General features: G+C 42.3%; 2 protein-coding genes across 4 annotated transcripts in view; both read right to left on the reverse strand.

Annotated features, from left to right (window-relative positions):
• Positions 1-16784: 16784 nt before the first annotated feature.
• Positions 16785-34892, reverse strand: LOC147633044 (putative adenylate kinase 6, chloroplastic). Its single transcript, XM_086806041.1, has 4 exons — positions 34540-34892; positions 34310-34450; positions 17753-18025; positions 16785-17423 (listed from the first exon to the last, which is right to left on the reverse strand). Exons 1-4 carry the CDS (start codon positions 34879-34881, stop codon positions 17277-17279), a joined length of 903 nt encoding a protein of 300 aa, XP_086662167.1. The 5' UTR covers positions 34882-34892; the 3' UTR covers positions 16785-17276.
• Positions 34893-67255: 32363 nt separating this feature from the next.
• The window catches only part of LOC147633045 (pentatricopeptide repeat-containing protein At2g39620-like), a 5707-nt gene continuing 873 nt past the window's right edge, over positions 67256-72089 (reverse strand). The window contains exons 1-2 of one of the 3 annotated variants that reach the window (XM_086806044.1): positions 71285-71420; positions 67256-71148 (exon numbers count right to left, since the gene is read on the reverse strand). In XM_086806044.1, the coding sequence (XP_086662170.1) occupies positions 67868-71074 (3207 nt within the window). In that variant the 5' untranslated portion in view covers positions 71075-71148; positions 71285-71420 and the 3' untranslated portion in view covers positions 67256-67867. Of the gene's footprint in view, positions 71492-72089 lie in introns of those variants that run through there. The other 2 variants (XM_086806042.1, XM_086806043.1) reach the window with 2 other exon arrangements.

Raw genomic sequence — 72089 nt, forward strand, 5'->3', positions numbered from 1 at the left:
TTCCCTTCAATCAAACCCTTCATTACAATAAGTTCTATAACCAAAAACCAGTAACCGTGACTATCCTCTGAAGATAAGATTGTATCTGCAGTCATGGGTACTCATTCCTCAATTGACATTGAGAGTATCCTAGTAGAATGCTGGGTTGTCTTCTCTGGAGTATCGTCCAATAAGTCTTCCTCCCGTAATCTGAACCTGGAGGCTCAGTGGTCATATTTGCAACTATGCACTGCTTCTTCAATGGACAATCATGCCTTTGATGCTTGCCCACCATCATACAAGCGTAGCGTAAGCCTTCACTTTTTGCTTTCTCAAACTGTTCTAGAGTGAGAAGATCTACGGCGGTCATTCTTCATTTGACACCTTGGTCTTAACTCCTGCAATAGTTTTTGTAGAGGAATGAAATAGATGTCTTTCCCTTTTGCCCACTAGTGTACCTTGAAGCTTCATAAGTAGGTCGCATAAAATGAGACTTGAAAACTTGACCCACTGCCTGATTTTGACCCTTCATAAAATAAAGCCATTTCGATAGCTTTGGATAAAGTTTGACACTTCTCATGGAGCACCAATGGTTGAAGTTTATCATTTAAACCCAAGGCAAATTTATGAACCTATAAGATATCTGGTAAAACTTATAGAATTTTCATAAGCACCTCTCGATACTTGTCAACATACTCCTGAACTGTAAGATTCATTTGAGAGATAAAAAACCAAGTATCAAGGGCTCTATTCAGCCCATCTGGTGGCACAATAAACATATCCTTAAATTGCTCCCAAGTATTCAGGATTGTCTTATCCCTTTGAATTTTCATCCACCAACGATGAGCCACATCCTATAAATTATATGCATCATGCTAGATTTTAATGTTCTCATCTGTGATATCACATAAAGTAAAGCATTGTTCCCACTTAAAAAGACATTGATCTATTGCGTCAGCTACTGCTGTGACAAGGTAAAGTGCCATTGTACTTTAGTGGTTTCAAATCCTTTAGTGCAAGTTTTGGTTTAACTCCCTTTTTTGGTGCTCTCACGACTACCCAAGTGATGGGTATTCGATGCTGGCTGAGGTATTGCAAGTATTAGCATAGTGCAAATATCATTCATAAATGAATTCATTTTCTCCTGCAAATCATGCATTTTTTTGGCGAAGAGAGACAAACTCTAGTGATTGTGGGGCAAAGTGATCGAATTCCATTTTTAACCAATAATATAGAAGATGTACCAAACGACGAAAAATAAAAAGGGAAGGGATAAATAATCCCCATGGTCATAAGGATGTCAAAGCTGATGTGGTATGAAGCTGTGTAGAGCTATAGCTTTGTGGAATAGCAGACTTGTAGAAAATAATGCAGGTCGGCACATATGTACAAGTGCTACATGTAATGGACCACCAGAAGGAGAGATTTTACCGCAGATGCACCACGCATGCACTTCCTCTTAGAACCCAACCTTAGGCTTTTTTTTTTTTTATAAGCTTTAGGTCAAAAAGTGGCGTATTTTTTCTCTGTTGAGAGTCGATGGCGACGATGGCATGACTACGTAGCAGAGTCCAGAGAGAGACACTCGGCTGGTTGTGCCAGAGAGCACCACACTTGGTGCTTGTGGCTTCGCCACCGCTCTCAGGTGATAACCGACAGAGATGATGTGATGGAATGAAAAACGTGTGCAAAAACGACAAGCGTTGATGGAAACGGCAATGGCAAACTAGCCGACAACAATGAACCGTCTACAGCGATGAATTGTTGATCTCCGCGCCCATACAAGGTTAAATGTGCAGCATGCCTTCCCCCAAAACCCTAAGCTCTAATACCAAATGTCAAGCCTCTATTCAAGGAGATTTGGCTCTCTAAATATAGCCTCATTAAAAAGACGTGAGAGAGAAGAAGAAGAGCTCTAAAATACCTAAAATAAACCTAGCTTGGCATACCATGTTTAACCACCCAACCATTATATATCCCAGTGACCCTCGGTGTCCCCATACCGGCCACACACCATACTCATGCGCCCCCTATGGTACCCCCATGCTACACATAATTGGGTCTACAACTTCCACCCCAGTAGTGATGTGCAATTATATGAGACCACTGGTTTTCCTACGCAACGCCCGTGTGTCCCATGCATTACTAGCATGTGAATTTTGCATATCGGTGTGTACGCAACGCCTGCATGTCCCATGCATTACTAGCATATAAATCCCACATATCAGTGTGTACGCATCCCCCGTGCTGCCACATGTAAGGGTCATAACAAATTGCTACATCATTGAGACCATGGCCATACATAATGTAAAATGTTCTTAGGATTAATCCAAGGATCTCCTAATGTACGAAAGGTGTGAACAAGTCTAGCTTCCCATTGACTGAATTAGGTCTCATGTGAATCCATGGCCTCATTGTAGCAAAACCAATGAAGATCCATCTCCATGGGGAGAAGATACTTCTTAGGCTTTGTATATGGTTTTCTCCTTCTTGGCCAGGGGACTTTAGGTAATGCAAAAGTTAATGCTCATTGGGATGAATCACTAGCTACTCTTGGTTTGAAGTCAATGTTTTCTTCCAAAAGTGATACTGCACTAAGCATGAAAAAAGAGGTTATTTTCGTCCCATCATCGAGTCTGGCTCATTCTATGCTTTTATAGGGAAGAGTTTCCATGGTTCCAAGACAGAGTCATCAACCTCTAGAAGAAGAGACTCGTAGTTCTCATCTTCACTATCCAACAACTTATTGTAACATTAACCAAAGTGGTTGAGATAGTTGTGTCAGACTCATTGGGGAGCATGTCTTGACCCATGGGGACGAGTCTACACTGTCTTCACGTTTATTTTCAAGGATTGGTTACCGTTGCTTATGTAAATTTGTTTGGTTTCCCAATCATGAACCAACCTTGCTTCTCTCATGTAAGGCCTTCCAAGGATCCTCATGTACACAATCCTCCTCTAGAAATCCATAATCACAAATGTGTAGTGGAAACTTAGTCCAAAGGTTTTGATCTTTAGATCTTTTAGGATGCCTAAGGATTTGGTTGTGTTGCCATTGGTAAGCTTGACCATAAGGCTTGTTCCTATGCGAGTGGTGGGCTTCCCCAAGCCTCCAAGAAATTCGTTTTTGGTGATTATGCTATCATCAAGCTAAGGGGCAAGCATTGGAAGAATGTAACTTCATGCTTAAATCTTGCCAAAATTTATGTCTATGATGGGAGTGGTGGCTTGCTTCAAATGGTGATGTGAAGTATGTGACCTTGAAATACATAGTCTTTGATTCGCTAGCGCAAGGTGGCATACACAATACTACATGCCACACTCTCTAAAATCCCAAGACTTTATTAGAGCAACTCGTTGCCCACTATGCTTGCCTATGAACACTTTTGTTGGAAGAACTCATTTTCCATCATGGTTACCTACAAACACTTTTATCAGATCAAGGATCAAGCTTTAAATCTCAAGTTTTCCATGTCATCTCTAAATGTAGAGATTCCTCGAACCTTCACATCACCTAATCATTCATGGAATCTCTGTAAAGGTCAGACTCTAAGCAAATTGTGTGTTGGCAAGTTAAAGCTAGTGGTGGCAAAGCTTTAGGTATCCACTTGAAGGTAGGTTGCAACCTTTTTTGTAGTGGTGGGTCCCTTGTCGTCGAGGTAGACATGGAATCAAGGATTGCACATGAAGCAGGTGGATGTTGATGTGGAGGATGAAGTATCACAATGTGTCAAGGTTGAGTCTTCTTCCTTGTGGCCTTTAAAGGTTTTCAGCATTGAAACACTCTTTGTGGCCCAGTCAATACTGCATTGAGCCACTATCATCCATGCTCATCTAAGAATAACATGCTCCTCTAATGTTCCTACTATATGCATGATCAAGAGGCTACCAACCAAGTGCCCATTATTGCCATAGATGACAGTTTTAAGTAATCCAAGAACTTTGGTATTCTTGGTACCTATGCCATCTACTCTCATGTTAGACATTTCAAGTTTTAAGTAATCCAAGAACTTTGGTATTCTCGGTACCTATGCCATCTATTCTCATGTTAGACATTTCAAGTTGAGGTTTACCCAATTGATTCTATGTAGCAAAAGAGAGTAAATTATGACTAACCCCTGTGTCAAGCATGACGTTGTAGAAAACTTTACCATAGGGGCTAGGCAACTCAATGGGTTTACCAAATTGATTCCATGTAGCAAAAGAGAGTAAATTATAACTAACCGTGTCAAGCATGGCATTGTAGAAAACTTTACCATAGGGGCTAGGCAGCTCAATGGGTGTCCTAAGAGAGGTGGAATGTACTCTTCCTTATCATCATCTGCAATTTCTCAAATATACACTTTTGGAACATGTCCGAGGTTCGCTTCTCTCGTGACATTGTCGATGTTTGGTCTGACTTGCTTATGTCTCCTCTTGGACTTGGATTTTCTTTAATGCAGTGCGTTCCTTGGCGGCTTGTTTTTCATGGGAAGCATGTAAGGTTTCTTCAGTGAGAGGGGCCATACAATTTCCTAAATTTACTACCATTAAGGAAACCCATAGTTTCAACTCCATCAAGGGTCTTGACACGTATAGTACCTTGTGGCGTAACTTCACAAACCCTAAATGGCCCTTTCCTAATATATTTGAGCTTTTTCTTCTCACTATGAACCCCATACATAAGTACAAGATCTCCTACCTTGATCTCCTTTCCTTGAGATTTTTATCAAATAGCTTCTTTCTACAGTCCTTCTTTGTCAGCATGTTTTGCACTACTGCAAGTTGTCTTTCCTTCTTGAGTTGTTCTAAAATAAAGAAACGGACAGTCAATTCATTACCGTCAAGCTTTTCAGTTACTACCCTTAAGCTTAGAATCATGAACTCCCAAGGCATGACTGCCTCAAGTCCATACATCATCCTAAAGAGTGTGCAACCAATCGCAACTTTATATGATGTGTGATAGGCTCATAAAGCTTCTATGGGCTTAGACTCCCAGTCAATGCATCGAGCCTCAATAGTCGTACCTTTTTTTTGCTCTTCGCTTGACCATTTACATGTGGATAATATGGCGTTAACTTGCGGTGTGCTATCATGAATATGCTACAAAGATGTTTGATAACATCATTGATGAAATGTTTACCTTGATCACTCAGTAGCTCAAATGGACATCCAAAGCAGGTAATGATGTTCTCATAGAGAAGTTTAGCAGTCACCCATGGCAACAATGACGAAGCTCTTGCTTTAACTCATTTTCTTTTTGTGAAGCTCTTGCTTTAACCCATTTGGTTATAGCAACAATGACGAAGCTCTTGCTTTAACCCATTTTCTTTTTGTGAAGCTCTTGCTTTAACCCATTTGGTTATAGCAACAATGACGAAGCGTGCTTGTGTCACGTGTAGTACGGCTAATAGGGCCAATGAAATCTAAGCCCCATTTTTCAAAAGGCTAGTCGACTATGACAGGATGGAGTGGCATCATGTCCTTCTGTGGCTTGGCACAACATTAGAACTCATCACAACATTTTACAAATAGTGTGAAATCCTTAAAAAGTGTTGGCCACCAATACCACGAGTGGAGTGTTTTCCTGCCTGTGATTTCTGTCGCAAAATGTCCACCTGCTACCCCCTGGTGTGCTTGTTCCATGATCATGAGATATTCGTCCTCCCATGGGCAACATCTAAGAATGTCATCCTTAACTCTTCTATAAAGAGTTCCGACAATAAGTTAGTAAGGCTCACTCTCTTTTAGTAACTTTCTTGCTAGATATTTCCTCTTTCCTTCGAAATACCATTAGCTACAAAGTTAATGATTTTCTCGCTCCACTCTGGAATAGCCTCTACCTTGAATAGTGTAGCATCCAGTAACTCATCGACTTCGATTGGTGCTTCACCATTAGTAGGTATGTAGGATAGATGATATGCCATGACATGTTTCTTGCCAGGTCTCACAACTACTGTAAAATCAAACTCAAGAAGAATTAACAGCCACCTTGTGATCCTTCCTGTGGAGCATGGTTTGTTCACTGGATATAACAAGGCTTGATAATCGATATAGAAAACAAGTTGGTTAGCAAAAGGTAATGCCAAAATTTCTTTACAGCATAAATCATTACTAACACTTCATGCTCAGTGGGGTGATGTAATATATTTTAGCCTCATCCAGTTTGCCGACTTTCAAAACTAATGGGATAGTCCAATTTATGTTCTCATGGCTATGCTAGGACATATCCAATTGCAAAATTGGAGGGATCAATGTGCACATGGAAGATTACATCTGAGTTAGGTGCTCTCACAAGATTGAAGTATTTGCCAAGGGCTTGCTTCAACGCATCATAAGCTTGTTGACACTCCTAATTATTCCATACAAATACAATCAATAGCTTATCTAAGAAAGGACGAGCTATTTCTACATAAAAAGGAATAAACCAACGGTAGTAGCCGACATGACCCATGAATGTCTGGACTCCCTTGTAGTTTGATAGTGTGGGAGTAATTCTAGGATGACCTTGATTTTTCCCTCATCAATGCAAATTCCATTTTTGGACACTATATGCCCAAGAATAACTCCATGCTTCACCCAAAATTGGCATTTATAAGGGTTTATGAATATGTGATAAAATTGACACCTTTCAAACACCCTTTTTAGGAATGCTAGGTGCTCTTTCCAAAACTGAATGCACAAATCATCCAAGAAAGCTTCAATAAACTTTCTTAAGAAGTCCTTAAAATCAATATTCATAAGTCTTTGGAATGTCCCTAGTACATTGGTGTTAGACCGAATAGCATAACTCTGTAAAGCATACACACCATGCTCAATGAGACAAAAGCCGTTTTGGCTTGGTCCTCAAGTGCAACTGAAATTTGATTGTAGCCTGAGTATCCATCCAAAAAGCTATAAGCCTCCTTTCCCGCAACTCGTTCAAGCACATGAACGTCTACAACACCAATGTATTGTAGCCATTCGGCTATGGTCGTTCTTTCTTGCAACCTCCTGTGCGTGTTTATCTTATAAGATTTCATTTGTTTTGTTTCTTCAATGATCTCTTGCTTTGGTGAGAAGCTTCTTCATCTGATTCTATTTCTATTTTACCTGCTGGTAGCCCAACATTAAGTTCCTCATTAAGAGTAGGTTTCATTGAAACATTAAGTTCCTCATTAAGAGTAGGTTTCATTGCAACATTAAGTTCCCATTAAGAATAGGTTTCATTGCAACATTAAGTTCCCCATTAAGATAAGGTTTCATTGCAGCAAAGAGTTTAGGGTCTCCACATAGATGTGCAGTGATTGTGGTCTCAGTTTTTGAAGCTATGAATTCCATCAACTTAGGAATGTTCAATGGAGTACCCGCCGTCACCTCTCTACCATATGAGGGTGCTGGTGAGATTGGAATTTCCACCTCTTGAATGGGTTTAGGGTTCTCATACTCAAACACTCTCCTAAAGCGTTTAGAATCCATGCTTGGGACATGTGAGTTCTCACTGACCTCAAGGATGACACTAGGTATATCTAATAGTTTATGGGGTAGGGCAGGCTTTAGGTTGTTTTTTGGATGAATAGTGTCAAAGGTGTTTACTTGTTTTGGTCTTGGTTCTAACTCCTCCTAAGTATGTGTGACCATATCCCTGAACTCATGAAGTTGTTCCAATTGTCTTACAGGGTCAGGGTATGAACCAAGTTTCTCTTTATTTGGATTCTTGAGGGCCTACATCCTTTCCTTTTTTATCTTCTTGGTTTTTGTTTGAGTTCTCTAGTTTTCCCAAAACTAGCCTGTGTGTCCATTGAATCAGAATCCTCATCAATATCATTCATGTAGACTAGTTTGTCAGAGGTGTTCCCAGGTTCACCCGTTCCATTTTCTCAAATTTTTTTCCCTTTTATGAATTTTTTTCTTCTATGGCCCCTCTTCTTTTTGGATCCTACCGACTACTGAAGTGGCTTGGTTTTCTATTTTCTTTTTCATAATAGGTGTGTTTTGAGCCATGAGTCTCGTTATTTCTCAAAATTAATCTCTGAGTTTGACTACCCAATCCAATCATGTTGAGAGGTGTCATGATAGGACCATTCTATTGATTTGCAACTGCCACTTTCATTGGGAAATCTTTGATCCAATGATCTATGCCACAATGATTTATAGGTTTCAAGTGGCATGCTAGAAGATCCATCTTGGGTGATTGGTTGGTTTATAATGGGACACTCAGAGACTTGGTGTGGTCCCTCACAAAATGATAACATTAAAGAGGCATTCTCTTGACAATAGAGTTATTGATGTCTCGACCTCTTCCTACCGCGGCGGCTAGCTGGTATACTGGTTTGACTCCGCCTCTTGCATCGACTACATAGGAGTCCAGATAAAGCTCTCTGGAGCCCTCAGCAACATGTGATGTACTGTCCAACTCAACCTCATATTTTGGAAACTCAAAATATTCCTTGAAACCTATTTGGTTCAATGGTGTGATCCTCAAAGGTGGAGGTTGAGGTCCCAAAACTGGTGGAGGTAACTACACATTTTGTGCATTATAAATCCACTTTGCAATAGGTTGTTATACCGTTTACTCAACATCAGGTTGAGGTGTTGCAATAGGCATTATGGCTTGTGGTTATGGTGGGCTTGGTAAAGCCAACCTGCTGAGGCCTGGAAGTATTAGCAAGGGTTTGTAAATGCGTGTGGCACTGTGAACCCTCATGACCATATCCCATTATAGCATGCCCATTGGATTGGACACTGTCGAATACCCTTGTCGGCAAATTGAACACCATTGAAGCTCTCTCCTTGGATACATCTGTATGTTTTCTTGAGCTTTATTGGCCTTCATTCCCTCTCGGAGTGCTTTCATGAAATCTCTGAAATTCATCTCCACTCTAAATTGATACCTTTTGGCAATGTGTTTAATTGTAGAAGTGCTAAGTCCCATAATTTCAGAAGTAACAGATTTAGAATTTGATGCTTTGGCTCCCTTGACCATTAGATTATCTTCTACTTGGATGGCATTTGTTGTGACTTCATCCAATGTAGTGATCCCTCTAATGACTAAGCCGCTATAGATCGCTTCATGTTTAAGCCCATGTAGTGATCCCTCTAATGACTAAGTTGCTATAGATCACTTCATGTTTAAGACAATGGATGAATCTATCAAGTAGTTGATTATTCGAATAGCATTCATGTTGAAGGCAATGAGAGTACAAACGCTTGAGCTGGCTAATGAAATCTTGAACCGACGACTCTTCTTCTCTCTTGGCTTTGTGTACCTGTGAAGCTGCACCCCATAAGACTTCTTCATGCACAAATTGCTTCAAGAACAATCTCCTAAGAGCGGTGAAGTTCAAGTGTTCCTTGACCTTGAGAGTCCTATACCAATCCTCAATCTTACCATCTAATGTTACTAAAGACATTGGTCTTGGAAACCTCTTTTTTTTCTCCTAGAGCCTCCACTTGATCAAATACCTCCAAATATCTCCTAGGATCACCATCTCCAATGAATTTATGAGCTAGCTTGGCTATCTGAGCAGCTATGTCAACCGCCATCTCTCACAACAAGCGCTATGCTCTCTACTACCGCTCTTCTCATGGCCTGTGCAAAAGAAACCGAGTCTATGTGCAGAGCTAAGAGCGGTGAAGTTCAAGTGTTCCTCGACATTGAGAGTCCTATACCAATCCTCAATCTTACCATCTAATGTTACTAAAGGCATTGGTCTTGGAAACCTCATTTTTTTCTCCTAGCGCCTCCACTTGATCAAATACCTCCAAATATCTCCTAGGATCACCATCTCCAATGAATTTATGAGCTAGCTTGGCTATCTGAGCAGCTATGTCGACCGCCATCTCTCACAACAGGCGCTATGCTCTCTACTACCGCTCTTCTCATGGCCTGTGCAAAAGAATCCGGGTCTATGTGCAGAGCTAGTGTGCTGGCATTACAGGAGCAATGATAGAAGCAGGTGCAAGTGCAACACGCGGCACTACATGAGGATGCATTGGTCCAAATCTAGGTGGGGGTGGATGTGCAACATACGGGATGTGTCCTAATGGCGCCCTAAAAGGTTCTTTAGTCACATGGGCATTAAGTGCAGTCGGTCTCGCAGCATTTTCCTTAGCAGTGGTACCACTTCTGGAGGCTCCTTGTGCCACAAGGCATAGGCTACACTCACAATGTCATGGAAACTTCGCTCCTCCACCGTTGAGAGCACACATAAGCTCTCAACTATTATATTATAGCTAGCTCACATAAACAGGGTCATGGTGTGTCAATCACCTAAGATTGCTCGCATTCGAGATTCTCACAGAAAGCTCAGTCGTGAAGAGCACTCAAGAGCTCGATCCATCGTCCTCACCTCCACACGCTCCTCGTACCTCGATCCTCTCACTCACTCACACAATAGTATGCAGGCACACAAGAGCTCAAGCACAAAAGGCAAGGATGCAAGCGAGTAGAGAAGAGCACACTAGATAATGCATAAGAGAATGAGTGGTGAGAGTTATATTTTAAGTTTTGTATGTGACATTTTAGGTTTTGTAGGTGACCTCTAGGGTTCACACTCATGGGCACAGCCAAAGTTTGGAGTCTGATCCTCCGGCTCATTTGGCCACTCTAACTAATGTAAACACCTATTCTAAAACTAGCACTCTCAACCTAGGATCCCATGGCACCTTTCTTTGTATCACTCGACACTATTGTTAGCTTTACGTTTAAGCTTGTAAACCATTCCGTGCCAATGACCTTCTGAGCTTCCCCTCTATTATCACCTCATGTGAGTGAGATCCAAATTGTAAGAATCCTTCTCCTTGCCTCCATCAAGGCAACACAAGCTCTTCCTTGACACCCCATAGCTATGGAGCTCTCTAATGTGACAATGGATTGAAGATTTGGATAAAGCGGCATGCATCCACATATCGAGAAGTTACGTTTGCAGCTCTTCGACATGAGACATATTTTGGCAGAGGCTAGGTAGCAATTGAACTGAACATATATGGCACCACTGTTGGGGACTAGCTTTAGGACTTTGCCTTAAATCCAATAGATTCCAAGCTCTTGGGATCACCCAATATTGCCCAGACTTGATTAGGGGTCACACTTCGAAAGGCATCAAGGTTGGAGCCTCGGATGTGTTATTTTTTTCAAGTTTTGTGCTTTGTTTTGTGTGTATGGTTAAATAGCCATTACATGGTTTAAAGCATTTTGGAGAGGACTTGGTTTAATCCTAGAGTTGAATCTTTAATTTTAATCTTAAATCTTGTGTATTTAGATACATAAGCATGCATAGCACTTAGTTTAGACCCAAACTATGCATGCTCATAGATTTATCTAGGTTTTATATGCTTATTGTTACTATTTAGTTTGCTATTTTTTTATTAATTAAACTAATTAAGAACCCAAAAACTTAAAAATCCCCAAAAAAAAATGAGCTTCACGTGCCACCATTGATCTCTTTTTGGAGTGTGTCATTTTGCACCCATTTTCATGATTAAACACCGTGGGGCAACCATTGATCTCTTTTGGGGTGATTGAGGTGTTTTGCACCAATTTTCATTATTAAATACACCTAATTTGATCAATTTTTGGTATCTAGGTGCACAAATGAAGCCGCATTTGCCTAATCCCATGTGCCTTAATTCAAACAATCTCTTAATTGAGCTTAATCAAAGAAAAGAGCCTTAATCAAAATCAAAGAAAATGAGTTGATAAAAAACAGAGAGCCTTGATTTTAAGAAAACGCCTCCCAAACTGGCCAAAAGTGTCATACTCAGAGCTGCAGCAGCCGCCTAGAAAGCCATTATGTGTTGCCAAAAACTACAGCCTCCAGAATCCAAGAACTGCCCACCCACAACTACCACTCCAGAATCCAAGGACCGCCCACCCACAGCCCTAAACAGAGTCACCACCCATGCACTAGCTAGAGCCCTAGCATTTCCGCCTCTGCCACCACCTAGACTGCCAGCTGAGACCACCCAACATCGGATTAGCCAATGGATTAGCATAGCAAGCATTACCTCCTAGCTACCAAATTTATCTTTTTCTATCAACCACCATCAAGCATTGATACTTGGTGAATAAACTTTCCGCGACAGGGAGCGACAGGGCACATCACTCGTGGTTTTGTTCATCCTTCACTTCACTGCATGTTCATGCCAACCACTTTCCCAAAATTCCAAATGGAGATGGAGAACCCCCTGAACCCCCTCTAAGAGTGGAAGATATCTTTTACATGTTCCCTTTATCGCACATTAATCATGAACTAGAATGAAGAACCCCCTCTAAGAGTGCAAGATGATCTTCTAGATGTTCCCTTTATTGCACATTGATCACATACTAGAATGGAGCAATCCCTTTATTTCACATTGATCACGTACTAGAATGGAGCAAAGACATTGTCCACTTCCTTGTCAATGGTCTCTCAACAAACCATCCTATCAAAAAGGACAAGGCCACATGCCTAGTCAACAAGGTACCCCCCTATCACTTGATAGCGGGAATACTTCATAAGAAGGGTCAAGACTGCACATGCACAAATACATACATAAAGACTAATTCCTCTCCATTCTGGCATTCTCAAAGGACTCTTGGTAGCAGACACCACCGCTCGCAAAGTCCTCCAAGCTGCCCAACCTATGGTGGCCTACAATCTTTGGAGACGCAACAAATTTGTCAACAAATGTTGCCAAGAATGCCGAAGGTTTACGATGGTCTAGGAGAAGCATCGGATTCCCCTCACCCTAGTGATCTTGAAATAACCATTTGAGAAGTGGGACAATTACTTCATGGGTCCTATATTAGTTCGGTCACACTAAAGAAAGCCAAGCATGCTATATAGTCGCCACATATTACTTCACAAAGTGGGATAAGGCCAAAGCTGGACTGATGCAAGAAAGACAACCAAGTTTCGTATAAGCATGCGCTTGCTCGTTTTGGTTACCCATTAGAAATAGTGAGCAGACACTTCATAAATAGAGTTGTGGAGTTATTGCTCAAAGAATTCCTTGTGGTGCATATAAGTCAAAACTTTATTGCCTGTGCAGATGAATGGCGATGTCGAGAGCACAACCAAATCCTCAATCACCAAGATTGAAGAGGCACCTAGAAGTGATTAGGAGTAGAAATTGCACTCTGCTCTAGGGGCCTACCATACAACATACAAGGTGGTTGTGAAAAGCACACCTTTCTAAGCTTACATAGTCATGCCAATAGAACACTTAGTCCCAAGCCTCTAAATTATAGCTAGAATAATCTTCAAAGAAATCCCCTAAGAAACAGACTTGTTGCCTTAGAGCAACTAAGTGAGCAAAGACTGCATTCTGCTTACAGAAACTATAGCACAAGCTAGTTTGACAACCAGCTCAAAGAAAAATGCATGAAGGAAGGTAACATGGTACTCATGTACGGTGTCAAAAACAATAAACGAAAACTCAAGTACCAAGGCCTAGGTCCCTTCTGTGTCACAGAAATCAATCCTCAAGGAGTAGTAAAAATAGAGACCCTAAATGGGATTGAGATGGAAGGATATTTCAAAGCTAGCAACCAAAAACACTACTATGGACCTCTCACCCAGGACATGCTCTATCAAATCCACAAGAAGAAAGAGAGAAAATAAAGGCTAGACAATCAAATACACAAGGCATGCCTCAATGCAATTGCTCAACAAAAAAAGAACCACAATGAGGCCTTAGGAGGGTCGAGAGTGTACAAATCTATATACACAAGGCCGACCTTCAAGATGTGGCAAAAACAAACAGATAATACACTGCATGCTCACCTCGAGCTAGAGTTTCCCCAAAAAGACCACATAGCTATGTGGATAATCTTGGTTGGTCACAACTTATCATGTTGGGAGACATGGACCTCACTAGGCCACCCACCCCTAACTCTTGCCAACTACCATTATCACGGTAAACAATTATCAATCCATAACGTTTTTGAAACAGAGTTTATTATGCATGTTCTTTATAATTTTTATGTAACACCGACAAGGACAATGAAAGAAAGCATCATCCTTGGAAGGGGATGCGTTACGCCTGCATGATAAGTTGACGGAAGAGGACATCTAGGTCTCCCAAAGCAAAGGCACCCTCACCACAAGCCTATGAACCCAAGATGAAGACTCTATCAAGTGCCAAAGCAAAGATGGAATGGAGACCTAAAGCCATACCTCTAACACCAGAGCCTAAGCAGGTGTGTGGAAGGCAAAGGCTATCGTTGACCAGACCCCAAGAGGTTATGAAGTCCCCAAGAGGCTGCCTTACCCATTTTCACTTTCATCAAGATTGAGCCAACCATGGTCTAGACCAACCATATGTACATAACCCTATGAACATGGACCAAATGTAATGCCAAATGCAGGTGGCCATGGCACAAGCTCCAACAAATGGAGAGCAAGGGTCCCCTCTATAATTTTCCTTACTTCAACGAGCCCAAGCACAATACCTACTTGTCGCTTCTTATACTTCATCATCCTCATCCTTAAGAAGGTGCCAAAGAGTGAGTGAAGACACCAAGTAAGCCTCGTATTTGACCTTAATGATGGGCCTACAATTCGCCAACAAATTGAATACTATGGCATTGTCAAATTTTTCCAATGGCCACCGTGTAGTCACCTTCGAGTATATGCCCAACACCAATTTCAAAAAGAACTTCACAATCACGCAACAGACAATGGGACATTGGCTAGCCCGCAAACCCTTCATCAGATTATTCCACAAGACCAACAGCATTTTCAACACCCGAACATGGTGACACGAGGACGTCGTCACCTTTAGGAGGGAGGTATGTTAACTACTCCAGCTAATATGGCCTCATATATACTACTTTTGTAGGCGTTTCGCCATATTACATTTTTGTAACGAGAGCTTATCCTTTGTAAGATGGCACTAGATCATATGAGATGTATAAGACTTCAGAAGATTTGCTTAGGAGAGAGAGAGAGAGAAGAGTCATGCACCATTTTTAAGTCATGGCAAGAGAGAAAGTGTCATGGACTATTTTTAAGTCGGGCTCCATGTGTGACAATATTCGCCAAGATGCACGTCATAACCGGATCGTTTCCTTGCCTTTGCTTATGTCCACGCAATCGTTTGTCTTCCCAGCCACACTGCAGCTTCACACTGTTACAAGACGACCATCCCTCAAAACATGAAGGTAATTGCAAATCTCTACCAATATGCACTTCATAACCGGATCCCCTTGCCTTTGCTTACATCCAAGCAATCGTTTGTCTTCCCATCAACACTGCAGCGTCACACTGCTACAAGATGACCATCTGTCAACATGCAGGTAATTGCAAATCTCTACCAATATGCAATTGATCACAAATACAGCTAGCAACTCCTCATGGTTAAAGAACCTGTGTTTGTTGGTATCGGTAGATCTGCACCATCTTTAGCTGGCTTTTGCACCGCATCTTTGCCATCTATTTTGACAGCCTACACCATGCGTCTTGGGTGATGCGCCAGGGACCTTCGCCCCCTTGACAAGGAGGCAAATGGCGAAGAGAGGTTACAAGACGCCTTGAAGTCATCTGTGTGATAGCTCTCTCTCGCCACGAAGAAGACCAGCACCAACCAGCAAATGTCTGATATCCTAAGCTACACAGAGTTGTTAGCTGTAGGCGATTGTCGTCCACCATTTATAAGCTGTTTAGTATGAATGTTGATGTCAGTCCTTGCTACTACCAGACCTGAAATTTGAAGGCTGGGTGGGGGCAGTATTTGAATAAGCGCTTTGTCTTGTCTTTATACTTCCACTGGAATATATCTCCTAAAAAATTTGAGGTTTATTTTCCTCGATAATAATTTACCAAAACTTAATCCCGAATAGGAAAAGATAATTTGAACAAGCATTTTCTTCATACTTCCATTCCATTGGAATTTGATTACAACCCTTGGTAAAAGTGATTTGGAATTTGATTACAACCCTTGGTAAAAGTGATTTTTTGAACATAGTGTGTGATTTTAGAACATGGTGTGATCATTGCATAATCCTTTCTTCTTTCGGTAAACTTGTCTCGTGGGAAAAATAACAATTTAAAGGAAGGTAACTAAGGGTTGTACACTGTAAATGGTAACATCAAGTGTGACCATTTGCAGTGTAAAACCTTTCTTGTCAGTTTGACTCTAATTTATAATTGAATTATGTCATTCTTGGACCGATATAAGCTACCTTGTTGTCACGTAGATTTTTTTAACCAAAACTTTTCAGATTCTGTGATCCATTGTATCCATCATTGCATAATCCTTTTCCTCTTTTTTGCATGACTGTACATGATCATGGTCCCATGTATGGGTAAACTTGTCTAGTGGGAAAAATAACAATTGAAGACTAGAAGGGAAAAGTGCAAGGAGATGGAATTGATACAATCAAACCAACGATGAGGTAAAGCCAACCTACAAGTCTCCTTCTGGACCGTTTCTGGGCCAGTTAGGATAATTTCTGCAGAAAACACATTCTCCCCGAGCCTGCTCCAAGCAAATCTCTCTTTCTTCTCTTGCAGCTGAAGACCTCTTACACAGGAGGGTGGGAACCCGACTTGCACAAGAGAAGGTCTCTCTCTCTCTCTCTCTCTCTCTCTCTCTCTCACACACACACACACACACACAAAGGAAGGCAGAATGGGCCTACAAGCTCCAATCAAGAGAGCAAGCAGGCAAGGTGGAGCTTTGCACTCTAATTTTCCGCCAAACATCAAAAACGAAAACATGCTTACTCAAATAGTGCACACTTTACATTATCCTCATGTTCTCAGTTTCCGTTCGCTCACATTCTCCTCACGCCATCAAATGGAAAGTGGCTGAAATGTGGATTTTTTTAAAAACATAATCAGAAGAGGATCCTTTTAAAAACATAATCAGAAGAGTGCCGCATAGAATACATCATCCACGAAAATGTGCATCATTTACACAGAGTTGCTAGTTAAATATATCAAATTCTATTCATATGAAAGGATACAGAAGTAAAACCTGGTATCTCTGTTGCCTTCAGGGTCTTAGCTATCCACAAACTTTAAATCAAATTTAATGAAACCTGAGCTCAGAAACAAGCCCCAGCCCCCTGAAGACATTTTCCTGAAGGTTTTGCTCCCTAAACTAGTGTAAAGGCATCCATACAGCCAGCCCTTACTGACCTTGGCTTTATTAAAAAATAATCCCCTATGAATAACCACAGATGCAGCCTCTGAATAATTTTGTATGTCACAGTTACCATGCCGGCCTGCTACTTTTAATAACAAGCATGTGTATTTAGAGCAGATATTATTGACCACCTCCGAACATGGAGTACAAACCTTGCTATATGCCAAGGAAGAATAGCTGATACAACCTAGATATGGTAGGTCCTAAGCTGCTGCTTCTGATAGGGGCTCTTCAGGCATATGTGACTTGACAGCATCAAGAAGCTTTGGCCATGTTTCAGGTATCCCTCCAATAACGTCAAAGTCCAGAAGCTTATCTTGTGCGCGATAGTACTCTTCAACAGGCTTGCACTGGCAGGGAAAATGATGTACCCAAGAACAGAAAGTTTAAAAACCGAGCCTTCACATAAACACTGAAGGATTCACACTGGTCGCCTTGGACAGCCTGTACTGAACAGCAGTCTTCGCAAGCAAGACAGCAGGAACCTTCCAGTCTAGACAGGAGGAACAGGCTGCAAACAGCCCCTCTATCATTGAGCACAGACTGTCAATGCAAGGCAGTCAATGTGAATCCTTCAGCCAGCCTCCACAAAGGAGCAAACTGCAAACAGCAAGTTGTTTGCAGCCATATGAACTTTCACAGTATAGCCTCACAAAATTTGCTTTGCAATTAACCTCACCTCTTCAGCATAGACATTCAACCGTGCTCTCACTATCTCTTCTGTATCATCTGTCCGAATCATTAGCTTCATGGCACATGCTGGAGGTGGCAACAGAGGTGGCATAAAAATCCTTGTCCCTCCATTCTCACCTCCCACATCAATTTTTGCAATGTTATAATTGGTTCCGCAACCACTGCAAATCCTTCTGCCCAAGCATTTCAGGACCAAAACATCCTCTCTTAGCCTTAAATTGACCACCAGTTCTATATGAGCTACTTTGTCCAAAGTCTCCTGCAAAAAATGAAAATGAAAATTGAAACTAAATAAGGGATTTGACTCAACAGATTTAGACTTGATTAAACATGTTGAGGCAAAAACAGTCTCCTAGATAATTAGCAATATCGGCCTCCCCTGATATGGTGGGCTGTGGCGGTATTACAATCCTTGATGAGGCCCCTCTCCCAAGTTCAAGTGTTCCGAATTTCTCCAAGGGCTTGACCTCACTCCATGTTATGGCAAAATTATTTTGCAATCTAGCAATGTGATTACGACATCTCTTTACCCTAAGACAAAAGTGCTATTCATTATGGGAGGGACAGCTGTGAGAGCAGTCATAAGAAAGCCATGACTTGATGTTGCAAACAAGAATCCCCGTTGTTCGCACAGCTAGAACTGTTGGGTCAACTTTGCTAAAACTTACCAGTTTTGCAGCTTTACCATGAAGTCAGAAAATGTGGGCAGGGTTCAACCTCCTCACAATGAAGAGACTTCAAATCAAAATTCCACTAACCGATACAGAAAGTAGGCGCCTATCCCAGACAAAATGACGGTCTATCTTGTCACCAATGTTAAGTCTGAATCAGTGATAATGTCAATGCGAAAATCGTGTGGAAGTGACTCAACAATTTCACATCACGTAGAAGGTAAGAATGGAGCACTCAAAAAATGTGATGCTGGTTGAGAGTCACATGTGCTCTTTCATAGAGTGGCACAAACTAAAAAATCGTACAAAGGGAGATCTCAAAACAAAAGGTAGGGAGATCTCAACCAATTGGGAGCACTATGCTGCCATAAAAGCCCCGTGGGAGAAGAAAATACCATGATTCCACTCTCATAAATCTGTTGTGTTTTGTTTGCATGGCTCTAGAAGATCCCTCTATATGGGCCCAAGTGGCCAAAAAAGTATGAACGATGTTACTCCACGAAACCGGCCTCTGGTAGAAACCAAAGTGCGGTAGACTAGCAGTCACCTTTCCAAAAGTAGTCCAGTAAAATAACAAATGAACAGGAGCTAGAATGCTCCAGAACAAGAAGGAAAACGACACCTGTTGGCCCCAAAGCTTAGCGCCCCTTTCGGTATTTCTTTGTTCAAATTCAATGGAAAGTTTAACTGAGTACAACAAAGCCAGTCAGGGAAAGTAAACCTGCATGTCCAATCTGGCAGCCCTCAAGACCTTTTAGCATAGAGGATTCACATACAGATCTGTGTCCCACAAAAGCAACACACTGTGTTTTCCTCTAATCAACCAAGATAATTCAACAGGGCAGCCTTGAGCACGCATCTAGCTATTCCATGTTCATAGCTTCAAACTCAGCCTAAATACCAATCCACTGTCCAATCTCTGTTTCCACCCTTCAAACTGCTATACCCCTCCTCTCACAAAGGGCCAGAAGAAACAACCCTGTAGCAGACATAAGCCAGTGGAAAGAAAGAAAGGAAGATATGTTCAGAGTTTACCAACTGTTATGCGCAGTTCTGCTCCGGAGGGATTGACCGTACCAGTCTGTACTAGCAGCCGCCTGTATCAGCAACTCTGACAGACATCACACGTGTGCACTTGTCTGTACGGGTCTGTACTTGCAACACGTGTGTACCTATCTGTACTTTCCCCCCTTGCAGCCGCCTCAGAACAGTACTTGCAGCAATCCTCTTTATGCGCCGCCTGTACCTGATGATGCGCCCCGCCTACAGCTATACAGGACTGTCCCGCCTGTACCTGCTGGGCAGGACTGCAGTACCCGCCTTACCTGTCCGTACAGGTCTGCACCTGCAACCGCCTGTAAGATGCACTGCCTGCACAGTACTCAACCTGCAGCCTCCTGTACGATGCGCCTGCACCTGTCCGTACAGGTCTGCGCCTGGTCGCCCTGCAGCCGCCTGCACCAAATACGTGCAGCTGCCGCCTGTACTAGCTATCGTACAGCAACCGCCGCCTATACCAACTGTACGGGTCTGCGCCATACCCGACTGTACCTGCTGTCCGTACCGGCTGATTTGTACTGGCCTGCATGGTTCTCTTCAAGCGATTCTCCACTTCTTCTCCACGCAACCAGCCTATACGTGTGCTCTCCCACACCCAGCCGACTAGTCCCCTCTCTCCAAAAAGCAAGAGAGAGAGTGGAGAGGGAGGCGTGTACTCTAAAAGTAGAGTAGCCCCCCTCCAATATTATCCTAGTGGCCCTCCCTTAAAGTTTTTAAAAACTAGGGGCCACCCAAGGTTTATAAACCTTAGAAATTTTAATATCTTGGTTCCCACCTTCACACTTGGGGTTGTCCACACACATTACTTTTGTCCGTACACCCAAGTATGTATCTTGCTCACCAACCACCATGCTGACACTCACGCTGTTCCACTTTCACAGGGTCATGACATACCACCCTCTTGAAAAATGGCAAGCGTCCTCGATTGCAATCTGGTGATACAGCAAAATATCCAAAGTGAAATGTACAATATGGCAAGATCAGTGTCCCAATCTCTCTAGGCCATGCATACGTAGCAACATTCACTGCAAACCAATTGGTGTAGTAGTAGTCCAAGTTGCATACCACTGTGAACCATACACAACCACAACATCCAATGTGACTAGTACACATATATCATAGAAGTCCGATAAACAGATGTACTGTCAGCTATCAGTACCTTAGGGTGAGACAAAAGCTGCACCAAGCGACCTCTAGATGTCATATAAGCCTGTCTGTATCAAGGAAGTGGAGGTGCTAAACCCCCTCGTGAGCATCACGCAATGCTCCAGACCCATGCTCTGCTCAACTTGAATGAGCCGTAACAAGAGTCGGCTCCAACTCAAACGCATCGAGATAAAGCTGCAAAACCTGAGGTGAATCTGTTAAGTCACCTTCCTCCATCCACTTCGCATCCATCGGTGAATAGTTCTTGAACTTCACAAGATAGCGACGGGAAACTTTACCTCGTACCTTTCTTTCCTTATGTGCCAGTATCTGCTCTGGAATAAGAACCTCATCAAGTTCCTCAACTTCCGGCTGAGCCTCATTTGATACATCCTCAGGCACATCCCCATGGAAAGGTCTAAGTAGACTCACATGAAATGCATTGTGAATCCTCCACTGATCTGGTAGCTTCAAGCGATAGGCCACCTCACCAATCTTTTCCAATACCTGAAAAGGTCCATAATAGCGCATGCTCAACTTAGGGAATAAGCGCACTTTACCCTTCATCTTCTTGAGCCTAGCTTTTTCAAATCGCAAAAGAACCCAATCACCCAATGCAAACTCTAATGCACGTCTGTGACGGTCTGCTGCTTTCTTTTGCTTTTGCTGAGTTTTCTGGAGTGCCAACTTAACTCTCCGATAAGCTTCATCCATGTTCTCTGTTAGAAGTCATCTCCTGTCTAGTTTTATACACCAGGGCCTTTGTTGTGGGTGTGCCCGCCCTTATGAGGTGTTTTCCCATTTTTCCCCACTCTCCGCATTTTTCCCCTATTTTTTTCCATTTTTCTGAGGCTTGGGAGGGCTGCCAGAGGGTGCCAAGAGCAGTACAGTGCTGGCCGACTGGATGTTTATCAGTCGTGGACACTCTTGCTGCTGGCCGACTGGTTTTGATCAGGTTTTGGCACCAGATAGCTGGCCGACTGCATTTATGCAGTCGTGGACCTTTTTTTATCAGTCGTGGGCTTCTCTTATGCTGGCCGACTGCCCTCTAGGGGAGTATATATAGCTCCTCAGCCCCCATGCCTTATTTGTATCATATCTCGGGATCTTCTTGTGTATATAGAGCAGAGTTACACGCCTACATCTGTCTCTCTCTTGTGCTGTTTCTTTGCCTGCGTTTTTGCTTTTGCTCTTGTGTTCCCAGGCTTGGTCATCATCTCCGCTGCGTATTCTGACATGGTATCAGAGCCCTAGGCTCTAGATAGGTCTTGGGATTTGTGTGAGCAAGAGGGGGCTGTTTTTGTGGCTGATTGGTGGACTGTTTTGGGCTGATCGGGAAGAGGAGAAGCAAGAGGAAGGCGGGCTGATTTGCTGGACAGCCACTTGCAGGTATCAGTTCTTCTTTGTTCCCACCCACCCACCCTTTTCAGAGTACATCCCCGCTATGGCGAATCTGTCTGAGATGGCCGAGAGACATGTGAAGATCCCGACACTCCCCACGTTCCCGGTGTACCGTCAGTTAGACGGGAGCAACTACGGCATATGGAAGGTGATGATGGAATCCGTTCTGGAGTCTTACGACCTCGCCGATTTTGTCACTGTTGGTGTTCCACGGCCGGAAGTAGAGGAAGGGGAGTTACCGTCAACCCGAAAGGACCGGGAGGCCCAGACGCAGATGTGGGATCGCGTCAACGCCAGGGTCCGTTCGTTTATTTTCCTCAACTGCACACCACAGGTAATTAATCATGTAAAGCATATGACGCTGGCCAGAGGTATATGGCAGCATTTGGCCTCACTTACAACAGGGTATCGCCCATGAAGAGGATTTCCTTGGAAGTACAGATGCGGGTTATGAGCCCTGCAAAGTCGTCGACGATGCGGGAGCATATTAACAAGCTGCAGGCTCTTCAGCAGGAAGTTCTTCAGGCTGGGAAGGAGATATCGTCAGAGGACATGGCCATAACGTTGCTGTCACATTTGCCCTCTTCGTACTCAGCATTCTACTCGTCGTTGATTACCAGTGGCAGGCTCAGCACCATCACGTGGGAGGAGCTTGTGCCTATGGTCCTGGACCAGGAGGAACGATTTACGAACCCTCCTCAGGGTGGAGGTTCGGAGGCCTTTACTGGCCAACGGTCGAAAGGCCGTAATTCGGGCAAAGGGAAGGCTTCATTGGAGAAGTCTTCTGAGAAGAAGTCCGACGCTGACCGCGAGAAGCTGAAGGCACAGAGGACCTGTAATGATTGTGGCGAGAAAGGCCACTACTGGAGGCAGTGTCCCAAGCGGAAGACCGAGAAGGGTGAAGACTCCTCAGCAATCACGAAGACTCCGGCTTTTGTGCACCTGGAGGTGATGGACACCGATGTTTCATTTTCTTCAGGCAGGGAGGAGATTGGAGGACTCTCCGCAACGGATACTCGGGAGTGGATTCTCGATAGTGGTGCTTCCAGGCACATGACTCCTTCCCGTTCCGGTTTACAGGATCTCTGCGGGCTTTCTCGTCATATTCTTACTGGGGATACGTCCACTATCCCAGTTCACAGTGAGGGCAGGATGGAGATAGTTCCCGATGGCAGAGGGGGGAAGCATTCCTCCCAGGTGTTGTATGTTCCGGCACTTGGTTTTCATCTGTTGTCAGTGCATCAGGTTTGCAAGACTGGCGTACGGGTGGAGTTTGATGAGCATTTTGTTGCTCTCCGGGACAACAAATGGTTTGGGAAGGTGGAGTGGAGAATGGAGTCTACAGGCTTTCAGCACTCTCTCTCCCAGGTCCTCAGGATTGTGATGAATGGCAGTGTGGTAATAGCTACTCAGGTGTGGATACGCTGCAGGTGCGGGCTTTCCGAGACCAGGTGGTGGATAGCTTGCCAGTAGATGGCAGCAGTTGGCAGGAACTTTCCAGTACTGAGGTTGGTAGTTCTTGTGTTCGTGAGTCAGAGGAAGCTGAACAGGTCACTTATGCTCTGATGTCTCGTCGTGTTCGGGACATAGAACTTCCAGTAGTTAAGGATGTTCTTTCCACGGGGATCTTTCGGAAAGCCAGGCAGGTGGCAGGTGCTTACTTGCAGAAGGAGGTGGTTTCTCCAGGCTTTGTGGTTCCGGATTCAGAGGGGGTGGTTGACAGGTTTCATCAGGTTTCCAGGACTTGCTTGTGCACTGTAACAGGTGTTGATCCTTGTGAGCAGTGTGATGTCTCTGAGATTCAGAAGCTGTATGGTTCATGGATCTGGTTGATGGACACTGGATTGGACGGGAGCTTCCTGATGAGGCAGTTGAGCTCTTGGTTGCAGATGTCTCTTTGTGAGGCAGGATCGTGTTTCCTGTGGTTTCTGCGGCATGCGAAGGATCATGGACTCTTGTACACAGGAGGGGGATTGTTGGATGGAGTCCGACTCCGCGGTTGGAGTGACTCGGTTTGGGGAGGAGATCCGGACACGAGGAGATCTACTTATGGCCCAGGAGCAGCAGGAGGTTACATTGCAGGTTTGGGCTTCCACTGGAGGAACCCATGGTCATCCCGAGGCACTTTGTTCGTGAACAGATTGTTGCTGATGACATCTTGCTGGAGTTCTGTTCGACGGAGGACAGTACGGTTGACCTCTTCACGAAGTCGCTCTCAGGATTTGCTCAGGCGACACCCCAGCTCCCAAGTGGTTGGTTACACAGCCAGGAGCTGAGAGGGGGTGTTAGAAGTCATCTCCTGTCTAGTTTTATACACCAGGGCCTTTGTTGTGGGTGTGCCCGCCCTTATGAGGTGTTTTCCCATTTTTCCCCACTCTCCACATTTTTCCCCTATTTTTTCCCATTTTTCTGAGGCTTGGGAGGACTGCCAGAGGGTGCCAAGAGCAGTACAGTGCTGGCCGACTGGATGATCAGTCGTGGACACTCTTGCTACTGGCCGACTGGTTTTGATCAAGTTTTGGCACCAGATAGCTGGCCGACTGCATTTATGCAGTCGTGGACCTTTTTTTATCAGTCGTGGGCTTCTCTTATGCTGGCCGACTGCCCTCTAGGGGAGTATATATAGCTCCTCAGCCCCCATGCCTTATTTGTATCATATCTCGGGATCTTCTTGTGTATATAGAGCAGAGTTACACGCCTACATCTGTCTCTCTCTTGTGCTGTTTCTTTGCCTGCGTTTTTGCTTTTGCTCTTGTGTTCCCAGGCTTGGTCATCATCTCCGCTGCGTATTCTGACATTCTCCACATACTGATCAGCCTCAAAGATCTTATCCTTTGTGTGCAAAATAGGTGGTACCTTCTTCCCTCCTTCCACAATCTCAAAAGGCGCCTTGCCCGTCAAGGTATGGACGGTGTTGTTATAAGCAAACTCCACCAAAGGAAGATACTTTTCCCATTGTTACTTGTGCTCTGACACATAATACTTAAGAAGATCTAACACTGTAGAATTAGTCTCTTCTGATTGACCATCTGTTTGTGGATGAAACGAAGATGAAAACTTGAGAGTTGTACCCATGTTGTCAAACAATCCTCTCCAGAATAAACTCGTCATCAGTGGATCACGGTCACTGATGATAGACGAAGGCAAGCCATGATACTTGAAGATGTTCGCCATGAACAACTTCACCATATGATCAACTTTGATCGTCTTACGCACGGGAATGAAATGAGCCAGCTTACCGAACCTGCATATGATAGTCCAAATGCCATCATTCCCCGTTTGTGTCCGTGGAAGATCAAATATAAAATCCATGGCAATGCTCTCCCATGGTCTATCTGGAATAGGTAAAGGCTGAAGTAACCCTGGTGTCTTTTGACGGTCAAACTTCACTTCTGACATACGATGCATCGCCTAACAAAAGCATCAACATCTCTTCTCAAGGTTGGCCAATAAAAGAAAGTCTCAACTGCTTTTACCGTGGCGTCAATACCTCTATGACCTCCATACGGTGGAGCATGACTTTCAATCATAACCTTGAGTCATAATTGCCTGGTAACACACAATCTACCATGCATCAACAAAAAACCATCTTTGAGAGTACAATGATCATGCCGCTGACCCTCAGACATCTAATCATAAAGCCTTCCAAAATCCTCATCATGGACATACTGCTCTTTCAACTCATCAAGCTCATGATGATAAGCAAGTGAAACTGCTGAGACCTGTGGCTTGCGTGACAAAGCATCTGCCACAACATTCTTTTTGCCTTCCACGTGCACAATCTAGAAGTGGAACATAGACAAAAAATTGGCCCATCGCATATGCTTCTCAGAAAATTTAGTTTGCGTGAGGAAATAACGCAAGGACTGATGATCTGTCTGCACAGTGAAATCAGCCCCAAGCAAATAGTGTTTCCATGTAGAAAGAGCATGAATTACAGCCAACATCTCTTTCTCATAAACCTGCAAATGCTTCTCGGCATTCTGTAATATACGACTCTCATAGGCTATCACATGTCCTTCCTGCATGAGAACTGCTCCAATGCTGTTTCCACGTGCATCACACTGGACAACAAAAGCCTTACGGAGATCTGGTAATACCAATACGGGATCCGAAGTAAGCTTTTCTTTAAGCTTTTTAAAGGCTGTAATTTCCTGATCAGCCCATCTAAACGGAGTTGCCTTCTTTGTTAAGGCATGAAGAGGCGAAGCAATCTCAGCAAAATACCGTATGTACCGCCTGTAGTAGGAACACAATCCCAAAAAGCTGCGTACATCATGCACGGTCCTCAAATCTGGCCAATGAAGAATTGCTTCCACTTTCGAAGGATCCATACGGACTCCATGCTTAGACACAATATGTCCCAAGAAGTGTATCTCTTCCAAGAAGAACTCACTCTTCTTGCCATTAATGACCAGCCGATGCTTCCGGAGTTCTTCAAACACAATGGCTAAATGCTTCCTATGCTCCTCCTCAGTATGTGAATGCACAATCATATCATCAAAGAATGTGCCCACAAATGCTCTATGAGGCCGGAAAATCCTGTCCATCATCCTGTTAAATATGGCAGGTGCATTTGTCAAACCAAAGGGCATACCTAAGAACTCATATAATCCAAAAGTGGTTCAAAATGCTGTCTTATGCACATCCTCGGGTCTAATGCGTATCTCTGATGATACCCGCTTTTCAAGTCTATCCGACTAAAGACTGTGGAGCCATGTAAGCGATCCAATATGTCATCGATCCTCAGAATAGGAAATCGATTCTTGATGGTATTCTTGTTTAGCGCCCTGTAATCTATACACATACGCCAAGAACCATCTTTCTTTTGCACTAAGAGCACAGGTGAGCAAAAGGGTGATGAGCTAGGCTGGATCAACCCTTTATCCAACAACTCCGGTACCTGACTCATAATTTCTTCTTGTTGGGCTGCACAAACACGGTACGGCGGTCTATTTGGTGGAGTACTCCCCGGAATTAGATCAATAGCATGATATTCTGGCCTTTCCGGAGGAAGTTCTCCTGGCAATGACTCGGAAAAACAATCTTGGAACTCACGCAAGAAATCAGTCCTGTCTTTATCTAGCATAGACAAATTAGATTTAGACTCATCATCTTTTGCATCCTTTACAAAAATCAAGTACGCGAAAAGATGCTTTTTCATTACTGATGAAATTGCCAAAGCTGATACAATAGGAACAGATTCCCCCTTAAGCTTTACATCCAAAATATGCTCTTTCCCTCTATGAGTCAAAGTAATCTTCCTGTTGTATGTATCCACCACTGCATGTACTCTATGGCACCATGGCATACCCAACAAAACATCACATCCATCAAGTGGCATGATGAAAAACTCCTCACTGTCCACATAACCCTTCACATGAAGCCTGAGCTTCCGAATAATAGAAGTAATGGGTTCTGCATACCCAGGACAAGCCATATTAGCCTCATACAAAGGCCCCATCTTCTCTGCACGAATCCCCGATCGGCCAGCCAAATCCGGTGAGATAAAGTTGGCTCGAGCACCTGTGTCAAAGAAAATCAAGGCATTTTGATCTCACTTTGCCCCATGCCCTGCACAACTCAGTCTCTTCACCACCTAGCTGTTCCCCAACAAGATCAGGAACTAACCCTGCAGAAGGTTTTGGTTTCTTAGACTTGGGCTCCCCTTTAGTGTCAAAGTCCCTTTGGGACTTACGCTTGGGACAATTAAAAGACATATGTCTCTCCTCTGTACAGTAAAAACATTTCCGAGCATCCATCAAAGCCTCTCTCTCCTCAGGAGTTCTCTTGGGCATTGGCAACTTCTTATACCGCTTCTCTGTAGACCCTTTTGCATCACGCGAAGTATGCCCTGACTTTTCAAATTTCTTGCTTAACCTTTTACTTCCTTTAAATCCAAATGAGACCCCAATGAGTAACGCATTTGCCGTCATAGCATTCTCTATCATCTGCCACATATTTGTTACTCAAGTCTTTATGCAATAGTCACGCACTTCCTTGGGCAGCCCACAACAATACTTCTCCACCTGCTCAAACAAAGGCACTGCACGATAAGAAGTAACTGGGAGTAAAGCTTCCCAAAACTTCTTATTATAATCCTCGAGATTTTCACACTTTGATGCATCCAACTTGTGCCATGTTGTCATTACATCCACCTCAAAAGTAGATGTGAGCCATACGGAAGAGAACACCTGCTTAAACTGTACCCAAGTAGATGGTGCTATGCCCTGTAGCAGAAGAGTGGACCACCACTGCAATGCATTGCCCCTGAGGAAAGTCGCAGCTTTTCTCACCTTAGAGGATTCCGTGTAATTACCACCAGAAAAAGCAACGTCAAACTGCTGTAAAAAGGTAAGTGCCTTTAGCTTATCTTTGGCCCCACTGAACGTGTCAAATTTCACTGCAGCTCCCCCTTCCTTATAATCCTTCGCCTTACCCATAGGCGTTAGATTATCGTAAGGAAGTGGCTTCACAAGATTGCTACCCCCGGTATTCATGCCCATCATAGGGTCAACATTACCAATTCCCACACCTGGCATTCCATACATTCCAGCCATGTTTCCAAACATACCACTATGCATACCGCGCTGCATGTCCCCATACATGTTTCCTTGCATTCCGGGCTGCATGCCCCCAAACATGTTTCCTTGCATTCCGGACTGCATACCACCATACATATTCCCTTGCATACCAGGCTGAAAACTAGCTCCAAAATTCCATGGAATACCCATGCCTCCCTGAGGATAACCCCCAGTCATGGATTGGAACACAGAGCCACCACCAAAATAGCCTGGATGCATAGACTGCTGTGGAATAGATGGCTGTCCGAAAAAGGAACTCTGTGAGTTGGCACCAAAAGTATGTTGCATGTTCGGAAACTGTCCAAAAGATGGATCCTGTGGGAAGGCACCACTATTGCCCTGAGGTGGGTTCTTAGAACGCACTTTCTTCTTCTTCTTTTCAGGCTCAGAACAGGATCTCATAAATTCAGCAAACTTCTCACTTTGAGTGAGCTGCATAAACACATCCATTACACTTGCCAAACGATTTTTAAACTAAGCATCATCTTCCTCTTTACTAGGCATGTCTTCTGGCTGTGTTACATCCTCATATTGTGCATCTACTGCAACCTGTTCTCCTGCAAGAGTATCCTCAGATTCATTTCTCTCAAGAGAGGTCTCTTGCTCTTCCTCTTCATCATAAAAATATTCATCTTCTGTGTCTGACATGTTGTTGAATTTTTCAGCAATGACTTTCCTTGAGACAACCACGAGCTCACCCCCTTAAGAAAGTTGATGATGGGTCCCGGCAACAGAACCTTAAAACTGGCCTCTCGTAGAAACCAACGTGCGGTAGCAGTCACCTTTCCAAAAGTAGTCCAGTCAAATAACAAATGAACAGGAGCTAGAATGCTCAAGAACCAGAAGGAAAACGACACCTGTTGGCCCCAAAGCTTGGCGCCCCTTTCGGTATTTCTTTATTCAAATTCAATGGAAAGTTTAACTGAGTACAACAAAGCCAATCAGGGAAAGTAAACCTGCATGTCCAATCTGGCAGCCCTCAAGACCTTTTAGCATAGAGGATTCACATACAGATCTGTGTCCCACAAAAGCAACACACTGTGTTTTCCTCTAATCAACCAAGATAATTCAACAGGGCAGCCTTGAGCACGATCTGGCTGTTCCATGTTCATAGCTTCAAACTCGGCCTAAATACCAATCCACTGTCCAATCTCTGTTTCCACCCTTCAAACTGCTATACCCCTCCTCTCACAAAGGGCCAGAAGAAACAACCCTGTAGCAGACATAAGCCAGTGGAAAGAAAGAAAGGAAGATATGTTCAGAGTTTACCAACTGTTATGCGCAGTTCTGCTCCAGAGGGATTGACCGTACCAGTCTGTACTAGCAGCCGCCTGTATCAGCAACTCTGCATCACACGTGTGCACTTGTCTGTACGGGTCTGTACTTACAGCACGTGTGTACCTGTCTGTACTTTCCCCCCTTGCAGCCGCCTCAGAACAGTACTTGCAGCAATCCTCTTTATGCGCCGCCTGTACTTGATGATGCGCCGCCTACAGCTGTACAGGACTGAACAGTCCCGCTTGTACCTGCTGGGCAAGACTGCAGTACCCACCTGTACCTGTCCGTACAGGTCTGCGCTTGTAGCCGCCTGGAAGATGCGCTGCGTGCACAGTACTCAGCATGCAGCCTCCTGTACGATGCGCATGCACCTGTCCGTACAAGTCTGTGCCTGGCCGCCCTGCAACCGCCTGCGCCAGATACGTGCAGCTGCCGCTTGTACCAACTATCGTACAGCAGCTGCCGCCTGTACCAGCTGTACGAGTCTGCACCGTACCCGACTGTACCTGCTGTCCGTACCAACTGATTTGTAATGGCCTGCACGGTTCTCTTCAGGCGATCCTCCACTTCTTCTCCACGCAGCCAGCCTATACGTGTGCTCTCCCACACCCAGCCGACTAGTCTCCTCTCTCCAAAAAGCAAGAGAAAGAGTGGAGAGGGAGGTGTGTACTCTAAAAGTAGAGTAGCCCCCCTCAAATATTATCCTAGCGGCCCTCCCTTAAAGTTTTTAAAAACTAAGGGCCACCCAAGGTTTATAAACCTTAGAAAATTTAATATCTTGGTTTCCACCTTCACACTTGGGGTTGTCCACACACATTACTTTTGTCCATACACCCAAGTATGTATCTTGCTCACCAACCACCATGCTGACACTCATGCTATTCCACTTTCACAAGGTCATGACACTCCATATACTGCAAACACACTGGGTGTCATAAACATGAATACCCTCAAAGGCAGGGATAGCTCAAACATGTTTGCTTCAGGATATCCCCCTACAGACAAGTATAACAGGATCTGCTTCCCTGCCTCAAAACGAAGCAGTGGACCAGACTCAATCTACCATGCAATCACACCCAAAGTAATATAGATAGAATCAGTCCTCAATCTGCCAAGAGCTGGACTATAAATACTGTGCTCCTTTGCACTCCCATGAGCAATGATACACTATCCGGATGGAGCTCAGAATCTAGGACAAGAGGGGTCAATGCCAAAAATAGATCTCCGCTAGTTATGGAAAAACCAAGGTGTAAAAACAACCAGAAGTAGGATATTTGGCTCCTCCTGTATGAGTGGTAGAGTCTCTCCTCTGAATGAAGAGGTGCAATGTCACAAGCCTCCCAATGAGGTCTAAGAGTGGGAACTCTCCGGGGCTGTACAAGCATGAGCAAACCTAGCGTTGCTGTAACACGCGGAAGCTCTGGGAGTCTTCTTTCAGCCCTAAACACTCTTGGAAACCATCTGATGCAAAAACGCAAATATAGAGACAGAGTAGGGAGAGAGAGATGTGCTGGAAATTCAGTATATTCATATGGTACAAAAAGGTACTCTAATCTACAGCCATAGGCTGTCTTGAAGAAAAGGTGATAAACACCCAAAAGTCTAGTCCCTACTTGGACCCTAATGATCCACCCCATAAAGGAATGAATGCCTAAAACAATGAGCACACTTTGCTATTTATATGATTCTTGACTCAAATCTGGACTGGCCGACTGGCCCTGGACCCTCCATAAACCTTGGTCGGCTGCACCTCTCCATGATTGGAAACGCATGGTGCAGTTGACGCCTTCTAGTACAGCCGACGTCCTATTCCTTGCAGCCGACTGAATCCCCTAAGTCCTCCAGGTGCTGCTCCAAGTCCATCCTACTGTCTCATCTGCACCTTGTGCTCAAAATCCTAGTTCTAGTTATCTCTGACTGGTTCATACTCTTTATCTGGCTGCCTCTTTTGGATTTAGCCCTGAAAATGTCCATGACATTTATCATGCACATGACATCCCCCTTTGCTAAACTTGATGACGGGAATCCAACCTGCTCTTGGATGACTGTCATCATCCCAATCCTTTCTCGAAGTCCCTCTATCATCCATCCATCCCTGGCAATCCCTTTTCTCTAAAGCCCGGCCTGCTCTCCAAACCACTCTGTCTCAGACGAAGATCTATGCATCTGTTTCATCTAGTCCACAATCTATTCCAGCCCTGACTCTGAACACCGTCTTGGTCTTTATTCCTGAGAAATGAGACTGGCACTCTCACATCACCCTTGGAGGATAAACCTCCCTTGGGACCGTTGCCTGAGAACCTATCTGGCTCATAGGACTGCCATCCCCTTTAGCACTGTGGAACACCACCAACCAACCTCCTGGGAGCTCTTTCCGTTCCTGTGTTCCTTGCCTTGGGCTTCGTATCCGTATACTTTCCTGTACCTTGGACATGTACGCCATCGTATGGGACTGAATCAATGTTTAGCTTTGCTGAGCCTAATGCTCTGATACCAATGTAACACGCGGAAGCTCTAGGAGTCTTCTTTCAGCCCTAAACACTCTTGGAAACCATCTGATGCAAAAACATAGATATAGAGAGAGTAGAGAGAGAGAGATGTGCTGGAAATTCAGTATTCATATGGTTCAAAAAGGTACCCTAATCTACAGCCATAGGCTGCCTTGAAGAAAAGGTGATAAACACCCAAAAGTCTAGTCCCTACTTGGACCCTAATGATCCACCCCATAAAGGAATGAATGCCTAAAACAATGAGCACACTTTGCTATTTATATGGTTCTTGACTCAAATCTGGACTGGCCGACTGCTGTCGGACCAGCCGACTGGCCCTGGACCCTCCATAAACCTTGGTCGGCTGCACCTCTCCATGATTGGAAACGCATGGTGCAGTTGACGCCTTCTGGTACAGCCGACGCCCTGTTCCTTGCAGCCGACTGAATCCCCTAAGTCCTCCAGGTGCTGCTCCAAGTCCATCCTACTGTCTCATCTGCACCTTGTGCTCAAAATCCTAGTTCTAGTTATCTCTGACTGGTTCATACTCTTTATCTGGCTGCCTCTTCTGGATTTAGCCCTGAAAATGTCCATGACATTTATCATGCACATGACATCCCCCTTTGCTAAACTTGATGACGGGAATCCAACCTGCTCTTGGATGACCGTCATCATCCCAATCCTTTCTCGAAGTCCCTCTATCATCCATCCATCCCTGGCAATCCCTTTTCTCTAAAGCCCGGCCTGCTCTCCAAACCACTCTGTCTCAGACGAAGATCTATGCATCTGTTTCATCTAGTCCACAATCTATTCCAGCCCTGACTCTGAACACCGTCTTGGTCTTTATTCCTGAGAAATGAGACTGGCACTCTCACATCACCCTTGGAGGATAAACCTCCCTTGGGACCGTTGCCTGAGAACCTATCTGGCTCATAGGACTGCCATCCCCTTTAGCACTGTGGAACACCACCAACCAACCTCCTGGGAGCTCTTTCCGTTCCTGTGTTCCTTGCCTTGGGCTTCGTATCCGTATACTTTCCTGTACCTTGGACCTGTACGCCATCGTATGGGACTGAATCAATGTTTAGCTTTGCTGAGCCTAATGCTCTGATACCAATGTAACACGCGGAAGCTCTAGGAGTCTTCTTTCAGCCCTAAACACTCTTGGAAACCATCTGATGCAAAAACACAGATATAGAGAGAGTAGAGAGAGAGAGATGTGCTGGAAATTCAGTATTCATATGGTTCAAAAAGGTACCCTAATCTACAGCCATAGGCTGCCTTGAAGAAAAGGTGATAAACACCCAAAAGTCTAGTCCCTACTTGGACCCTAATGATCCACCCCATAAAGGAATGAATGCCTAAAACAATGAGCACACTTTGCTATTTATATGGTTCTTGACTCAAATCTGGACTGGCCGACTGCTGTCGGACCAGCCGACTGGCCCTGGACCCTCCATAAACCTTGGTCGGCTGCACCTCTCCATGATTGGAAACGCATGGTGCAGTTGACGCCTTCTGGTACAGCCGACGCCCTGTTCCTTGCAGCCAACTGAAATCATGCATTGGAATGTATAGTTAATAGGCACATGAAAAAGTATGCATTACAATATAACTAGGATATCATGCATTAAAATTTGTAATGTCGGAGTAGCCCAGTAATGTGGAGCTCGACGGGGAGGTCCTGGGTTCAATCCCACTGGTCATCCGTTGGTGTTGTGGTCACAGCCACAAGTTCTAATCACATGTAAGAAAACCTTGACATCCAAAAGATGACTTTGCCTTGATGGCAAGGCATCCGCGTGAATTTTAACTCAATGAAATTAGTCCAATATGGTGACTACAAGATGATACAAAACAAAAGTGCTGAACAAGATGATACTTTCACTACACGATCAGGCATGTACATCCATACCGCTTGGCTTCGCGTGCGAGGAAAGCCGTCCAGAATGAAGCCAGACTCTCCTGCTGCAGATCCCATCTCCAGCCTTTTCGCCAGAAGCTCCAGCACCACATCGTCGGGAAGTAGCTTGCCCTCGTCCATTAGTTTCTTGAGCTGCACGCAAACGATGGCATCTCTGATATCCATCTCGCGATGGCAAGAGAAACGGCGGGATGCGGAAGAGACGAAGGATGACAACGAACCTTAAGGCCCGAGGCAGTGGGCTGGGAAAGCTCTTGCCTGACTAGATCCCCCATGGCGATATGGGGAATGCCCAGAAGCTTGGCCAGACGGCCGGCGTAGGTGCCCTTGCCGACGCCGGGGCAGCCCAGGAAGATCCACTGGAGGGCTCCCCTGGCAGGGGCAGCGGTGCTGAGGGCGGCGCGCTGCGCTGAGGAGTGGGCGCGGCAGGGCCATGGATAAAGAGACTGTCGGTGAGCGCGGGAGGTCAGACGGCACGCGGCAGCCGCAGCCTTCATTTCTGTGTGTGTCACAGTGTCAGTGTGTGTGTAAACGGGGAAGAAGATCTCACAGAAAACCGCCATAAAATTCACTCCGCCCCCTTTAGACACCAATCTACATGGCTCCAGCCTCCACGTGTGAAACCAGCTACCTATTTTCACATAACCCGGCTGAAATTTAAAAATATCCCGATTGGAATTCGGCATTGTCTTTAATTTTAAGGGATGAAATTTACATGTTTTAGTTATAAATCCAGGAATAAGTATTGCCCAAGGCTCCTAACTTAGCAGGCCTCTAATAGAGGAGTGGAAAAAAGTAATTCCATTAATTAGTTGATTGTCTTTTTTTATCCTTTGAGCAGAAACATTACTAATGAAGCTTTTTTGAAGCCTTAATCGAAATTAGGGGCCTACAATTCGATTGAACGGTTGCAAGGCAGTTTTCTGTCTCTTTCCTAGCCGGATATGGCAACCTTACTGCCATCTTAAGCATTTTCCCGGAGCTTGCTTCTACAAGTAATTTCTGTACCATCAGTCTAATGGCCATCCAAACCATGCTGCCCTCTTAAGCATCTTCCCGAAGCTTGCTTCTACAAGCAATTTGTGTAGTACCATCAGTCTATTGGCCATACAAGCCAGACATCCTCGCAATGCTCACAGTCGTAATCCAGCTTACCTGTTCACAATGCGTATACCTTGCATTAATTTGAGTTCATTCAAACCCCTTTGTAAAGTCCAACATAAATCCTTGAACGGTACGCACAACATCAAGCGATTGCTAAGTAAACACAACGATGATGGATGATGCCACGGGGGTAAAGAGCAACTGCATCAAAAAGAAAAGGCAAATAATTTTTTTTCCAATGCCGCTTTTCACTGTTAACGCTAATCCCCTGTGTTAATTCAGCATTGTATTACTTTACAATTGTAAGGAAGCAGGGGCAGGAAGAGAAGCTTTATCAGGAAGCATGGGTTCCTCATTTGAAGAGCTTTGTGTATTTAGGTTATTTGGAAATTTCTTACTGAAGACCATCGTTTAATTCAAAAATAAAACAAAGGTTCTTAACGTTGGCCAATCAAATGTTAATGTTTATTTTCAAAATCATATTCTCACTCACTGTAAAATATGTATTTATTTTATGAAAAATGTCACTCATTGCAAATTTTTAACTTAATCTTTTTTTATGTATTATGAAGTGAAATGTCAAAAATGAAAAAAAAAAAGAGTAAGAGAAACAATGACTGGATAAATTTTTAATTCAACTATTCAAAGCAATGAGGTTTCAAGCATAGAATCGAAGAAAAATCATGATAGCCCAAAGAAGTTATCTAATGAAGATGCAGTGTGTGATCAACCCAATGTCAACTTCAAAGTGCCTGAGATAAGTGTGACAATATCATTAGGTGGTAGTGATATTGATGAAGCATTATTAAATAATCTTCATGATTTTATCACTAAAGAATGCCTTGCTTGTAGTTGTTCATTAGAAAGAGGAGGCAGAGTTTTCCATCTACATTATCAAATAGTCATTAGAATTCATGCAAAGTGAATAATTTCAGTTAATAAACTTGTCAAAAAGTATCTTGGATGGGATAAGAATAATCCCATTAATGGCATTGTAATGTGTAGAGCACTAAAACAAACAAATATGCACACATTTCATGGTATAATAGGCTATTGTATGAAAGATCTTAATAAGCCTCATTATAAAAATGTGTCGCATAATATTAGTGCATAAGATATTTATATGGGAATAGAAATTTACATGCAATATGGTGCAGATGATCTCAAGAACAAAGTTTGTCTTACTCTAACAAACATTTTTTATAGAGCATTGATGTTTTGGAAGTTAGATTAGATTGGTTCATGAATAGATGAAAAAGTAATGAGAATGAAGTTAACGATTTGAGGTTTGTCTTTAATAAAGATGAAATAGTAGAGAATGTACAAATAAGCAAACAATTGAAATAATGGAGGAAGAGCAAACACATAGACCGGATAAGAGATAGTAATAGAGAATAACATTACTATTGATAGTGAAGGAGATGATAGTGACAATGAGGAGAACATCCACAAGCTAGAATATTTTCCTTACAAAAAAAAAGGTATTATAATCACACGAAAGTTCAATAAATGACATTTGTAATATGTTTCTCTCAATTTTGAATCCATAGGATTTTTTGTCATGATAAATAAAAAATATCTATGGTTTTATTTCTGTCTTCCTCTTTCTAAATTGAGAGTTATGATTTTTTCCTAGAGTTGTGACCTAATAAAATCAAAGGAGAAAAAGATAGGCACAATATGGAGGCTACCAAGGATCCAAAGGGTAGTATATGTGTCAAGAGATAGGGAACATTATCTCCATCATTGGATGTGCTAAGATTTAATGAAGAAATGCATGCGGGGAGATAGTGTGGGCATCTTGATAGCCACTTTCCTACAAGCAAAATATTGAACAATCCAAGAATATGGCTAGATAGATATACCACCAAAGGCATGCAATAGCTCCACAGCCTACTCCCAATAGGCAGTTGCACAATCAAACCCTCAATCTCTTAGAGTTCTCTTAGAGAATACAATAAGTTAAAAAGTGTACAAGTTCTTTTATAAAAAAAAATTGCATCCTTTCTCTCAAGCTTCCACGTGTACCTTTTTTGGTATAGTCTGAAACGAATTTTGGCGGCTCACTAGGTAGCCCGCTTCATTCTACTGACTCTCCAAGCATGAACCGATGTCCCCCTCACTCGACCAACTAATGGCCAAGAGTAATGTCAAGAGAACAGGCTCTGTATGGTGTTGTTCCCAATAATCAAGCCACATTACACCCACAAGTGTAAGGAAAGTGTCCACAATAACATAATGCCACCCTTGGAGCAAACATACAGGCAAAGTAAATTAAATTAAATTACCACGATCATGCTAACACCTTAGATAATTACCTTCTTACAATTCTAACAAAGGCTAAACAAATGGCATTTTTTGTATTTACTTGTGTATGTGTCTCTTCCTCCTTGCCCAATGTTATGTATTATGCCAATTTGCACCACTCCCATCTAAACCAACTCTAAGGGACTCTTCCCATGAGAAATTAGGAAAGGGGTAATTTACTATATCAAAATCAACCTTCAATTGGTGAGATTCAACGTAAATGATTCACCTCTTCTTTACATGATTTTTGACATTTGTGTAGTTAACCACCTAACCCAGCTAAAGCAGTTGCCCATTCAATTAGCCACCTATTACAACATGCACATTGTCTGATGTGTGGAGTACACCAAAGTAGATATTAGGCTTACTAGGGATCTAAATTACTACTCCATGTCAACTACACCCGTGGAATTATGGTGACATTTATTTTGGAACTAGCCTTTAAAACCACTTATGTGGCTCTAAGGGTGATGAAATTTCGTAGTTAGCTTCCAATGGCCTTTTGAAAGGTCTAAGAGAAAACTTAAGGATATTTACACTCAAATGCAATGGATGTGCCACATATATCTGGTTATCAATTTAGGTGGCAATTTTGAAAGACCAAACTTTTTTCTAGAACTAGCATATAAACCCTAAACCATATCTTTCTGGTTATCTATCTAGTGCTATTGCTCAGTCTAATGTCTTTTCTTCATTATAAAATTGCTATGAACCACCACAAAGCATAGAATTTTGTATGGATGCCCATCCACCAATCCCATTATTAGAGCCTTAAAGCTTTTGCACACACATGAAATGCATTTGAAAGTAGCCTATCAACTCTACTTACATGGGTAAGGAGATGGACCAATTAATACTAGCCTTGAATAAAGTATTGATATATGATTGTGATGGTATTGAGAGACCACTATACATAAATATGTAAAGGTTCCCATAAACTTCTAACTCTTGCCCCTCAACATAATTTTTTATGTTGAAGTATACACTAATGAGTGCCCCTTATACACACACACACACACACACACACACACACGATGCAATATAGAAGTAAGATTATTTGTCTTATTCAATTTAATGAGTGCCACTTACACACACACAGGATGCAATATAGAAGTAATATTATTTGTCCTATTCAATTTAATGGTAGATGAAGATGTGAGATCACTAAGCAAGAATTGGAAGCCATATCATAAAATGTGCAAATAATTTAATGGTAGATTAAGATGTGAGATCACTAAGCAAGAATTAGAAGCCATCTCATAAATGAACATTTTTAATGTTGAAGTATACACTAATGAGTGCCCTTACACACACACACACACACACACACACACACACACACACACACACACACACACACACACACACGATGCAATGTAGAAGTAAGATTCTTTGTCCTGTTCAATTTAATGGTAGATGAAGATATGAGATCACTAAGAAAGAATTGGGCATTTCATAAAACGTGCAAAAAAGTTAATGGTAGATGAAGATATGAGATCACTAGGCAAGAATTGGAAGCCATCTCATAAAACATGCAAATCATTAAAGTGAAACAAGCTAGAAATTGATGTGTAAGAAACTAAACTTGCTTGCTTATTTTTCTTCATAAACTCTAAAGCCTTAAGAAATGGCACCTAAAGCCTAGATTTAATGCCTTGAATTTCTCAGCACTTAATACACCTCGTCTCACATGACTCTAGCTTCACCTAACAAGATAAAAATTATAATGTCACCTAAGAATATTAACTCTAAGGTCATTCAACCATTATAACTTGGCATTGCCAAATGGATTAGATTTTAACACACCCCCTCAAGTTGGGGTTACATGAAAAGATGATCGTTGTTTGCAGTTTTGTTTATGAAGATGTTGTGCCTTAAATTACACTCAGCCGCTATGCTTGGACTATATTTTACACATTTTGTGTATACTCCTTTAGATAGTGCTAGTAACCTAGACTTATAAGAATAAGAGGGCCCATGGTATCCCACCTGCTCTCTGTAAAATCACACTAGCATCACTATGGTATCCCACCTTCTCTCTGTAAAGTCACATTAGCATCACTATGATCATATTTTTTTTGCAAGCAATTTTGAGCAAGCGCTTTTTTTAGAATGGTGAGTGTCTCTTGCTCTCTCATACACTCTCTCTCTCTCTCTCTCTCTCTCTCTCTCTCTCTCTCTCCCACAACACACACACACACACACATGAATGTATACATGCATTATGTATGTACAAATAGTGACACGAGAGGATCCATTTACTAGGAAGAGAAATTAACATAAACCAAAAATACATACATCAATAAAACCCATTACTCAAACTATTCAACATAAAATAAATTAATAGAGATAAAATAATTAAAAATAACTCAATACATAAGAATGCCTATAATCTTCCCCCCAACAATGAGTGTGGCCTTCTCCTACACATTATTGTTTTTATATTATTGAAGCCAAACCACTTTGGGCCAAGTACTTACATTTTTTTTTTGGCAAAGGAGTGGCTTGCATAAGTTCCACTTTTGCATGCATAAATATGAGGCTTGTATGCTTTATCTTTTACAAGTTCGAGCACGCCGCCTCTTACGTTTCCAAAATAAAACATAATTACAACTTATTTTAGGCTTGGAATTCATCCTTTTAAATGTACAAGGATATTGTTAAAAAACGAAAGTCTATACTAAGGTAAACTAATTATTCTCCAATGTGCACATCTTGGGGGGTAAACTACTAAGAAACCCTATGTATCACGTGTATTCAAGGGGTATTTAAAAAGCCCCTTACCTGTGAATTTTTCATGAATAAAATGACCCTTTTTTCTTTATGGACTTACGGGTTTTGTTTCAAAATCGATTAAAAAACTCCTCCTATAAATGTATTTCTATAAATATATCTTAAAATTTTGAATTAAAAATTCCCTTCATTTGAACTCACGTGGTATACTTACATATTTTTAGGTGAACCCCCTAAGGTGCACGTGTCACATTTTTTTATTGTATGATTCCTTGAACTTTATTTCACATGCATGCATGCCTTCGATCACATTTCTCTTTACCTATCTTACAAATGCAATTTGCTAATTAATTAATAAATTTAATTAATCCTAATAAATACATTAATAGGCACAAACTATACACAATCAATAATTACTAGTAAGGTATGTACCTAAGGTATCACCCTCTCCTCATACAAACCAATCCGGCAATTTCTCAAAGCCCCAAAAATTTTATAATAGAACTTGGAACAATGACCTTAGGTAAGCCATGATGCATAAAAATATGTCTGATAAATAAATACATGACTTGATGGTCAAAGTTTTCTTGAATGATAAGCTTGTTTTCTAAACCAGACTATACTTGTCCAAATCATATCGTTATGAGCCCATTAAAGGAAGCCCACTTGATATGTCGGTCACAAATGAGGGGTTGAATAAGCAAATGTTTAATGCTATGATGATTAGTCTTGATTAAGAATTTAGAATCCATTAAATAACGTTTCCAAATCCTAAGGCATGAACCATAACACAAAGTTCCTTGTCATATGTATTGTAACTCCCTTTCGAGACTGGTTTAGACTTTTAACTTTTATGAGCTATAGGATGGCCATCTTGCATAAGCATAGCACCTCACTTGCATCAGTAATACCGACACAAAGAATGGTCATTAAAAATATGTACTAGTGCAATAGTCAAAGAATATTTGAAAGCTTGAAAAGATTGATCATGTCTTTTAGTCCAATTGAAATGTCTAGTCTTTTTCAAAAGTTCAGTCAGGACATTCACAACATATGTAACTTTCTAGCAAACCTTCTATAATAGCTACACAATCCAAGGAAAGATCTAAGTTCATGTGTGTCACATGCCTTTGGCCAAGTAACTAGACATTCAATCGCTTGTGTAAGAATGAGGGCTCCTTAGAACTTGGGAAGCATTTATCATTCTAGGGAGCATGAACCTTCTTTAATTTGAACCCCATTTTAGTCAAGAAGATCTACAAGCCGCTTTTTGGATCTTGACAGAGTGGGGATAAAGTGGAGGTGCTGTCGTTATTAGCCATGGTTCTTGTTCTTGTATTTATTATGCAAGGATCATCTTAGTTTAGGTATGTGCACATGTGGTTGATGTGAAGTACAATGCAGGGAAGAGGGTGGTTGGATGTAGCATAAACAAGACTCCACAAATTATTATGAGAATGCATTTTAACTCCTCTTAAAAATATTCCTTTTCCCTCTTAAATAGGTCAGCGATGCTTGGATTATCTTTGCATCATACCAAATTATGTTAATATCTTGGGTGATGCCATTTTAAATATTAATACATTTGGTGCACATTGACGTATACTTGCGACTTCCTATGTTTGCTGCAGCTGGTTCGTATGGCAGGGTGATTCTCGGAGTACTTACGCCTAATGAACATGTGTGTGGTGATGGTTTGTATGCCTATGGAATAATTATTTACCACTTTATTGTTGGATATTTTATAGGCGAAGAGGACTCAAAAGATTGAGGCGAAAGCGCATAAATTATTAATTTTGGAAGACATTCATTATTTTGGACAAGCTTTGTATTTATGTGCTAGCTTGTGCACATCCATTTATTTATTTTTATACCCTTAGACTTGAAGCATAGACTTGCAAATATTTATTTTATAAAGCTTAAAAGCTTTCCCCCTAGCCCTAATTAATCTAATATTGAAGAGCTCTCTATTTTGGGAAAAGAGAGTGTCATGCAAGAAAAAGCACAACTTTTGTATTTTGGAGGCTATGGCCTATTTTAGTAATTGAAAACTAAAAAATACTAGTGTGGAGAATAGGCCACACACATGAGGGGGGAAGATTGCACCCAATGTTTATGTCGTACAAGAGCTAAGTATTTTCATGTGTTAATTTCTAAAGCTTGGTTTATATTGAATTTGTAGCAATAGCTTGAGTTGAATGGTTGAATAATTATTTTTATTGAGATATTATATTCCACAAATTCTTAGATGGGGATCCTTGTGTCAGTATTAGAGCACGGGCTAGGTCAATTTGTTGAAGAAATTAAAAAGGATTGAAGAAATTAAAGGCTAAAGACAAAAGGTTAAAGAGTAGAGGTTTTTGTTACCATTAGTCAATAACCAAAGGGCAAAGGAAGGCCCAAAACCATCTTGTAAATCCAAAACCACCCAAAAACTTAAAACCACTTTTCAATTGCTCAACCCTCTTCTTACTCGAAAGCCATGGATGTGATTAACAAAGCTTAAGGGCTTCAAAACCGCTTCAAATTCATCTCAACTTTTCTATTTCTTCTCCTCCAACAATTCAAGGGCTCTAGGTGAATTCTTTCATTCCTTCAAAACGATTTTATAAAGAGCCTACTTGCAGCCAAGGAGGTTTTGATTAATCTTGATTAAGCTCCATAATCTCACAAGCTCTTAAAAGGCTCAAATCATTGATTTTTGAGATTTTCGGTAGTCAAACGAGTTGTAAATTTCTAGTCAGTACTCAAAATTTCAACCAAAATTTTCAAAACTTTCAGAGTTTTTGGTGATTTTCTAGTAATTTTTTTGGAGCTCGAAACTCATTTTTAGCTTATTTTAGGCATAAAAGGCCTAAAAATAGCCAACAAAATCCAATAAAATCGTAAATAAATCCAAGAAAATTTTCTCAGCTTTGGGAACCAGAATTAAAGTTTTTAAGCAATGGGAAAAGCGAAAGGGTTAATTTTGAGAAAATTTTCTCAGCTTTGGGAACCAGAATTAAAGTTTTTAAGCAATGGGAAAAGCGAAAGGGTTAATTTTGACCATATTTGACCTATGCTCAAGCTCGTATACCCATACAGACTCCGTTTATAATTATTGTGTGAAAGATTCGAGTTTGACCTTTGACAAAAAGTTTTTTTTCACGAGTTTGACCTTTGAAAAAAAGTTTTTGTTTCTAAGTTTGACCTTAAAAAAAAGTTTTTATTCAGAATTAACACGAATTCTAAGCTATCTTGGGAGTATTGAGCTAAGTCAATTTGTGTGCTTTATTTAATTAACTGCTAATTATTTATTGCACTCTCTTTATTTATTTATCTGTTTGCATAAAATGACCAATTTTCTTACACAACCTACAACGCAAGAGCAAATTGATGCACTTCAACAATAAATAGCATATAAGCGTGAACATAGGCATGAGTTAGAGTACCATATTAAGTGTTCTAAGCATAAACATGATTCTTTTGATTCTGATGAAGAGGAAAGTGATCATGTTAGACAAAGTGTTAAGGCTAAATTACATGCCTAAAGTTCTTGAAAAGACTCATGGATTAGTTGAAAGGCAGTCACTTTCTAGAACTATGATGGGAAGAAAGATGCTTGGGTGCTTATTGCATAGCTCAGTCAGCTAGATGATTATTTTTCAGGTGAAATTTCTCAAAAAAAGATAAGATTAAATGTGCTTGCAATCATTTGATTTAAAGTGTTGCTTTATGGGGGAATATGATTAAGTAGGGCAAGCATTGACCTACTACATGGAAGGAATTCCATAAACTTTTAAAGAAACATTTTCTTCCTTTGCAATACAAGGCTAAAGCTCGTCAACGGGATACTTTACGCCAAGTGAAGAAAGAGAATGTCCAAGCTTACATCAATAAATTTTGGGATATTCTACTATAGGTTCAAGTGATCAAGAAGGTCAAAGAAAGAGAGAAAAGAAGAAAATTTATTGCCGATCTCAAGCTTACTATTATGTTTCATCCTCATAATCTCAGTTCTGTAATCTTACTTCTGAACGTAAAACTTCTACTTTTAGATATTCTAAAATGCAAGAAAATTCTTATGCAAAGTCTTCTAAATAAACTTTTCCTTTGAGCAACTTTGATAAATCCAAGATGTATAAGGGTAAAGATATAGCCAAAGGAGATGTTTGAAAAGATAATAACAATAAACTCTTAAATGGCAACCTGAAGAATCGTATCATGTTTCAAATGTTAAAAGGAGGGGCACATTGCACTAGAATGTTCAAATAAGAAAAAGAACTCCACACTTGTGGTTCATGTCAACATGGTTGAAGATGACGATGAAGATTCACTCAAGAAAGAGGGTAATTTTGATCCTGACTTTTTGGATAAAGGTAAGATTCGTATTTATGCTTTGTTGAGAATTCAAAGAAAAATAAAAGGAAAACAAATTTATGTTTTGCATGATGATGGTAGTTCTCATGATTTCATTTCCAAACTGGCATTAAAAGCAGTTAATCTAGATGCATTGCACTCTTACTATAAAGTGAAAGCTACATTTCAAGGAACTAAGTACAATTGCACTAAAGAGGTTAAGAATCTAGAATTGGAAATGAACTCATTGTTTGAAAGAAAAGAGAACATTTTTAGTTGTTCCTTTACAAGGTGAAAGCTACATTTCAAGGAACTAAGTACAATTGCACTAAAGAGGTTAAGAATCTAGAATTGGAAATGAACTCATTGTTTGAAAGAAAAGAGAACATTTTTAGTTGTTCCTTTACAAGGTGTTGATGTCATATTAGGAACGCCATGGAGACATGAACATAACCCTAAAATTGATTATAATGCTCATACAATATGGTTAATGAAAGATAATAAAGAAATGTATCTTCAGTGTGTCAGACTAAGGGTGATTTAGGTCCTCTTTTAACTCAATACTCAAGTTAAAAGAGTTATAAGAAAGGAGAAGACATTTTTTATTCTTGTCAACCAGCTTAGAGCTCAGGTTGACTCTAAACCAAATCTGTTTCATGATCCTTTCATTTCTAAGTTCTTTAAATGCTTTATAGATGACCTACCTCTAGTTTATCTAAATCCCATCCAGAAGATTATAAATTGAGATGATCCCTGGAAGATATCCACCATGTAAAGCTAACATGCTTGAGTAGAAAGAGATTAAAAAATAAGTAGAAGAATTATTATAGAAAGGATTGATTAGACCCAACACTTCTCCATTTGGTACTCCGGTTCTTCTCGTTAAAAAGAAGAATGGGATGTATCGAATGTGTATCAATTATCGTGCTTTAAACAAAATTAATGTGAAGAATCGACATCCGATACCACGAGTGGATGACTTGCTAGACAAGCTCAAGGGAGCAAAAGCTTTTAGGAAAATTGACCTCAAGTCCGCAGATTCATATGGATGAAGGAGACATTTTCAAGACTGCTTTTAGAACCCAAACTGGTTACTATGAGTTTTTAGTTATGTTGTTTGGTTTGGTTAATACCCCGGCTACTTTCAACAGAATGATGAATAAAATATTCTTGAAACATTAAAATTTTATTGTAGTGTTTTTTGAAGATATCTTCCCTTTCAATAAGAATCGTCAAGAGCATGAATAACCTCATTGTAGAGGGTTCGATTGTGCAATATCTTTCTCTCTCTCCCCCCCTCTCTCTTCCCCCTCTTGCTATGGGTTGTGCATTTTCAAGTAGGTATGGTATTGAAGACTTGGTCATGTATTGATGAATGGTATTCACGTTGTGAGCATTTAATGGTTCAAAATCATACAGAAATGAGAGGGGACGGTGAGCTAGAGAGAGAAGAGAGAGGGTCAAGGTGCTCCACAAAACACACAACCCCTTATCTAAAATTTCATGTATTAAAAAAATCCAATACATACTTGCTCTTCCCCAAAAAGTATAAAATATGCCTTTATTATTGTGGTGTATAAATTTAAGGAAAGATGCCTTTATTATTGACATTGATAAAATGTGTTTTTTATTTTGTTTGTTGTTGCAAAAGTAAAGTACACCTCTCCCACTACTATAAATATAGAGATAAGCTCCAAAGCACTTTGCTAATCACCATTGCCACCAAGCCTTGTTAGTGGAGTACACCACCTTAAACCCTCCTTTGTATTGTTTGTGATGGCCTCATCAAATATTAGCATTGAAGTTGTTGCTGCACATATCCAGAGGGAGACCACCAATGTGGAGGTCAAGCAAAAGATCATAGATGGTGCACAAGCATGGAAAGGTCTCACATCCTTTCCACTTCTTGGTAATGATGATGCTATTTCTCAAGTGAAGGCCAAAGTGGTGGGATTAAATTGTGATATGGCGAGCCCATGTTTTTATTGATAAATCCTTTGAGTGTGTCTTGCTAGAGGAAGTGCGGAAGGGTACGAATGCCATTTACTTACTTTGTGCCTTCACCCTGGGAGGACAAGCAAGACCCATAGTAGTAAAGATGATGGTTTTCACATTTATTTATTTGGAAGTTGTATGTGAATGAACTTGGTTTTATTTTCAGTTTGAAGCAATAACCTTGATATAGAGGATGCAATGTTATGTTTTTTTGTTTTCACTCCATCTAGCTCTCTCTCACCCTCTCCCTCTCAAATAATTATGTCATATAACTCTCTCCAACTCTCTTCACTCCTCTCTCTCTTGATGGAAGGGGGAGGGTATCTTTTTGGAATCTGCTCACCACAAAAAATCTCCCGTCTTTCTATAATCGCCCTTATAAACCCTCAGATCTGCCCTCTAAGAATCCACATCCTTTTCTATGGAAAATGCTCACCACAAAAAATCTCCCCTCTTTCTATAATCTCCCTTAAAAACCTTAGGTTTGTGTCCTCTGAGAATGCACATCCTTGGCACCAATAAGGATATATGCCCTCTAATCATCCACATCCTTTTCTATGAAAGTAAACTTGGCACTAATGAGATTGTTTTCTTCTTATAACTCTCTAAGCTTTACTTATAAGGGCTTGGACTTTTATTGCCTTCAGCTTATGCCACGTGTTCTTCTCTGCTACTAGTTTTTGAATCTCGAAATCCTTTTCCTTTAAAAAGTCCATGAGTCTGCTTATCTCTTCTTGTGCACTATTTGATTTATGTCCATGAAGAATTCCGAAAGTATATAGTAGTGTGGTACCCAATTCTCATGGGTTTTGTTTGCATGCAAATAATGTGCATGATATGCATCAATGCTCTCATATGGTGAGGCTAGGCAATGCTCTATACCTTCGACAATGGACAGCAACACCCCTTGTGTGACCTCAATAGGCAACTTGTCAACTTGATGCATTAAGGGGAGGCTGGGCATTTACATACCTTCATTCTGCATATTATAGAGCTTTCTACACTTGGTCTCTTTCACGCAGAAGCTTTGGGGGTCTTCTTTTAGCCCTAAACACTACTGGAAACATGCTGATGCAAAATGCAGACATGAAGAGAGAGTAGAGAGAGAGAGATATGCTGGAAAATTTAGTATATTCATATAGTACAAACATGTACTCCTAATCTACAGCCATAGGTTACCTTCATAAAAGGTGGGAAACACCCAAAAAATGTCCTAATGCTGGATCCATTCCCTAGGGGAATGAATGAGTACAATGATGAGCACACTGGCCCTTTTATAAGCATGTTGGACAACTGCAACGCTGGCCCCGACTGCTGTCGGCGGACCAGTCGACTAGGCATGAACTCCAACAAATCATTGGTCGGGCTACTCCTCTCCATGGACTGAAGTGCCTGCTCAGCCGACCCCTTCTGGTGTACAGCCAACTCCATTTTCCTTGCACCCGACTGAGCCCCTAAGTCCTCCAAGTTCTCCAAGCCTTGCACTGTCCACTTCTGTATCTTGTGCTCCAAGTCCTAGCTCTAATGGTCTTTTTCTGGCTGCCCCTTCTAGGTACATGAGCATGTCATGCACATGACATCCCCCTCTACTAAACTTGATGATGGGATTCCAACCTATTCTTGGATGACTATCATCATCCCAATCGTTTCCTGAAGTCCCTCTGTTATCCATCCATCCTGGCAAACCCTTTTCTCTGAAAACCCGACCGAGTCTCCAAAACCACTCTGTCTCAGATTAAGATCTATGCATTTGTTCCATTCCTGCCCTGAATCTGAACACTGTCTTGGTCTTCATTCCTGAGAAATGAGTCTGGCACTCTCACATCACCCCTTGGAGGATAATCCTCCCTTGGGACCGTTGTCCGAGAACCTATCTCGCTCAAAGGACTGCCATTCCCTCTGGCTTTGTGGTGGAACACCGCCAACAAACTTCCTGGGAGCTCTTCCCGATTCTATGTTCCTTGCCCTGGGCTTCGTATCCGTATACTTTCCTTTGTACCTTGGACCTGTACACCATCATATGGGACTGAATTAGTGTTTAGCATTACTGAGCCTGATGCTCTGATACCAATGTTACACGCAGAAGCTTTGGGGGTCTTCTTTCAGCCCTAAACACTACTGGAAACATGTTGATGCAAAACGCAGACATGAAGAGAGAGTAGAGAGAGAGATATATGCTAGAAAATTCAGTATATTTATATAGTACAAAAAGGTACTCCTAATCTACAGCCATAGGCTGCGTTCATAAAAGGTGGGAAACACCCAAAAACTATCCTAATGTTGGACCCATTCCCTAGAGGAATGAATGAGTACAATGATGAGCACACTGGCCGTTTTATAGGCATGTTGGACAACTACAACGCTGGCCAACTACTGTCAGACCAGCCGACTGGGCATGAACTCCAACAAATCACTGGTTGGGCTGCACCTCTCCATGGACTGAAGCGCCTGCTATACTGGCAACTAACCCCTTCTGGTACAGCCGACTCCATTTTCCTTGCCGATTAAGCCCCCTAATTCCTCCAAGTTCTCCAAGCCTTGCACTATCCACTTCTGTATCTTGTGCTTCAAGTCCTAGCTCTAATGGTCTTTTTCTGGTTGCCCCTTCTCGATTATCCCTGAGAAGGTATATGAGCATGTCATGCACATGACATTCTCCTTCTCATATGAGCTAACTACTTCCCTTTCATGCTTTAAGGATGCATTAGTACTTAAAAATACCATGGACACTAGCATAAATGTAATGAGTTGTGCATGTTCCCTTGAGATTCTATTTGTTAAGGCATTTTTTTAATGGTCAAGCAATTCACTTACATTCACATCCAAGTATGTCCATATAGCCACGGAATCATTTGCCTCTACACTATATGATATTTGTATAACATGTACTTGTGGCATCTACACTATATGAGATTTGTATCACATCTACTTGTGGCATAGGAATTGGAATATAGATAGGCATTGCACTATTCACCATTCGTTAGTTCAATTTGCATTATGAGCATAGGAATTGTCACACTTACTTGCACCTCTTCAACTGTAGAGATGACTTGCACTTAGGCATGTATACCTACATTAGTCTCTTTGGTTTTCTCTCAGTTGTTGTCGTGTAATAGTCACTCGATCCCAAAGTTATGCATAGATGAGGTGAGTGGAGACTTCTAAAATATTCACAAATACCTCTTTTGCCACCTCTTCTTTTGGTGTAGGTGTTGGTTGCACCTTTATTCTGACTAGGGCCCTCTGATCTTTTTTATGCTCTGGTTCAGTATTTCCTTTGTGTTGGCAATGAGTGCGAGACCGACTTCCTTGGCCTTTGGATTCCATATTCTTAGTGGCTCCTCCTTTACCAAAGGTTCTTTTGGCAAATGAACCTCACTAACATGACTGATGAGCTTGGGGAGGAGATAAGTATTGACTACCTTGCTCTAATGTGCTTGAAGGTAGTTGGTCAACTCTTTATAGATGCCCATGAGCATCATGCTCGTAGGAGCAAGGCCATGTTTCTATCTTTGTAATGGTGAGGCTTGTTTAGTTAGTTTCCTTAACAGACATTGTTCATAATCGGTTAGCAAAGATATTGAGTACATTTTGGATCTTCACACAACTTTTTATGTGACATGTTTATTTACATCCCAGCACTCGATTTGCCTATGTGTGACAAACTAGGGTTTTTCACAGTGATACAAATAATGTATAACCACCCATCTAAGCATGTTGAGAGTTTCCTAAGTGTCGTCAAGGGCTCAAATGATTAAATATACAAATAATGTATATTCACCCATTTGAGGATGTTGTGAGTTTCCTAAGTGTAGTCAGAGGCTACAGAATCAATTCATACCTAATCTGGATATCTTTTGTGTGTCATGGAATTCTATTTTTAATTCCATGTGAAAAACTATAGGTTTTTTCACGGTGAGGTACTAATGGTATGTTTTTTGTTTAGTCCTCACCCTAGTAATCATTGTTATGTACTATTTAATGCTCTTTGAGAGGTAGACAAGAAAAAACCTGTTCCAAGGGAACCACGATACAACCCATTGTTGGTACCAAGGAAACCTAACACCACAACCTATGCTCCCGAGATGCCAAAGAAACCATTAGCCCTACTCCCATATGCTTCTCAATCGGCACATAATCCAAGGCCCATTTATCAAAACCCTATATTGAAAAGGATATACATACTGCCACCAATGCAATACTCACCTTTGTACTATCACCCCAACCAGTTCCTCCTAGAACCACACTAGTACAACAATACTCGATGACATTACCATCAGACTCTGAGAGTCTTAAAAAAAACAGCTATGAGTCCAAAACATGGGACCTATGAGTCATATGAGTAATATAATTCATATGGATATCCAAAGCAACCTCCAGCCATAGACTATACCTCTCTATTCAAAGCCATGGTGCAACAAAGAGTGAGAGACCTCAATAACATGACACATAGGCCACCACTACATTGTTTCCATTGTAAGGGCCCACACCGTGTTGCCAAGTGCTCTCATGGAACCCTCGTACTAGTGCCCCAACCCCATCTCTTAATCCAATGCCAAATCCCAATGTCATTAATGCCATACGGAGGCAAATGTTACAGGTGTGGATTCGAACATGCCTTTAAGGATTGTGCTAACATAGTGTGACAATCACCCTAGTGGTCGGAGCATCACCCACATCAACAAGCCTTAATTTGTTAAGTGTACAAGGAGGACTTATACATATAGTCCCCCTTAATGCCGTCATTGCCAAGGAAACATCCAAGGCAACGAAGGCAAAAAGCTCTAAACCAAGTTGAGGATAGTTGCCAAAAGGAAACATCCACGGCAACGAAGAAGCAAAAAACTCCAAAATAAGTTGAGGATCACGCTTCAACCTAACAGTTAACACCCCAAGGGCCAAAGGTGTAAGCCCAAAAGGTTACATCAGACCCTAAAAAGGGTAATGAACTAGAATCAGAGGTCCCAAAGAAGAAGACCTCGAAGAGAACATGCAAGAGAGCAACACATGATCTGTTGCCAAGGGAAATGATATCATGACCATTGAAAGTGTTTCGCATGATAGCTTCAAGAATGCCTACCTCACCCAAGACAACGAGTAATCTCTTGTTCAAACCAGCTCTTCCCAAAGAGGAGAAACCCACTGACTAAAACCTTCTGAAAAAACTCAAAGAATATCGCAATCCCGTGTTGGAGAAACAACAAATGAAACAAGCCCAAGAGCTTGCAAGGAAGGTGCAAGCTAATCTAAAGCCAATACTTGAGCAAGTGATTGATTATGAACCACTGACCTTACTCGAGCCAATCCTTGAACCCATCCCAAAGCCAACCATAGAACCAATAAGGGAATCTTAGTGCCTGCCAAAGGCCTTGACCGAGACCATATCCATTTTAAAGGGATCACGAAAAGAGCCAATTATGGTGCCTCTATCTCTAGAACCAGTCTAACCAGATTCCTCAGGCATCGTGAAAGATCCAAAGATTACAACCTTCAGGCTAAGCTTCCACCACACATTCATAGTGATGGATTTTTAGAGAAGAGGGTCATACACCATGATCCTCGGAAGGCCTTACATTAGAGACACACGGTTGGTTCACGATTGGAAAATCTATCACATTTACATACCAAAGGGAAACCAATCCTTGAAAACAAGGAAGAATCATCCCATGGGTCAAGGCATTCTCACCAATGAGTTTGACGACACAACCGCTCTGGTCGCTTGAATCAGTATTTGCAAAGCATGTAGCATAAAAGCTCACACCACATCGATTGTTGATATCTATAGAGCATGTAACAAGATGTTGGATGGTGAAGATGCGGACCAAGAATATGAGCCCCTTTTGGAGCCTACCAATTTCAAGGACTGGATTCACGTTCTTGCAACCATGGACACTCTTAAACAAAAGCTCGGGACAAGGTTTACACAATTGGATGGTGCCAAAATCACATCCATATTCATACTCAACACATTCGCGAGACAAAACCTAATGCTGGAATTGGCTCACCTGGAGCTAGAGTTCTCCCAAAAGACCACCTAGCTATGTGGCTTGCCTTGGTTGACACTGGGGTTAGTCACAATGTGTTATCTTGGGAGACATGAACCTCGTTAGGCCACCCACTCCCCCTCACACCTTCCATAGCAGCCATTATTGTGGTAAAAAATTCCTAATCGATGACACCCTTTAAAGTTCTAAACTTCTATTTTAAAGCTGAATTTCTTATTGGATATCTAAACTTTTATGTGACACCCTTTTTAATTAACAAAGATTATTATTATTATTATTTCTTCCAATTGATGACGTGAGCCAACTTTTCTTTTTATTTTTTTTGAATGATGATGATGTGTTAATGCGAGCCTATGTGATAACGTAAGCTGACTTTTTTTAAAAAAGTTTTTTTTTCACGTGATGGCATCACAACGTGACTTATTTTTAAAATATTTTTTTGATTTTTTCGGGTGATGATGTGGCAACATGGGCCTACACGATGCCATGGCAATGTGAGCCTATGTGATGATGTGGCGACTTGAGCCAACTTTTTTTTTTGGGTGATGATGTGATGATGTGAGCCTACGTGATGATGTAAGCCTACATGATGACATGGCGACGTGAGCCAACCTTTTTTAATAGGTTTTTTTTTTTGTGATCATGTGGTGACATGAGTGGAATTTATTTTTTTAAGGTTTTATTTTGCGTGGAAATATGAGCCTATGTGATGACGTAGCCACGTGAGCCAACTTTTTTAAAAAACAAGTACATATGGGGGTGTTTGTGTGTGTGGAAATTTTCTCTAAGGAGGGGGTGTTTCAAAATTTTAGGGGGAGAATTTTAAAGGATCTAAGAGGGAGGAAAATTGAAAGGGACTAAGGAGAGGTAGTTTGAGTGTGCGTGCATGTATGCGTGGGGGCACATGCAAGTGAGTGTGGGTGTGTGTATGTGCTATGTGCTCATAAGTGCATGTGCTTGTTTTTAAAATTTGATTGTTTTTTAGTTTTGTTTTGGGTTTCAAGTTTTTTTATCATTCTCGGGTGTATGTGTATGTACAATTAATAGGAAGTGTTACATTATATATGTACAACGGAGTTTTAAGGTTTCGACTTACCGTGTGGTATCACTGAGCTAAGGCAAACAGTTTCTGCCCATCCACCACACGACAAAAGCCTTGATGTCACTACCGCCAATTTTGCTGGTGCACTTGATTGAGCTTTGTCTTTCTGGTTCAAGCTAGTGAGTTGGTGTCACGGCGTATTAAACATAGGAGTTGTGGGGTCATGGTGATCTTCTTGAGTCTTGGAACTACTTGACGGTGTCATGGAAGTGTGTGCATGGTTCTCTTTGGGGTTTGGCACCATGGATGACTCTTCTTCAATGGGAACAGGGATGGGTAGGGCCACTGCACATGGGCAAGGTGTTGCCTCTTGCTACTCTGAGTTTCAAATTCTACCCATTAGTCTTGTTATTAGTGTCAACCTTCTTGGTATTATTGCTATTGTTATTACGATGTTCTTAGACTCGTCAAATGGTCTAGAAAAGAATCCTGGCCTCTGGGATTTAGACACATGAAGCTCAAGTGGCTTGTGATCCTTTGGAATACCATTCTTTCTCTCACAGTTCATGCCTAGAGAGATAGTAGAACTAAGAGAATGAGGATGGAACATGTTAACCACCTCTCTAATAGTAGATCTCAATCCAGCTATGAATTTCCTCTTCTACTCCTTCTCTTGAACTCTATGGCGGCCTGAAGGAGTGTTTGCCAAAATTTGTCAACATAAGCAAAGGCAGTCTCTTTCTTTAACTCATGAAGTATGTCAAACTATTGTCTAGCTCTAGCTTTATACCAAGGTGGTAAAAAAGTTCTCCTTCATGAGCCTTTAGAAAGCTTGCCACACGAAGTGTCATGTTTGCATCTCCTCTTCTTAGTAACATTTCCCAATGAGTGATTGCTAGTGCACTTGATCTTATCTCTTTTGGAAAATTATCTCCCAAAAACTAATCATCAAGTTGGCTAAGCCATGAAAGTACAACTCGTGCATCCTTCTTTTGGCCACCTTTATGATGTCAGGTTGTTTGCGAGGACACACCCATCTTGCAGTCGGCCCCTTCGTATACATGTCTGCCATATGTCCACAATAAGCTAAAAATGTTGTTCTACATGCGCTTTCATACACGTGTGGCTTGCAAGCCTTTTTTGCTCGCCGACTGGGCCTCTCCCATGCTATCCCCTTGGGGCATAAGGTCAAGGGCTAGCCAACTGGGCTTAAGGCCCATGGCTAGCCCTTTGTGGCTCTCGGGCAACCCATAAGGGAGCCCACTTCTAGCTGGCCCTAAGGCTAAGGCTACGACTAAGCCCATAATGCCTATGATGCCTAATGCATCTACATACTTGTTATAGACCACTACACTAGGGTGATCTACATGTGTCTGTTCTCCAAGTGGGTTAAATGACACATACTGACACCTAAGGCTTCTGGTGTGACCTATGTAGCTCGTTCCTTACATGTCCCTGGGACTCGGGATCACAACATATGATAAAATAAATCTCTACAAGGTTTTACTGTTGTACAAGTGTAGCATTGATAATGAGCCAGAGTGTCATATAGCACCTGAGTGCATGGGTGCATGTGACTTAGGTCTTGGTGACAAGTCTAACAAATATTAAGAGCTGAAGTCCTTGTCGTCCTCGTGAGACTAACTCATCGAGTAGAAAGTGTCTACCTGCTTTCCATGTTCAGAGATTGACCTTCAATGTTTAGCGCTTGTTTCAAATATAGACGTGATCATTGTCCCAATCGTGGATCAACTGAGACTTGTGAATGTAGGCACCTCCTAGGATGATGTCATACACACCCCCCTATTGGCTAAAGTTTATTACCACAAAGTTTATCTAAAACTTAACCCCACACTTTTGATTTTGAGGTCTCAAATGATATCCCAAGGTTTTTTGTGGTTATTCCATCTACCAATTTCACCAATCTCTTTCTTCGTACTTGGTTTTTGTTCGTGTGATGATGTTGAGCATAGTAATGTGAATGTGGATTCTCTTACTAGTGAAAGGTTGAATTTTCTTAATCAGTTTAAATATTGTTTTTCAAATTCATTGCCAGAAGAGTTACCCCCCAAGCAGCTACAAGATCATCATATTGATTTAGTACCTAGCAATTCTCCTGCTAACTAGCCCGCGTATAGGCTAAGTGCCAATCAGCAAGAGAAAATCATGAGTCAAGTGAATGAGTTGCTTAAAAGAACTTGTGAGTCCGAGTTCTTCACCTCATTACAAGCTAGTCCATTTGGTTTAGAAGAAGGATTGCTCTACAGATTAACGGACCCTTAATAAGATCACCATTAAGAACCGGTTTCCCATACCTTGGATTGATGACATTTTGGACAAGTTGGATGGTTCTACATGCATAAGCAGGATTGACTTGAAGAGCGATACCATGAGGGTAGGGAGAAGCCCGAGGGATGTCACCATTCTAGAGTAGTCTTGGATTATCTCTATAATATATATAAATTTTTTTTAATAAAAGTTATTTGAGGGTAGTTTAACCATGGATATGTTTGCACTAGGAGACTCAAGTGATACGATCTCCAATGCTGAACTAGAGGCTCAAGTGGTACTATTCTCGGAGCCAAGCGGTAGTCTATGCCAAAAGGAGGACCAAAGTGGTACGACTCTCCTGGGTCCTCAAGATCAAGTGGTACGGTTCTTGAATCCATTGTTAGACGAGCTCATGATGGTGCAAGCATTGTGAACAGAGATTTCTACACAAGGGTCTTGCACTAGCATAAGAGTGTGTTGAAACTAGATTTATGGATAGCATGTGTATGCTTTATGACTGACTGTTTGACTTGTTATCAATCATCCTGTTTGACTTGTTATCAATCATCCTGACGAGCCAAGAATGCCCAGAACTACGTAGCCCTAGGACATCCAGTGTGTTCTGTTTGCTAACATTTTTATGTGTTGACTTGAATAGGGAAAACTCCATCGTCATATTGTAAATGTTGAAAAACTTCTAAAACCCTTGAGCGAGTACTTTACTTTAAAAGGCCGCCCATGCCACTTTATAAAAGCATGGGCACCCCTTTTATTTTATTTGTGAGGTCTTGGATCATTGTAATGTGGGGAAAAGCTATTTTAATAAAAGAAAAGCATGTTAGCTTTTATCCCCCATAAAAAGCACACTTTGTATATTTATATGGGCGAAGCCCTCTTGTAAATCATCAAGCACTCCTAGCGCATCAACATCATCAAGTCCAATCAGCACACCAACCTCAGCTTCGTCAACTTCAGCATCGAGAGAGAGAGAGAGAGAGAGAGAGAGAGAGAGAGAGAGAGAGAGAGAGAGAGAGAGAGAGATTGCAGTACTGGCAGTGCCTCTCAGAGATGGAGAGGGACTGTGAGAGGAGCCCGCACTTGTAACTGAGAGAGAGAGAGAGGGGGGGTAACTGGACTCTTTATTAAAATACACTAATTTGAAAAAGGCACATTAAGGTTTCAAATTTTATGCTCTATCACTATAATAGTACATGTCCAGGACACAACTATTTGAGCCACCTTAAATGCTTTCACCTCGTAAAAAAGGCCTCCTCCTCCTTGTACCTACTGTAGGTGGTTCTCCTGTAAATCGCTACACAGTATCCGTCTTGTGGTTTTTTTTTTTCGTACACACCCGGGGCCTAATCAAGTGGGTGGAGCCGATTTCCCCTTTCAACAATTAGCCAATTATCATGGTCGGGCAAGGGCCACGTACCATCGGGCAAGAGCCACGAATTAGGCAACCCCATGACCACCGCGATGAGTCGAGCGCTGGAACAGCGGAGGGGTCTCGTATGGATCCTCCTATCTCGGGTGATCCACCACCCGAGGAGGAGGAGTCACTCGAGTGTTCAAGGGGCAAGAGCCCGAGCAACCAAACACATCAAGCGAGCATAGGTGTCCCTTTTATAACATGAGAGAGCCTAGTGGGACTTGAACTCATAACCTAGAGGTTACAAGTCACAAGCTTGACCACTACACTAACTCAATTGGGACTACTATGTGTGTGGTTGTGCAAGACAACTTTACTTTTTGTGCTTCACCATACAGGCCTTGATATCCACTGAACAACTTCTCCATATGGTTGAATAGTGGGCTGATATTACCTTTCGTCGACAATCTTGCCGGTGTTTCTTTCTCGTCATATTCTTACATCACTTGGAGGCCACATATACTCCATACTTGTGCACCGTGGTCTTTGGGGCACCATGTTCACATGGAGAATACTTGGGGGCTGCCTATATCTTGGCTCTCATCGGAGGACTTGCTGACACGTTGGAGAACTCTTGGGAGCTTGGAGCGTGACTAACGGGAACAAGGGCACAAGTGTGATGCAATATTTTCATGAAGGTGCGACTCTTGGTTGGAGAAGGCCTTGGTCTCTTCAATATAAGCTAGATCGCCAACGTCAAGGCAAGATCACATTGGTCTAGTCCCCGTTGGCCTAGTGGAAGGGTAAGGTGCATCCACTCAGATAGCATGGGGAGGTCGAATGACTACGGCCACATCAATCCGCCACTCGCAATTGTCTAGCTTCTGCTACCAACTGAAACCCCCACTGATTTCATCGGGCCCGGCCAGTTTGACTTTACCACAGTGTTGAAAAACTTGAAGACTGGAGACCAACATCGCGCCTATTAATTCCAAGTATTTATCACATGTTCCGACGACTCTCTTTGCTTGGAAAGGTTGGTAAGTACATGTAGTGCATAAGGCCTCACAGGCTGTGGCACATAGGGTGGTGAAACCCACTGTGCTAGACACTAGGAGCCTTGGTGTAAGCCTTATGCCATGGGGAGACGAGGGTTTTGACTAGGAAAGCATTGTCTTTCCGGGGCCATTATTTATTCTTTACTTTTAAAAGAAGGGGGGGAGGCACGTTCCAGTCCAATGTGTGGTATCCAGTATCTCATTATGTTATTTTCTGGTGTTGTAATGTGACTGAATGAATGGTTTATAATCGGTCATAATGTCTTAATCTCTTGTTTACTAGTTGAGTAAAGTTCCTTAAACACCCTACCCAGGTTACTGTTACATTCCCGTAACGCCGCTCTACGGGCGTTACCACAAGAGGGGACGGCCTCTGGCTCACCACCCAGCCATAGAGGAAGAATGAGGATTGCCCCTCATCCCCCAAGCTATATAGTGTGTGGCCTGCCGTCCACACTAGCCTGGCCGCCCATGACTCCGCATGGGCGTCCTCTCCCACTGAACCCCGGACATGGCCATCCGGTCTGCCGTCGGTCACAGGCAGGCATTACAACCTACGTGACCTTACCCCCCCCTTAAGAAGAGTTTTCGTCCTCGAAAACAAACTGGGGAAACCTTTTGGAAATTGCACTACGGTGTTCCCAGGTTGCTACCTCCTCATCCCTATCTGTCCATTTAACAAGTACCTTCTGGTACACTTTATGTCGGGTTTGTCTGTCTCGATACCCAAGAATCCTTTCCGGTTCATGTGGTATCTTTGGTGGAGTGATCAATTCTACCAAAATATCTAGAGAAACTACGTTCCCTAACCCGTGAACTGATTTCTTCAGTTTACTATCATGGAAGACAGGATGAACTTGAGAACTCTCCGGTAACTCAAGTTTGTAGGCTACGTCCCCAATCTTCTTAAGGACCTTGAAAGGACCGCAATATCTAGGAGAAAGTTTATCACACTTTCCCGTTTGCATGGTTGCTCACTACGCAGGAACCTTTAAAAATACAAAGTCACCTTCTGCAAAGGTCACTTGTCTGCGTCCTTTATCGGCAAATGTGTTAGCACGATCCTGTGCGCTACGAATGCTCTCGCATGCAGCTTTGAGCATATCATTCATATCTTCAAGGAAATCCTTGACAGATTGAATCTTCTCCTTTTCTAGGCCTACAACCATCGGAGATCTCGGCTGGAATCCATACATTAACATGAATGGTGTAAATCCAGTCGCTGAGTGTTTGGAGCTGTTATAGGCAAACTCCAGTAAGGGTAAGTACTCTTCCCAATTAGATTGCTTCTTACTAACATAAGAATGCAACATATCCTCTAGAATTTGGTTAACTCTTTCAGTTTGACCATCAGACTCCGGATGATCTGCCGTACTCATACTCAGAGTAGTATCCAGCTTTTTGAAGACTTCCCTCCAAAAATGACTGTTGAACTTTCTATCTCTATCCGACACTATATCTGCGGGCAGGCCATATAGCTTGTAGAGAAGTTCAATAAAGAGTTTTGCCAACTCTGGCGTTTTTATAGTTTTCTTCGTGTCGATAAACTTTGCCATTTAGTTAACCTGTCCACTACCACCCACACCGAGTCATTCCCTTGACTCATCTTGGGTAAACTGGTAATGAAATCCATGGAAATGCTTTCCCATTTCCCTTGAGGAATCTCCAGTGGATGGAGTAGTCCTCCAACTTAAGACGTTCATGTTTATTGCTTGGCACTTACTGCATTTCAGCACGTAAGTCTGGACGTTCTTAAACAAACTAGGCCAATAAAACTGTGTTTTTTACTAGTGCATAGGTCTTCTGAATCCCAGGATGACCCGCACTTGGACTATCAAAACTATACCCTGAAGGCTCGGCTAGCCTCTCCGGACTAACTCTCGCCTCGCTACCCACCGCACCTACGGCCAGTCCCTCCGGACTAGCATTATGTGCCGGCGAGGAAGGTGGGTGCGGCTGTGACAAAGTGCGTACGCGTACAGCATGCCAGACCTCTGTAAAGACAGGATCATGCTCACACAAGCCATGATTTGGTATTTCAACCAAAACCTTAAGGCAAATTTCATGCCTTGATTTTGCATCATGTCATTAGCACAGAAGCTAATGTACTGGAGAGCACTCTAGTAGCGCAAGTTCTTAGACCATGCTACTAGATATTTGTAGACTACGCTACCATGTTGCATCACCAACTTGTTAAAACTTCTCCTTGGAAAGCTCTACGGCCATAAGAGAAATAAACTAGAGTCAATCTAATCATGCATCACAAGGATTAGTTCCAAAGCTGAGAGATACTTTCTCTCTTAGAGTAACATCTTTGCACAAGCATATGCTCTAGAATCTTGTTGAGTTTCTAACTACCATCAATCTATGGATGGTTAAACTCCACTCTAACTCAGAGTAAATGTAACTTTGAAAATTTTTATTCAAATATAACAATCAAACTTCCTATCTCTTATGCCATACTATATATGCGGGGACCATATAGTATGTGGAGATGTTTGATAAAGATTTTTCACCACTACGGGTGTCTGGAGTTACATCCAATCACTTACAACTCTTTGTTGCTATTACCAGACATATCCCTTCAAGTATTGTCTGGACTCACACAACTATTCGAGTTTATGTGATATTTGAGGATATCCCTCCTTTCCCTCAAGAAAGGTTTTTGTCCTCAAAAATTGTACTCTCAAGCGGACTACGCGCTAGTGTCATAGGTCCAAGAACAAATCTAGACCGTGTTAAATATATTTTTATTCTTGAGTCCTTCCAAGAAACTTTTAAACATCTTGCAACGAAGATGTGGTATAGTGTCTACGCACATATGGTGGTACTATCGATAAACTGCTTTGCAACAGATCAGTGGTTTCACACTTGTAACAAAGTGCTTCATTGTTACATATTATTACCCTTCATAAGCGGTTACACACTTATGAATTATTTGGGTGGGTTGTACCATCTATCAAGACAAATTTTAAACTACTAATAACCACATTATCAATCCACATGACTGAGCTTGCTGCGAAGCCATAGGTTGCTAGATAATTGATGGTAATTACACAAGCCCAATGTCTTATTACATCATACATTCAATATAAATGCAAACATTACAGTACTTCGTGATGATGAACTTAGGAATTTCATCCTATCCCTGTTTGGTGTTGGTATGAAGTATAACTATGAGAACATTATTTGCTGCCTCCTTATTATAGCGGCAAAGCTACCTACCCATCACAGGTGGCAATCTCTACCAAGCTATAACCAATGACAAGCAAATAAACGAGTACTCTTGCAAGAACTTCATAACCATATCTCACACCAAACTCATAATCACTACGGATTAAATGCCAGGGCTTGCAAAATTGAATGTTATCTGATAGGTAGAGGGGATCATCAAACTACGGATGACCTCGACAACTCACTAGGACTAGTGATGTGTAACTTTTAAGTTACTCCACTCTCCTTGCTTATTCCATACCATCGAACAAATCGGTCCCTCGATTTGAGCAAGTCAACATATTTATGAGTACCTCGATACTCATGGATTGTGGTTCGGTAATTTAAAATGTTGATCTAGAGTATCTTTCACTCGAGGATCTTAATGTTATTAGCAGTTATGTATTAGTAGTGAGTAACTACGTACCCACTATCATCACACTAGTAGCTCCATACTAGTCTGTGAGTAACTCCGTACCCATGGCGGGAGTACCATATACAATCATCTATAACAAGATGATTAAGTCACTTGCTGCTAAGAAGTGACTACACAAATTGACCCCTCCATTGCACATTGCAGTACAATATCTGGTATTACAACACAAATTTTTGGACGTCCTTATCATAGAGGTCAACTTAAAAACTAGTGCATAGGTCTTGTGGAGTCTCGGCCGACCTAACCACACCACTGGTGACTTCCTACAAAAAATGTGGCACCGAAGTCACCACCTATGTACTTTAACTCCGTAAAGTACATGGTCTTCATCTATCATCTATGGAAAGTTGTAAAACATTCCCGCGATGGATTTTTATCACCCTAAAATTATTGTGCACTATTTTAGTGTGAAGAGCTTTTTTCCTGGGTACCATGGTTCACCCCAAGATATGTCTGCCTCCGAACACTCCAGTTCAGCCCCAGACTTTGAGTTTACTTCTTAACACTCCGGTTAAGTCAAAACTCACCAGATACAGTAGGATTTACCACTAAGCTCTCCGGCTTAGCCTTCTATCCTAACTCAGCCCGAGTTTATGTACACTACATATGTCGGATCCGATACTAACAACAACCAGGCTCATCTGGAGTGAGATACTACTCACTATTGCCATGTAAAACCTTATTAAATCCTAGAAATGCTCCACTCATTTCCCAAGGGTCATACGACTTATAGGGTTTACACGCACATGAACTTTGTAAGCAACATAGCCTGTCATGCAATATTACAATTGCTTATGTAGGAAAGTAATATATTTTCCAAATTCATATGGTAGCAACTAAAATGTGCTCACAATTGCACACTTATGTTGAACATAGGCAAGACTACGCTTGCAAAATGCTATAGGGCGTCCCCCATTCATGAAACTGTCCAACCAAACTAGTCTTACTGCTAACCTCTAGATTTAGATCACTTCGGAACTAAATCACTTTGTTAGCACTAGTACACCATCATGGTCTTGCTACCTAGAGCTTCTCCGAACTCTGTAACTAGGTTTTATCCCAACTTATGGCTATATTTGGTAATTTTCAAAGTTCAAATTTTATCTTGCACACTTTATCACTACAGACAAGTGTACATACAACCTGCCAAAGAGTCAATTTACATGCACAAGCCAAGGCATAACCATATCAAGACTACAATCGATTCCGTGAGAATTTGATGTCCCATACCATCAAATTACCGCCAAACCAATTGATGTGACATATAAAAAGGCTCTGTCCCCCCTCGAAAGATCACCACAAACTCTCGAGCAGTGGGATGTCAACGCATGGCAATAAAAAGAAGAGAAAACCATGCTAGTGAGTTTAAGAATAGTTCTCTTCGATCAAATTTTATAAGGACATTGAGAATTACATCTCAAGACTATACCCTTTCAGATTTATCTTTGATTTCTACAAATCAATCCTAAATCTGTTATTATTATCTAGGCGTATGCTAATCCGTCAGATTAGTACTCCTAGATAAACCATTCAATTGAGTACTGCTAGCAGCACTGCTAGCCCCTTTATCCCAAGTAATACACATCTTAGGGATTACTTTTACCAGGCAATGTACGTGACTAAATCAAACTAGTCACTACTCTCTAGGCCCAAGTAGTGACACTATTTTGTTACTACCAACAAGGGCCAGCTTGCCTCTACGGGCCAAGGCTCTCTTGTGGCTACAAACAGTAAGCAACTTGTTTGGACACAAGGCATAACCATATCAAGACTACGCTTGTACATGGATTCATTTTCCAAAGTTTATCACAATCTTCTAGCATCTGTTAAAAGATTGTGAAGGGTTATGAGCACTACGGCTCAATTAGGCTTACCTCAGATACTCAATCTAGAGTATTTATGAGAACAATCCGGCAACGTCCCAATGGCCCACTACATAAACTACTGATCAAGCTAGTATATGAAGTAACAAAGGAAGGTCTAAAGACTAGCCACCATAAGGTAGCGTTTAGAGTAAGACCTCTCAGGGATACTCCCATCCTATCAAACGAAAGGAGTAATGACATACTCCAAAGGTGGGCAGAGTAGCTCCGTACTCTATTATAAGCCATGTTGAACAATTAGACCGTTAACATCATGAACATCCAGGTTTCAATGAACTCCGAATTGAAAGATCACTACGGACCTCACTCTAAGATTACTACAAATCTTAGAATAATAGACCTCTAGGACCATGCACAAGTGCTTGCATCTCTCTACGGACCTAGTATAATACACTTTGGTTGTTAAGCACAACACAACACTGCGGTTGTTTAGTACGTCCTGATCCAAGAGATCATCTCATGATTCTAGGACCATACAAGTAGTGTCAGACTATATCACTAAGCCTCAAAACGGGCTACGCTACAACATAATTGCTACTGCGTGTGGCTACGCACCCGCGATCCAAAGATAACTCGATGTCGATGTTGTGTTGTGTAGCCACACACACACGGTATCTATGGCAATAACGGTGTTGCGGGTGGCTATGCACTCACGACATGTATGTCAATGACCCTATCAACTGCCCTCCTTCGTGCGTGTAGCTCCGCACACATGAATAATCACCTATGGACTTGCTTGTATCCTTTTGGATGTCCACGGGCACGCCTACGGGCACACCAATGTACAATGTGGAGAGTGCAAACCTCACGCTGTTGCTGTGTTGCAAACCGCGTTCTCTTTGTGGGATCCTTGGCTTTGGAGGGCTGAAAAATGAACTCGCAGCCACAGAGAAGGCTTCCCGCAACCCCCCGTTTCCCAAGCTGCCCAACACACACATTTAAAGCGTGCGAGGAGGTTTCTTTCCGTGGGAACTTCCCCAACATTAAAAAAAAAAAACAAAAATTTATGAAGGTTCAAAACCTTATCATCATCCCGGTGCTCTCGCGAGGCAGCTGCTGGCGCTTGGCAAGGATTGGTTTCTCGCACATTTGTGGTCCGCTCGTCTCCAAGCGCGGACTGCGTTTCAGGCCGAAAACAGAGCAACGACAACCCCCCTCTCCCGGCGGTGGAGGGATAATGCAGCTCGGGCTGCTCTGCAAGTGGCCTCCACGGGTTGTTGCGACCTCCATGAACCCTAGTCCCCCATTTTTCAGCTCGGGTTGTGCTGCAAGTGGTTTGCACTTCGGAGCTGGTTGAGAGAACGTGTGTGTTGCGGTTCTTGAATCACAGATAGGAGAGGAGAGCGACTATGGCATATCGCTTGGCCTGTGAGGCTGCGCATTTCTTCAATGTTTCCAGCTTTGCCCTACAGGCGTAAGCATAGGAGAGTTGCTGGTCTGCTGCTTGGGGCAAACCACCCCACACCTTGCACAGGACCTTATGCCAAGCACTCCGGCAAATATGAGGTTTTCGCCGCCCCACCCCCCACACACAGCGTGTGTTTCCAATGTTTTCGTGGGGCTGGTCTGCGCCCCCCCACTTCAACACACGTTCAAATCCTTTTACAGTTTTGCGCAGCATTTCCATTCAACGCAGAAAACAAAAAGAAAACAAACAAATTTTGCTTACCTCGATGCTGTGTGTGACAGGGAGAGAGAGAGAGAGAGAGAGAGAGAGAGAGAGAGAGAGTTCTTCCCCTCCATTCTTCCATGGCTGCCTCCCTCCACACCCTCCATTCGAGATAAGGATAAGGAGACGAATGTTCGAAAACCATCGAGTGGGCTCCGGTCCCCCGGTCACGTGCGGGCTCTGACAATCCCATCGAACCACGCTCTAATACCAGTGTTACATTCCCGTAACGCCGCTACGGGCGTTACCACAAGAGGGGACGGCCTCTGGCTCACCACCCAGCCATAGAGGAAGAATGAGGATTGCCCCTCATCCCCCAAGCTATATAGTGTGTGGCCTGCCGTCCACACTAGCCTGGCCGCCCATGACTCCGCATGGGCGTCCTCTCCCACTGAACCCCGGACATGGCCATCCGGTCTGCCGTCGGTCACAGGCATTACAGCCTACGTGACAGTTACATTCTCCATTTGGCCTCCCTATCCCTGCATCATCATCTGCAAGTGAGGGGCCATCATGGTGTACATCCTTTGCATGAGGGACCTGTCTTCAGTGAACTGGGGCTGAGATATAGATGTTGAGTCTACGGGGTCCAACACCCCCCCCCCCCCCACCCGTCCCCCCTCTCTCCAAAGGATGAGGTATGGGCTTCCTTTTTTTTGTTGGTGATGTCCATTCGTCTTCTCAAACACAACTCTACCATAAGAAGCGTGTTATTATTATTGCTGCAGTTGCATGATGTGTGGATTGACAATAGCCAATTGAGTAGTGCCTGCAGAAATTAAAAAAGCGTTATTATGCTGCCCAACTGAAAAAGGGTTTTTTAAACCCCTTTTGGCCCCTACGAAGGGTTGTTCCACCCCAGCCCCTGGACCGCCCCCTTTGAGCATCTAGCCGGGCTGTTTTGGGTGCCCCAAGGCAGCCCAAAGCCTCCCAAACGTGCCCAATTCTGACTAGCCTGATCTAGCTCGTGCTTTTGGTGGCCCCCACACTTCCAACAGTGACCAACAATGCCCTGCAGTGTCCAATGCCAGCTTCTTGCTGTCTTTTCGTTCCAAGTCTACTCATTCTTCATAGGCCTGCTGCAGTGTCCAATGCCAGCTTCTTGCTGTCTTTTCGTTCCAAGTCTAGTCACAATGGTCTTTCCAGGCCTAGATCTCCCTGTGCATGGCCTCATGTAGTCTTGGCACATGTATCTGAAGCCTGATGCACGTGACAGGAAAATTAAAACTTATTGAAGAATGTCATGACAGGAGATTCAAAAACTGAAAATATTATCATCGGGCGGTAGCTCAGTTTCTAAGGTGTTTCGTTGTCAAAACCCAGGTTATGGGTTCGAACCCTGCTGGCTACCCCAATTGATGTGCCTTGCCCCTGATTTGTGGGATAAGGGGGGTCCCATGGGTACTAAGCCCGTCTCTTCTCTAATGCCAAACTTAAAAAAAAAAAAACTGGAAATAAAAATTTAAGTGTGAATATCTTGAGAGGAGATAGGAAATCGAAAAAACAAAACAGAACCGAAAAGAGAGAAACATGTTTTCATGTTTTTGGCTAGAAAATAGCCATACAGAATAGCCAAGGATGATGTTTGGACACACTACCTAAATACTGTAAGGGCTACAAAAATGGCTCGCAGCCGGTCACCCCCTAGAAGCACTCCCTAGTAGAGGGATAGCAGCCCACCCCAACCCAAGCAGCCGTGTGTATTTTTTCATCACCAAAACCTTACAAACTTCAGTTTTGTTTCATGTTCCCACATTTTTCACTCTACCTACAGCTTTATTTCACTGTAGTTCCTTGATCTGGGCAATTAGAGCAGTCTCTGGAAGGCGGGCACATTTGCAGCAAGGAAAGCATCTCTGCATCCGTCATCCAGTAGCCTACCTGCATCAGTTCTGTAGATTCTCATCACTCCAAACCAAAAGTGTTCGGCCACATTTACGACACAACTTACGACATTGTATGTAGTGGGTTTTTGGTCTGGGCCATTGGAGTTGATTCTGAAATATTACATTGTGGTGCTTTCTCAGTACAACAATGAAACGTCTTTTGATTCAACTTGAAGTGTGCTCATCTGTGTTGACAATACACTTCTCCAATTACAAAAAAGACCTCGAACACGTTGCTCACTCTTCTCCCACATGCACATCAGCACAGATGTTAAACATCAACAGGAATGCTGCAGTGTGATGTTTGTCTAGTTGCACTGCTTGTTCAAAGGCCTGCCTTCCAACCTCTATATTGCCCCACTTCCGACAAGCACCCAACATCGTGCTCCACACAACAAGATCAAGCTTAATAGGTATGCTCTCTACCATTGCCACGGCTTCATCCAATCGACCTGCACGGCCAAGAAGGTCAACCATACAGCTGTAATGCTTAATCATGGGACTGATGTGATATTCATCGCTCATATACTTAAAGTACTCATGGCCCTTATCTGCAAGTCCTGCATGACTACATACAGTAAGAATACTGAGAAATGTGATCCCATCTGGATGTACACCATCTTCTCTCATTCCATCAAACAGACTGAAAACAAGGCCACACTCTCCTTGCCTACTGTATCCACTAATCAATGCATTCCACACAACAAGTTCCTTTGCTATCATTGCATTGAACACCTCCTGAGCATCGACCATACTCCCACACCGACCATACATGTCAACAAGAGCAGTTGCTAGTACTGCCGCAAGTGAGTCACTGTCAGGATACAAATCTATATCATATGCCACTTTCACAACCTCAATATGTAATTCTTGGCCCTTTTCTATTGCTCCTATGCTGCCACAAGATTTCACACAGCTGATAGCAGTGACAGCATCCGGAGACACACCCTCGAGCTGCATCTGTTTATAACAGTTCAGCGCTTCCTCACCAAGCCCATGTTCCGTGTAACCTGCAAGCAATGCATTCCATGAGATTACATCTCGAACTGGCAGAGTATCCAATATCTTTCGAGCTTCTACAAGCAAGCCACATTTCACATACATATCCACCACACAGTTGCCAACAAAATGATTCTGTTCAAGTCCCTTTTTGGCCATTTCAGAATGTACATTTTGGCCCCTCTCTGTATCTCCTAAACTGCCACAAGCTTTTAAACTGGAAGCAAATGTCACCATGTCTGGAGCCACGCCCTCCAATTGCATCTGTTGCAAACAATCAAGAGCTTCCTCACAAAGACTGCATCCAGTATAGCCTGCAATTAAGGCAGTCCATGACACTACATCTCGAACTGGCAACTTGTCAAATGCTTCCTGTGCCTCTGCCACTAAGCCACATTTCGCATACACATCCATAAGTGAGTTGCTAACAAAACGCTCTGTTTCAAAACCCAATTTAACAACTTCGATATGTATTTCTCGGCTCCTGTCTATGTCTCCTATGTTGCCAAGAGCTTTCAGGATGGAAACAAGTGTCACAGCATTAGGAGATACACTCTCCATTTTCATCTGTTCCAAATAACTCCATGATTCATCTGCAAACCCATGTTCTGCAAATCCTGATAGAAGCACGGTCCATGAGACTACATCTCGAAAGGGCAGTTCTTCAAATGCTTCCTTAGCGTCAGCAAGTGAACCCCACTTTGCATACAGATCCACCAAAATATTACCTACGAGATGATGTGTTTCATATCCCTCTTTGACCATCTTGGCATGAATTTCTTGGCCCCGGACTATGAAACCTGCGCTAGCACAACCTTTCAAGCAGCACGCAAATGTGACAGCATTCCAAGAGACACACTCTAATTCCATTTCTTTCGAATGATGAAGTGCTTCCTCAGCAGCCCCATGTTCAGCATACCCTGCAATTAGTGTGTTCCACGTGACTACATCCCGAACTGGCAGCACATCAAAAACATCCTGTGCTTCTGCAAGCGAGCCACATTTGGCATATATGTCCACCAGAGTGCTTCCAATAAAAGCATCTCTTTCCAATCCCTTCTTGACAATCTCAGCATGTATTTCTACACACCTGTCAATGGCTTCTACACTACAACAGGCTTTCAAACTGCAAATGAACGTGACAGCATCTGGAGGGACACCCTCCAATTGCATCTTTTGGTAACAGTCTAGTGCTTCCTCCCCAAACCCATGCTCAGCATATCCTGCAATTAGAGCATTCCATAATACTACATCTCGCATAAGAAGCTCAATGGACAAGTGCTTGGCTTCTGCAAGTAAGCCGCATCTTGCATAGATATCCACCAAACCACTGCCAACTAAGTTCTCTTTTTCACATCCCTGCTTAACAATCTCAGTGTGTATTTCTTGCCCCTTGTCTGTGGCTCCCATACTGCTACAAGCTTTCAAGCTGCAAGCCCACGTTGCAGCATTAGGAGACATGCCCTCCAATTGCATATTTTGATAACAGTTCAGTACTTCTTCACCGAGCCCATGCTCAAAATATCCAGCAAGTAATGTGTTCCATGATACTACATCTCGCATGGAAAGCTCATCAAAGACTTCCTTTGCTTCTGTAAGTGAGCCACATTTTGCATACATATCCACCAAAGCACTGCCAACAAAATGATTCTTGTCAAATCCCTGCTTGATAATTGCAGAGTGTATTTCTTGGCCTTTGCATGTGGCTCCTATGTTGCTACAAGACTTTAAGCTGCAAGCAAATGTGGCAGCGTTTGGAGATACACCATCCAGTTGCATATGTTCCAAATGATACAGCACCTCTTCAATGAACCCATGCTCAGCATACCCTGCTATTAATGCAGTCCAGGAAACTACATCTCTAACTGATAGCACATTGAAGACTTCCTGTGCTTCTGAAAGACAACCACATTTTACATACATATCTACTAAACTGCTGTCAACAAAGGCGTTGCCTTTAAAACCATATTTGACAACTGTAGCATGTATTTCTTGACCTCTATCTATGACTCCAAGGTTGGCACAAGCTTTCAAGCTGCAAACACAAGTGACCATGTTTGGAGCCACACCCTCAAATTCCATTTGTTTGAAACATGTCAGTGCTTCCTCAGCAAGCCCCATTTCGGCATGTCCAGCAATTAGTGCAGTCCATGTGACCACATCTCGAGATGGCAACTCATCAAAAATGTCTTGTGCTTCTAAGAGTAAGCCACACTTGGAATATGTAACCAATAAAGTGCTGCCAATAAAAGGATCTCTTTCAAATCCCTCTTTGACAATATCAGCATAGACTTCTTGACTACTTTCTGCACATTTTAAAATGGCGCAAGCTTTAAGCAGGGCCATAAAAGTTTGCATAGTGGGAAGCACAAAATCCTCTTGCATTTTCTTGTACAAATTGATTGCATACTCTGACTCCCCATGTTCAATATACCCTTGTATCATAGAAGTCCAAGAATACTCACTTCCATGGCCAAGCTTGTGGAAAGCCTGCCCAGCACTGGTCAGGGATCCACATCCTGCAAACATAGAGACTACATAATTTTCAAGAGCCCTCTCCAGCCCAACCTCAGAAATGTGCAGATGTATTTGCTTGGCAAATTCAAGATTTTTTCTTTTTCTACATTCAAGTAAGATAAAGATGATATTTACTACCAGAGGTGTTTCTTTTGATAAACCAAGTAAGTTCTTTAGGTTCAGCATCTCTATGGTAATGTTCTCTAGAAGTAGATGGAGCTCCATGCCCTCCTCCTTGTCCTTATCATAATACAGATCAGGCTGCCTATCTATCCAACGTGATTGTTTCACAATATTCTTGAGATCTGGAGCCCTTGCATCGTTCAACTGAAGCTCATAACAGACCTGTTAGAAAAGTATGGGCCCCATGATCTCCATTATATATCATATAAAATATCCTATTTGTGAGTTCAAATGTATTGCTCATGTAACTATCAACTTCAACACAAGAAAAGGGTCACTATTATGGCTAAAGTTTGTTGCACGCAAATTCAACCTTATTTTACAAGCAAAATGTTGACTCCCAGATGGTGCTTAGGTTCAATTCAATTGTAAATCCTTTTTTTTTTCTTTCTTTCTTCGGTCCTGCATGGAACTTAGTGTTCCATAGAGGAAAAGGAGGCTCAAGCACCTATTGAGAATTTTTATAATATTATTTCACTCACCTATAAGTTGAACACAGTGGAAGCTAATAAATGGGACACCTCCTGTAAATGTAAACGTTGTAGGACTTCTTTAAAAAGGGTCTCCTATGCACACACACACGCGTGATATCGTACATCTCTTTCAGTGAAACCCTCGGTGGCTTCGGACATGTAGACCCGGAACATGGTCAACCAGCAACCATGACCAATAGGTCCGGCATTGCCAAGAGATGTAGATAAGTAGTTTCGGCAGCTTGTCAGCTCATTATAGTAACAAGGTGCTCCATTAGTTAGTAAAT

Source organism: Cibotium barometz, chromosome 12, assembly GCF_041138505.1.
Source record: "Cibotium barometz isolate CiBa-2024 chromosome 12, ASM4113850v1, whole genome shotgun sequence".
NCBI classification, from domain to species: Eukaryota; Viridiplantae; Streptophyta; class Polypodiopsida; order Cyatheales; family Cibotiaceae; genus Cibotium; species Cibotium barometz.

Bases quoted from the DNA above. Each gene is read 5' to 3' on its own strand.
- LOC147633044 (XM_086806041.1), bottom strand. From the start codon at position 34,881: ATGGCGGTTTTCTGTGAGATCTTCTTCCCCGTTTACACACACACTGAC. The intron at 34,451-34,539 runs GTTCGTTGTCAT...GTTTGCGTGCAG, and splicing joins CCACTGCCTCGGGCCTTAAG to CTCAAGAAACTAATGGACGA. The intron at 17,424-17,752 runs GTGAGGTTAATT...TTTCCCTGCCAG, and splicing joins TGAATGTCTATGCTGAAGAG to TGCAAGCCTGTTGAAGAGTA.